At 43.1% G+C, this 72,089-nt stretch overlaps 1 protein-coding gene across 1 annotated transcript; it reads right to left on the bottom strand.

Moving 5' to 3' along the window:
* Positions 1–32,679: 32,679 nt before the first annotated feature.
* On the bottom strand, positions 32,680–59,296 carry C1H12orf75 (chromosome 1 C12orf75 homolog). Its single transcript, XM_073336138.1, has 8 exons — positions 59,278–59,296; positions 58,427–58,621; positions 46,542–46,566; positions 37,509–37,544; positions 35,774–35,853; positions 34,911–34,950; positions 33,608–33,722; positions 32,680–33,083 (listed from the first exon to the last, which is right to left on the bottom strand). The coding sequence occupies exons 1-6, from the start codon at positions 59,294–59,296 to the stop codon at positions 34,946–34,948; spliced, it is 360 nt and encodes a 119-aa protein (XP_073192239.1). The 3' UTR covers positions 32,680–33,083; positions 33,608–33,722; positions 34,911–34,945.
* Positions 59,297–72,089: the final 12,793 nt, after the last annotated feature.

Below are 72,089 nucleotides of genomic sequence, written 5' to 3'. Positions count from 1 at the left end.
GTAGGTAATATTACATCCTCCAAGTGTTTTTCTCTGTATAAAAGGAAGCCTTTAGCCTTTTCTATTAAGAACAGAGGTGAGTTCAGCCCCCTCAGTCTTGCTCCCACTGATGTTCCAATGGAACTGTTGGGCCAAACTGGTGCCCTAGATATGGTATAGCATTTTTATCTGAATCTGTCTCTTCCTGCTTCTTTTTCACATCCTCTCTGTATTAGCTGTTCACTTTGCCCACTCTCTGACTCTTTTTCAGGCTAACTGCTCAGATCTGTGATGTAGCCACAAGATACTCTCTCCCAGTTTATCCATCCCTACTAGTTAACTCTCAGTATTTTCCAGGCAAATGGAGCTCTGTCTCTCCCACCTTCTATGCACCCACCCAAGCTTTAACTGCTATGGGTTAGATTGTTCCATTTGCCCAGGGCTTAGGAGGCACAAGGTCTCCTGTGGCTTATTCTCGCACATGGCATTTGCCCTCTGCATCTCTCATTAGAATGGTGCAGATTGCACCCCTGGTGTGCCAACCTTACTCTGCAGACTGGTGCAGGGGTGAAGTGTAGGACATGGCCCTGCATCGTCCTCACTCCTTTCTGAGTGATTTACTCCCTGGAGTAGAGTTACCATATTTGAACATTCAAAAAAGAGGACACTGCACTGAAGGGGGGTATTTGCTCGTGCCCTCCCACCCCTGACCCCGCCCCAACTCCATGCCTTCCCCACCCCATCCCAGCCCCTTCCCCAAAATCCCTGCCTCATTGGAGCCGTTCCCCAAATCCCCGCCTTGGCCCTGCCTCCTCCCCTGAGCGCGCCACATTCTCCCTCCTCCCCCTCCCCCCCAACCGTGTTAAACAGCTGTTTCACAGCACAAGCACTGGGAGCTAGGGGGAAAAAGCAAGCACTCTCTTGAGTGATCAACATTCACTCTCTTTCTTGAATGATCAACTCTTCTTTGGGAAAAAATAATAATGGCAAAATCCCAAGACGTTTTTAGATATTTAAAAATTCCTCCCAGGTGGCAATTTAAGAACCAAAAAGCTGGACATGTCCAGGAAAATATGGATGTATGGTAACCCTACCCTGGAGGGAACAAGGACTGACCCTTCTCTGCCCATAGAAATTGCATTGTGATGTGCAAATCTTGCACAGGCTGCCCAAGATTGTGAGGAAGGGGAAGCTTCTTGTATGCGTCTCTGGCACAAAGGCAAATTACAATCTGGCCCTACAGATGCAAAACCCAACTCAGGCCTTCACTAACTCCACTGCCTTCAGTGAAGCAGTTCCCAGTACCAGAGCTGAACTTGGCCTACAAATTGCAAACTGCTGCAGTAGTTTAATTTACAGAAGTGGCTGTGAAGGTCAGTCCAACTTGGACAATGTGTAGGGGGTGCAATAAAAGCACTTGTGATTTGCATAGACAGGATAATTATTTTAAAAAATAGCACTTGGGAGCATATTGATATAGAATAGGCTGAGCAGACTAATCCAACCATTAATTTAATATCACAAGCCTTACATCACTGACTGGCACTCTAATTAACTAATTCCCCAAGGTTTCATTGAGTGCTCTTTCATGACCCTGGGTCTCTCCCATTTGGCACATTGCAGACTTTTACAGACCCCTTCATAAAAATACAATGTGCACTTTATGATTTAAAGACAGTGGAAGTGCTTTCTCTACTGAAAAACTAGCATAAACCAAGACAGCAGCCAAGGACTTTTTAAAAAGCCAAGATTTTATTAGGAGTTATTGAAATTCAGGGTGGTCTCTCTTCCCTACCAAATTTCTGGCTTTTTAGTTCCAGATTCCATTTTTCCTCAAGGTATTTTGAAGATCAACAGAAAGCAAAGGAATTGCCATACTGACTCAGACTAGTCTATCTGGTCCAGGATCCTGTCTCTGACAGCAGCCAGCCCCTGCTGCTTCAAAGGAATCGGATATCTTGCTTAATTACTTCTCTTTTACCTGGTCATTCTTTAATTTAAGGATCGCCTATCATACAGCCTGCGTTATACAGAAGACCAGACTACGTGATCATAGAAGTCCCTTCTGGCCTTATATAATCTATGAGCCTGGTCTCAAAGTAATTTACTGGCATATTTATAAGTGCTTGCCAAACGTTAGTTAGAACATATCATGGCAGCCTCTACTAGAACCATTGTAGTGAAGCTTGAGATAGTTTATTGCAGAAACACTAATACCTTCAAGCAGAGGCACCGAGTTCCCAAGGGATGCTCGACCCCCCGCCCCAGGCCATCCCCACTCCACCCCTTCCCCCAAACCGCCACCCGCATCCCATCCCTTCATGACCTGTTCTGCCCCCTCCCCATGTCTTCCTGTCCCTGCTCCTTCACCTCCCCGCCAGTGCTTCCTGCATGCTGCTGAACAGCTGATCACAGTGAACGGGAGGTGCTGTGGGGCAGGGGGAGGAGCTGATCTGTAGGGCTGCCAGTGGGTGCTGAGCACCCCCTATTTTTTTTCCCATGCGTGTTTCAGCCCCACAACATCCACGGAGCAGGGGCCTATACTTTCAAGTGTTTGCAAGTTCGTGATAAAACCCACCTTTTTCTGAGTTGAATCCTGGCATACACCCCTCAGCTAGAATATAATTAAGAGCTGCAGATTCTCCCTCCCCCAGAAATCAAACAAACAAAGTTTAAGGTGCTTTGAACAAAACTGAGCTAACTTTTTAAAAATATTTTTTTCATTTTCACTCACACCTTATACTGCTCTACTGAGACCAGTTATTGGAATTCATTGATTGGTAAGAAACCCAGGTAAATAATCTAAGGTTGCTTCCAAGCTTCAATTTAAGAGATCTTGTTGCCTAGGGCCTGATCCAAAGCCTATTGACATTACTGGGGGATGGTCTGGGGTGGAACACACACACTGATTTCAAAGAATTTTGGATCAGGCCCCAAATCTTTTGTCTGTTAAAGTGACACTTTCTTGCGGTCTGAAAGCAACCACCTCACGTGGTGATTTCTATCAGAACTCAGAAACTAATCAGGGTTTACCCTGCTATATGGCTGGTGGACCTCGACAGAAAACCAAGGACAGTAAGGGAAGAGGTATTGATAATTAAGTTAGTTCTCTTCCTCCTGCCCATCACCTGAGTGAGAGTTAAGCCATTGTCCCAGCCTAATGCTTGATGGCATGGCGATGACAGAAATATTAACGTTAAGATGAGATGTAAGCATAAGGAGAACTTCACAGGTTTGATCATTGGGTGAGGATTCTTTCAGTGCTGCTCTATGCAGTGCTGTAGGACTCATACAATTTCACTTGTAATCCTCCTCCTTGAGAGAGAAGATGTTTTTCTTTGTGTTATTAAATCTCTGGAGACCCCCAGGCACTTGGCATGGTTCTCCTCTCACTTACACCGCTATAAAACAGGAGCAATCACAATGAAGTAAATGGAGTTATATCTGTGTGAGAACAGTGCAAGAGCAGAATCAGAATCCCTGCCATTTTTAAAAGACTTTGGCTATTAAATTAACCCCAATTAATTTAATTATCCTGCTTAAATATGAATCTGGGTTATGATACTTGTCTATTCCTGCTTTGGTTAAGGCACTTTATGTTCACTTCCTAACCTAATCTGTTGGGTAATGGTGCAGTTACTGTTGCAAAATCTATAGTATTTTATGTAGGTTTTTATACCATTCTTATCTTCATAGTACGTACACCTTACTGCACTGCATTGAGATATGACTAATGTATATTACATGAAGTTTGTTCTCTCAGTCTCTCTACAGGGTGGAGAATCATGTGCGCAGTGTAGTGTTTTGTTGTAGTAAGTTTGGGGGGGATGTTCAGCAGCACTATACGTGCATACATAACTAAATGACAGCAACTGGTGAGGGAAATGAAACACAAAAAGAAGGGCTCGCTAAGTGATCGTGCAGGATTCTAGCAAGAGCAGGTAGGTGAGGTAACATCTTTTACTGGACCAACTTCCAGTATTGATGAGAGAGACAAGCCTCCAAGCGTACACAGAACTCTTCTTCAGGATTCTGAAATTTAGCTAGAGTAAGTGGGAAGATTTTGCACAGATTTCTAAAGACATTGCTCCTCTTGCAATAAAAAAACCCTTGTATTAAAGTTCTCTATGTCTGGACACCAGTTGCCCTTGATAATATTTAATACAACAAGACAGCTGATATGCAGTGTACTTAGTCTATGCTAAGATAAAAAAAACCTCCATATAAATAATTCTTTTCCTATTAACATCAAATGAAAACCCCCAAATATGTATGTTCATTCATTTCCCGGTTAAAAGGGCAGAATTCTCCTACTAGAGTTATTTCTCCCAATATCATTAAATGCCACAGTGAGGAACTCCCTGGATGAGTTTTATTTATAAGCTGAAAGCTGACTGAAACAACCCAGCTCATTTAATAGATTAGACAACTGAAGCGATGGGAAATGTCAGACAATAATATTTCTTATGCTCCCAAGGGGACTGGATGGCTCAGAGAATTGGTTAGGATATACTGGAGTTTCATTCTAGGAGGCCAGTCAAATCCAGCCCAAATTGAAAGTGTACATTAATAGCGGTCTATGTGAAATGAATTGGTTAGCTCTGTGGTCTATCTCACAAGCTCCACCAACACAACTGACCCCAGTTTGTAAACTTGACTTTGTGTATCAGGCAAAAATGGGTCTATTTTCACTATGGGATCCTCACCAGAACAACATTTCTTCTAGCCCCTTGGTTTTCCATGGAAGCATCCCATTCACAGACTGACTGGGTTAGACTTGATTTGTGATCCTGTGCTGGCAGCATCTCTCACATCTGCCAATGTGAGTTATAGTTGCCAATATATGCCAGTGGGTGAACCAACCCCAGACTGCATTTAGGCTTGGGGGTGAGGTGGGGAGAGGGTGGAAAGCCATCTGCCCCCTTTCTTAAGGGCACCAAGCAGCCAAACCTAAAAATATGGGCTGATACAGGTAAATCACCAGAAGTCTTTCAAATTTACTCCCTATCTGTTGACAAGATTCTCATTTCAGCAGGTACAACTGGCACTGTTATTGAAAGCAAAAGAGCAAGCTATCAGACAAGTCAGTAGAGAAACCACAACAACAAAACACTGAGGATACATATAATTCTCAGAGGTCTTTTTAAAATGGTTACGTTTAGTGCAGTGGTCACCACTGAAAATCAACATTTGCCAACTGTCACTTTACAATGGCACTTTAAGAACAACTTCCCCAAACTTACAACAGGAATAAAGGTCTCAGATAGCATGATGTAGTAGCTGCAGATGGATACTGACCTTGTTGTTGGTAGCCACGATAGGTAAATACCATTCACCGTATACCACTACTGATGATGTAGTAGTAATTTCCTCTCAGTCTACTCACCACCACACTTCTGAAGACAATGTTTTCAAACAAATCAGATTCAGTGCTAAGTGACAAGTGGGTCCATATTTTCCTCTCCATATGGAAGTTTTTAAAAAGCAAATATTAAGTAAATTTAAAATAAGAGACATAGCTTTTTATTGTTAGAGAGATAAGGCAAAGTATAATATACCTGTGAATACAGCATCTATGTTTTTTCCATACCACACTATTTCTGATTTTTAAATGGTGTTAAGTCTTATATGCCACATAGGATGGTTTTTCTTTACTTCCAAAAGCGTATTTCTTTTTGTCCAGAGCTGGAATGCAGAATTGGATCAATACATAAAAATGAAAAGCTGCTGAAGCAATGCTACCCTCTGGTGGGTTGCAAAGAATGTGCATTCTAAAGCCTCTGAAGCATCATATTCCTTTAGGAATTTTACTTCTGTGACTACAGTGGTCTTCCACAACTGGAGTAATCCTTCCTTTACATCTTAGGGTATAAGAGAGTAATGTTTGGTGACTAACAGCAACTTAACAGAGGGTATTTATACAGTAGGTGGTTTCCACAGATGTCTGTGAATATACTAGAGCAGTGGTTTTCAACCATGGGGGTCCATAGACTATGTCTAAGATTTCCAAAGGGGTGCACACCTCCATTTGAAATTTTTAGGAGTCCACAAATGAGAAAAGGTTGAAAACCACTGCTCTAGAGGAATCTCCTTCCAAAGAACTTTATGCTCAGTAGAAATAGGTCAGTAAAAATAGTCCTCTACTAAGTACAAATGCTCTCCCCTTTTTGTAGCTTCCACATTCTGCCATTCTGGGTTGGACTCCCTCCTGAAAGGATGCTGGCTCTTGCTGCTGCTGCATGGAGCCACCAGAGATTTCTCCCATCTGGGGCACTTTGTGAGATGGTTTCTCATGTCTGTGGCAGCAGTTGAGGATGATAGAGCTGCAGGACCAGCAGTATAAATGCAGGCCACTCACCAGAGAGGCCAGGCCCCCTCACTCCATGCCTTAGGTGAAGGAGGTAGAGGCAGGCTGGAGCAAGCCTGTTGCAATAGTAATTTGTGAGAGCTTAACTGTGTGAGGATGTGAGTGGAAAGATCGCACAGTGGATGAAGAACAGCAAGGAGAAAAACTCCTAATGTCTCATACCAATACTAGCCAGTTCCAAGGCTGAACACAAAGTAGACACTAAGGGGTTTTTTTTCTTGCCTTTATCATGGTAGAGAAGAAGTGAGCCCCGACAACCATAGTTCTGGCCATAGGCAAAAACCTGGGCACAAAGTTGGCAAATTTGGTTTAGCCAAAACAAGGTTGATTTGAGGTTGCCTTCTCTGTATTTACAAAAAGAAAAGGAGGACTTGTGGCACCTTAGAGACTAACCAATTTATTTGAGCATAAGCTAAGTGAACTGTAGCTCACGAAAGCTTATGCTCAAATAAATTGGTTAGTCTCTAAGGTGCCACAAGTACTCCTTTTCTTTTTGCGAATACAGACTAACACGGCTGTTACTCTGAAACTTCTCTGTATTTAGGAGACTGGAATTCTCTGTCAGACAGGGACTCAGTTCTATTTGCCTAGGAGGAGGAACTTCAAGCTGAGCCAATTGCGCTGGAACCGAGGGAGCCAGAGGGCCATGGCCCCCCACTCTTTAACATGGATGGAGTTTGGGGACAGTATTGCAGCCCTCCCCAAACTGCAAGCCTTGGGCAGGTGTGGAGTGGTGCCAGCAGGGGCTGTGCTTCATGGCGTGGGAGCTAGTCACCATTATCAGCTCCCCCACTGCAAAGCACAGCCCCTACCAGTGCCACTCTGCGCCCGCCCAAAGCTTGCAGTTTGGTGGGGCAATACCCAGCCCCCCAAACTACAGCCATGTTACAGAGTGGGGGGCATGGCCCTTTGGGCCCCCCAGTTCCAACGCTAGTGCCCCCCCCCATTTCTATAAAGGTTCCAACTTGAGCTGAGCACAAGTCCTTAAGTGTTGCAGGGAATCAGACTGACCAGGTTTGCCTCTGCAGCACCTCTTCATGGCCTGCCAAGGTACAACTCTCCCAATGACAACGTTTCTACTCATTGGCCACTGTCTCTCGCAGGTCCCATACAGCAGTGCTTTAGCATTCTGGTCATGGCTCAGGTCAGTCTCTCTCCCCTTCCATGATGCTAAAATCCCCACACACCACAATTAGAAAAAAACCCACATCACAATTCAAGACAGGATTGTCCAACAACCCTTCAATAAAACTCCAGCCTTCTATTCAGGGCCTGTCTTCAAACAAGCAGTACTTTGGTCAGGTTCCCAGGGTCTGGTCATTCCTTCCACCTAGAGGCTAATGCAGCCAGCAAGCTATCAGAGTCATTTGGGTGCAGGCAGGTATAGCTCACATCAGGAGACCTGGCCGAGGTCTCTTCCTTTAAAGTCCCCTCCCCATGCTTGTTGCACGGGTGTGGTGAGGAGGAGGGAGATTTAACCCTTTCCTAGCCAGCATGGGGCCTCTCTGATGCAGCACACCCATACCTATTATGGATTAATTCCACTCTCAGTGAGTCCTAGCCAGTCAAAGCCCATTGACTGCAGCAGTGCTTAATTTGTAATGAGAGAGGTGCTGGAGCTCAAGCAATTAGGTGCTGGGTCTCAAGCAATTTATTTAGTTTCATAACTGATGCAGCAAGCCTAGAGCTGCCAGGGCTCAGCCCTGGCACAAACTGAGCACCAGACTGCAGTGAGAGCAGAAATGGGAATTCATGTTGGTTTTCAAAGTGTCTTCACTTGCATTAAAAGTCACAGAAAAATGCAGGTTAATCTTTGTAGGCATTTTCTATACCCAGGTACTTACAGACTTGAGGTTACTCAACCGAGAACTCTGGGCGCAGCCGGCCTTCTTTCTACTGACTGAAAGAAAGGAGGCTCTAACAGCAGCAACATGGGCCCAGATCCTCAAAGTTATTTAGGCACCTAACTCCCATTGATTGGAGTGTCTGGGCTATGGTGTATGACAGCACTGATGTGTACATATGGAGCTGTTTGTGAGTTTGTACTAGGCCTGTTTACAGTATACTCCTTAAGCCAAGTCTGAGCTGGGTATATTTTACCAACATTTACAAACAAGTGAATACAGTCAAACGGGGAAATAATCAGTGCTCAGTGTTTCCTAAATCTAATTTCCAGATTATTTCTAAAAATCATGTGACAGCCCTCCCACCCCGAAGGTTTTAAAACACACACACACCCGTGCACTTTTGGGCTCTGATCACAGCTCATGGGGAAAAGTTAAGTTGAGCTACCGCTTTTGTTTGTCCAAACAAGAAAAGAGTCATTTCTGACAAAAAGTGCAGTGAGCAGTGCCTCGCTATGAAGTGGCAATTAATCAGTCAGCCATCATGACGTGACCTTAAAAGCAACCCGTTTACCATCAAGTGAGACTCTCCTTTTCCACTAGGTCATTCATTAAGACTCTATATGCATACTCTCTAGTTGACTTTAGCCATGTAAAGGTTGGATTTTTCAGATGTGCCGACCACCCCAAATCCCATTGACTTGAATTGGAGAAGTACTCACCAGCTATTTCTTTAAAAGACTCCTAGGTGTCTAAAGCTGGGCATTCAAAATTGGAAGCTATTTTTTTTTTTGAAATAGTGAAATAATAGTGGACAGAGTGATTTAGCCAAGGCTAATATGTCAGTGTCACAACAAAGAATGGAGTTCCTAATTACCAGTCCCATATGACCTGGTTTGACATTGATGTAACAACACCCCTATGAAAAATAGACGTTGTGCCTTTTTAGCTCCCCCTCTTCCCACTCCCATATGCAAATAACTTTAAACAAAAAAGGTTTTAAAAGTACAAGTGCCAGACAGTAACAGTCTAAGTGATTGCTCATTTTTAGAAGGCTCCTCTCAGGTCTTCTGACAGCAGGGGTACCTTTTTAATACACCTCTTAGAAAAGGGTGACTTTCTTCCAATTGAGGGTGTTTTACATGGCTTTCTCCAGACCTGTCTGATCCCATGATGCACCTTAGCCATAATAGTTTTCTGCAGAGCAATGCAAATGCTAGCTTAGCTCTTCTTTTTTAAGGCTATGTTAATCCATTTAACAGTATGATTGAGAACTTTCAATTCCCAGGAAATTATGATCAGGGCTACACAAAATATCTGCAAAATAACTGAGAGCCTTCAAATTGGAGGTTTTTGCATTTTCATTTGGGATTTGAGAGAGCAGCCCAGTTGTTCCTTTCTAATTTTGCACTCAATAAATAGGATTATTTTGAGTGAAAAAGAAGTTCACTTTGAGTGTTCAGACAAAGATAATTGTTGCCTCAAAATAAGCAAACAGTTGAATTTTTATCTTTTGCTATGTAATTTGTGATTATGTCTCAAAAAGCAAATGTCTAGGTACTGAAGTAGCAGAGAGCAAATTGCAAAGAGAAAAAAAGCATTTGTTTTCATACCTAAATTACTACAGGCTGTTTTAAAATACTTGTAAGTATTAATTAGCAAGAGTCCTGTAGAACAAGGGCAGTTTGTGATCATGTAATTGGAGATTATATTGTGGCCCCTTGTTTATTTACAAGGAATGTACAAAGTCCTGCTTCTGTGAACACAGGAGGAACCAGAAACAGGTGATAGCTTCTTTGCTTAGCCAGTGCCAGACCCAAAAACTCTCCCTTCTAGCTTCAAGGAACACATCGTGCTTATGGGCTGCTGCTTGGCTCTCCTCTCAGACTCACAACACCTTTGAGTTACAAACATATAGCAAAATTTCATAACTCCAAACACAATGTAGATACACATTATAACAAGATAATAATACTCAGCGGGTTATAAACTTTGCCTTGTAAGGTATCATTCGAATACTTTGGTCAAGATTTACCACAATTTTGTAACAGTGGTGACCATATTAGTGTAGATGGTCACCTTCCCCTTTAGACAGCATCACACCCTTACTACAGTATTAATGAAGGATGGCAAGGTTTAACCCAGCTCATAACAGTATCATAATGCATATGCACAAGGGGGCTTAATAAAGTTGAAGGGGCAACATTAATTCTGGCATTCCCTAACTTTTGAATGCTTGACTTTGCATCTTTCCCTTTATTTTAACAGAGGAGAGAGTTTGCAATGGAGTTATTTATAGTGCCCAAACTGTGCTAGCTGCTGCAAAACATGTAACAGGAGGCTCTTATCCAAAGAGTCACCTTGCTCTTACCAAGTTCTCAAGAGCACCCCAGAAAGGGGTGGCTGTATTAACAGTGGAGTCCAGAATGGAGTTATAAGAGATCACCTTTAAGCTATACAGCAGAAAGGGTTTCAATAAAAAGTCAACATTTACAGACATTTTCTTGGCTTGTACAACAATCCAAAGCATATAAATGTAGTCCAACTATAATGGCATATTTATAAGCCAGTAACACTTACACTGCAGATTTCATATTTAATTTGAAAGGAGCAGTAATGTTCTATAATATAATTTGATTTTGTTATAACTATAGCCCACAATATAATGTTGCCATATTTAAGGGATATTACTTATACTGCTCAGTTGCTAAAAGTTTTGTAAAATGAAATAATTTCTCATTTGGCTATTCCCAGTTCGCTTATCAAATATCCATATTCAGGTCCATTTATTATTTTTAATAACCTAAAGAATTCTAAAGACTAAAATAACTAACTAGGTGCCCAGAAGTCAATGATTTTAGTCAGACCAGTTCTTCTGGAAAAATGAGATCTTATGTTCACAGTTACCATTTATTTTTCAAAATTTGAAAGAGATATTATATAGATATATATACAGAGGGATAGATTTGTATCTAACATTTTTGCCAGCATATTTGTAAGGGGTTCAGGATGTCTAACATTTCAGCAACATAAAAGGCAGAGAGAATTTTGGGAATTATTTTTCAGGATAAAATGAGGGGGGGGGTGTTTGTTTTTTAAACACTTTCTAGAACTTGTTTGTATAACCTTTAAGGAAAAGCCCTATAGACCATTGTCCTGTTGGCAATCCAGACCAGTGAGGAGTTGTGTCACAACCTACCCTATAACCCTGGATGTCTCAAATGCTCAGCTGCTGTGGCTCACAGCCTGGACACCAGCACCCAGCAGACAAGCATGCAGGTCACATCTTGAGTGTCTGTGTGCTGCACATCCTTGGATCATCAACTCTGACTCCGACATCCTGCCTACAGCACAACAGCCCCACCCTGGCTTCCACCAGCCTTGGTTACGACTTGCAGGGGGACCCCACACTTGCAGCCCCAAATTTCCCCAAACACATGAGTTTCAAGATGTCCAGCCCAATCCTGGAACACTCAGAAATAATAAGGTTAATTTTCCCCTTTAAAGAGACAAAAGCACATTACAGCTTATTAACCTAACTGGACAAATACACTCATCCCTTCAAACACAGCACTGAGCTGGTTTGTAGTAAAACTAAAACAAATGTATTAATAATAGGACATAGGTTAAGTGATGCCATGTAAAAAGCAAATAAAAGTGAAAATGCATCTAGAAGTCTAAAACTAAACCTAGCAAGGTACAGACTTTGTCCAATCATCCTTCCCAGCAGGCAGGATCTTCCACAGAAGTACAAGGTGCTGGCTTCCCTTGTCTTCTTAGGTAAAAGATCTTTGCATAAGCAGGTTTCTCACCTATATTCAGTACCCAGAGACTTCATCCGCATTGATTGTACAGCCCATCTTTCTCAGCTTGCAAAACCTCTGACCACCCCTACCCCCATGTCTGCCTAGTGATGATCCCCAAATATAGCTGCTGTTCCTACTTATCTCTCTCAACGTTCACTGACATAGTTTCAAGAGGCAGGATGACCTCATGCTGTTCTTCCCTTCCTGTGATCTTCCCATTCCCCTGCTGATCTCAGCCTAAATGGGGCTTCCATTGTTTTTGGTCATACCTTTCTTGATTTCTTTGGAGACAGGTAGATAGCTGCTTTCCCTCCTGTGTGGGAGAGACCTGTTTCTTCCTTTCTTTGGTATCAGATTATAAAGCACAGTATCAAAAAGTATCCATAATTCCTTGTGTAGTGTTAATACATACAATTCACAATGATATCAATTATCACTGTGTCATAGGCTTTCCTAAAACACCACATTTGTTATGCTATTATAATACATAAATATTGTATACAATCAGCTGATTCAGTTGTTTGTCACTTGAGGTTCAGATCCCCTGTCTTTATAGCCCAGATAAAGTTTCTCTTCCCCATTGGGGTATAGATGCCAAGCTGTTTCCTCCTCTGCTTGTTACCTTGATAGGTTTGTTTACCTAATATGTAAATAGACATTCATTATCAGAGGTGACATGGGTGGGGTGGGCACATGGGGACATCTGCTCCCCCAGACTTCTGCCTTCCATTTTGCAACAGCCTGTACCCAGAGGTTTTCAAACTGTGGGGCATGTCCCCCTAGGGGGACACAGAGAAACGTTTGGGGCTGGGGCTCTGGGAGGGAGTGCCACCTCCACCTTCTGACTCACCTCAGCAACGGGGCTTGGACTAGCCCTGCACAGCTTGGGAAGAGAGCACCACCTCCACCTGCAACTTACCTCAGCAGGCCACTGAGGTGAGTCCGGGGGTGGATGTGGCACTCCCTCCTGAGCCCTGCCTGGCACTGCCAGCCTGAGCCACCAAACATTCCTCCATGCCCCCTGCTTGAAAACCTCAGTTCTAGATCCAGAGACAATGTGTGGGGCAGTCACGTGGCTCCCCGGAGTCCTCAAAATTGTGCCCTCCCCCTGTCAACAGTTACATGTCACCTCTGTTCATTGTCTTTGCCTGACCACCGTGTGGCTCAGTGAAGGAAACACATTCCTTTGTCTAGACCTGTTTGCCAACTCCCCCTGAGATGGCTGGTTTAAACACACAGTCATAATTCCAGCATATATCCGTAACCCTTAATGCACAACCCATACACACATCACACAATAATAGTAATGATCAGTGAGTTATTAGTTTGCCAATGACATATTACATGACATCTTTTAGATACAGATTATAAGCATAGTGAGTAGGGCGAGTTGAAATTCATTACCTTCTGGCACCAGGATGCCCTTAGGATCACAAATATATAATAGTGATGAAAACAGAAATGTAGCAGAGCTCTTTAGAAACCTACTGAATTTATCAAAGACATCCTTTTATATGTTTTCTTAAATCATCCTTTATAATTCTTTAGCAGGTACAAAGTAGTTCCATCAAATTCTACAGGATGGTCCAAAATATTCTACAGGAAATTAATATTTTTCTATTCCGCTTTATACGGTTTTTCCCATAAAAGTGTGATTTTTCACAAAGACAAGAGCTCCAGGCAATCACACTGTTCCTCTAGACCCCATTAACACAAGGGCCAGGAATTTGCTAGCTTACCTCCATGTTTAAACACAGTTGTTGCTAGTAGTGCTATTATTGTTATTATTTATATTGCATTACTGTGCCTATGAGCCCCTATCCTGGGCAAGGAGGGGGATCCCTTTAAGCTAGGGACCATACAAACGGAAGAAAAAGACAGTCCCTTCCCCACCAAAGAGTTTTTCCACTTACTTCAAAATGGATTAATTTCTGAGAACTGTGCTATGGACTGCCTCCCCTTATGGCACTATGCTACACTACACTATGCTACCAACAGAATCCCCCATGAAGCCTGCAAAGAGATGGTGGCAAATTTGGAGACCGTCACAAACATTGCCATGAAAACATGACTGGTCCAGCAAATTGCCAAGCAAGCTCAGTTGTCACACTTCCGTTCTGTTACTGGGAGAGTGTAAGTGAGTTCACTCACCGGTAGGCACCTCCTCATGGCCAGGTATGGTGTGGCAGCTCTCTTGCTGGGCTAGTGCCCCCTCTCCCCCAACAGTGACTTCAGCAATTCCTTTTCCAATGGCTCGGCCCTGCAGCGTGGTCACCATCTTAAGTCCAACATGTCCAGGGTCACAATTATCAAACTGAAAGTCCCAAAAATGTCTTTAAAACAATCAAAAATCCTCCCCCCTCTCTGGGACTCTCCCTTACCCTGTCTTCCGCTCAGCCTGTAGCCCCCTTGCTGGGTTCAATAACCCCTGTGGTGGGCTTGTACAGCCCCTTCCTTGGGGCCAGTAGGGGAATCCAGTCCCACCTCCCATTCTAGGTTCTAGCACAGAGCCCTGTACTGAACAGTTAGGTCTGTTCCTCTACCTTTGTTTTGCAGTTTTCCCTGGGTCACTTCCTACCAGGCCTCTTAAGTTCTGTCTCTCTCTCTCTCTCTCTCTCTCTTCCCTGCTTAATCAGAGTCTCTCCCAGGCCTCTCTTCCCTATTTTCATCAGGGCCTCTCCCTACTGGAGAGAGTGACATATGCTCTGAGCTTTCACCAGGGGCATAGCCAGGGTAGGCCTGGGTGGGCCGTGGCCCACACACTTAGCATCCAGGCCCAACCAAATCTGAACAGGGGTGTAGTGCTGCCATAGCGGCCCACAGCATCACTCGAGCACCTGAAATCGAGGACGGAGCTATGTGTCCGCCCTTCAGAAAGCTACGCTCCGGCAGCTCTGCCTCGCCATTTTCTGAGCCGCCCCATGCATGTGCCCAGCTTGGCAGGTGAAGCCATGTCCGAGGGCACCAGGGCGAGGAAGAGGGCATGGCGTAAGGGAAGAAGCTGAGCTAGCACTGTCTGACATTGCCCATCCACCTGAAAGTCAGGGCCCACCCAAATTTCCACTCCTAGCTACACCACTGGCTTTCACTGGCACTCACCCTTTTCCCCAGCCAGGCTTCATCACCACATAAGCTTGGTTCTCTCCCTCCCTTCCACTGCAGCCACCTTCTGCTCTTTCTGGGTAATTGCCTGATTCTCCTCAGGAGGGACTCATTCAGTAATTAGCCCCAGGCTCTCCAGCCCAGGGGGAAGGCACCCTTTTACAGAGAAGGATGAGAACAGAACAGAGAACCCAAACATCTTTCGAGATTTCAGCAAAAGCAAGTTACAGCGTCAAGTTCTCTACTGTGATGGGGCCTCTTTGTACCACACTGCACTTGTATTGTGGCTGTAAACTGACTTAACCAGCTCAGGGAAGATCAGCTCCCTGCTATGGTGATCCTCTAGTGCAGTGTTTCCCAAACTTGGGACACCGCTTGTTCAGGGAAAGCCCCTGGTGGGCCGGGCTGGTTTGTTTACCTGCCGCGCCCGCAGGTTCGGCCAATTGCAGCTCCCACTGGCCGCAGTTTGCTGCTGCAGGCCAATGGGGGCTGAGGGAAGCGGTGGCCGGTACGTCCTTTGGCCCACACCGGTTCCTGCAGCCCCCATTGGCCTGTAGCGGCGAATCGCGGCCAGTGGGAGCCGTGATCGGCCGAACCTGCAGACACGGCAGGTAAACAAAAGCCCGGCCCACCAGGGGCTTTCCCTGAACAAGTGGCGTCCCAGGTTTGGGAAACACTGCTCTGATGGCATTGAGCCAATATAGGGGCTTGTAAGCCACTGCCCCTCCCCACTACCAGCACAGCACAGAAAACAGAGTGTGTGACCAGTAGAAAGAGTATTGAGTAAAATGTTCTTTTACCACACTAATCCTCAACTGCTCTTGTGGCCATTTGCATTGGAGTTAATTAGAGCAGTCTTTTGGCTGCTACAGCAGTGCGTGGGAACTGGCGCTTCACCAGGATCAGGAAGTGCAAAGGGGAACTTTAAGCCACCTCTGTACCCTACTTTGACCAGATCAGCCACACCTCAGGATCTGGTCCACAGAATCCATGGGCCAGGTCCTCAGCTGGTGTAAAATTAGCATAACTCCATTGTGGAGTTGGAAGATGTGGTTGTTTGAAATTACTACAAGGTTGCAATTACTTCCTTTTTAACTGCATTGCCAGAACAAAAGTCTTGGTGATGTGTTATGAAGGCTAAGGTGTGTATTTATGATACTGAATCACAGGTCTGACTCCCCTCACTTTGCATCTTTTGTCACAATTTCCCCCTGGGCAAAGTGAATGTACAATGCTCTATACCAGCAATAGTGCTTTATACTCCCTTTGCACATCACTATACAAGGGGAAAGCAGTAGAGAATCAGGCCCATTATTTTGTACCTTATAACGTTAGAAAAGAAATCAGGCTTCAAGGATGAATCTTAGAAAGAGCCGAGGTAGAGAGATTATTAAAGAAAAAAATAATGCAAGTAGATTTGAAAAACAACACTCTAAACCATGTACAACTGATATTTTGATCAGGAATTTTTTCACGCAACTTTTAATAGGAGGGAATGGCAGGCAAAGGAGGAATAAGGATAAGTTTTGTTACAAAATCAAGGTTATCCCTGAAAGCAGGAGCAGGTTAGAATAGAGCTGGGAGAAATTTTTCAGCTTATTTTTTGTGGTGGGGAGGGCTTGAAAAATGCAGATTTGGCAACACCAAACACGTCAGTTTTGCCAAATTGTTCATCTTGGGGGGGAAAAGAAAAAGAAAAATACAAAAAAATCAAAACATTTTGCTTTGACATTTTCACAATGGAACATTTTGATTTTTAAAATTTTGTTTGGATATTTCCTTCAATTTTATTTAAAAAAATTAAATAAGTTTTAAAATGCTCAAACTTGAAAAATTGGTTTTGACTTTTTGATTTCCCAAAAATTTGGTCGTGGGTCACCCGAAACAATTTCCCCCCCTAGAATTGCCAGTAAGATGTCAAATCAGTTAATCACACACAGCTTTAGTTGAGCATGAGACCTGTTATAGTTCATTAAATAGTGAGAGTTTTTAAATGTGATGCATGCATATTTTACATGCCCTTGTTACACAACTAGTAATTAGCATTGAACTTTACCACAATATCTCTGGAATTATAATTGGGAGTGTTCCCATGTCTGAAGCTGAATGTGCCTTCTACTTTACTAGTTCATTAGAGAAATTCGTTTCCTTGTCAAAATCTGAGGGATTTAAGCCTAAAATATGGTACTACCCTTGGCACATTATTACCATAAATCAGAGATTCTTTCTGCATTACAAACTTTTAGGGTCTTTTCACTGGAATTCTCAGGCTTCTCAAGAAGTAATTATTATACTAACAATAATGTATTGAGTAAGGCTTCTCTAACTGGTTAAATTCTCCAAAACTTATTCATTCCATTAATCAGGATATGGAATTTATAGCGGCTCCATCCCCTTGACTAGCATAGTCTCCTCATTAAAACAAATTCCCTGCCAAAATTAGTTTACTTTTATCTGATGATCCACTGCAGTTTCCTCAATAAAGCAGGGAAAGTATTTAACCATTGTTTATGACTTTTTTTTTTGCTATTTGAAAACACTGCAGGGGTCTATTTTTTGTGTGTTTTCCAAGATAAAAAGACTTTATTATTAAAACCAGGTATCTGGAGCTTGCTATATCTGTGATACTGTTTATATACATTAAGATCTAAGTAAATCTTTCCTCAGGAAAGATTGTGGGTTGATTTCCCAACAGTGCACAAATCGTCAATGGACAGGAAAGACAGTGGAAATCAATCCACGTTCTTCTTTCCTTACAACAATGCTGATCTTGTGTGTGCAAACCTTACTATGGGAGAGGTTCCCAGATCCACACTTCTCAAAGACCTGGTCAGTACTGAATTAATATCTAGACACATATGTTGGGCTAGATTTAAACCTGTTTAGGCTTGCTCCCTTCTTTTATTTATAAACTTGGTGTTCTGGTAAATTCTGTCAAGTGAATTCTGGTAGTGTGTTTAAACCAGTCTAAGAGGTAGACTTTCTCCTAAGTTTGAGTTCCTCTTGAACTGCAAGAAACAGTTTTACATTTTCCTTTGCTACATTTCTCTCCTTCTTGTATTCAAGGCTATTATTGAAAGTGAGCTGCCTGAAAGTCATATCTCCCTCTGAATCTCAGCCTCATGTCTAGATTCCCATGAGCTCCACTCTTGTGATGCTTTCCTGCAAATTTCAAGAAGTTCACTAAGTCTTTGGCCATCATAAAATCCAGACATCAAAAGGAGTGGATCAAATTCCGAGTTTTCTGCCTCACTGACACAGATGGTGTAACTATAAACTAAAGGAATTGTAATAATGCCCAAATAACTTACAGATGCATTACAGGCCACATAACGGGTGCTATAGATCTTGTATGTTCTCTTCAGATATTCAAATGCCTTTTAACACTTCTTTAACGAGTATTTTAATTATGATTCTCTTGGCATAAATAGTTTTCATGACCAGCCTTTTTATTGTTCAGATATAGCCCTTCGTTCCCTTTTCCCTGTTTTGCCCTCTACCTTGTCTCTTGTGCCTCCAAAAGTGAATGATTTTTATGTCTCACAAATGGCCTCCATCTATCAAACTGAGTTTCAAAAGTGAGTTAATTTTCCCAAGTAAATAACACACTCATATGTGAGCAGAGTGCTGCCAGCACAATTAACACAGTGGATAGAAGTAGTAACTGTTTATGGCACGGAGCACCCAAAAGCCACAATTCTGACTAGGGTTCATTGTGCAGGGCACTATGCAAACAGAAAATCAACAATCCCTGCTCCAGAGGGTTTACAATCTGAAAGAACTGAGAGTTAGTTTGAACCAATCAGCTAAGCTGATTTTCTCACCTGCCGAGTCCATTTTAAGGCTCTCCCACTATTTTCAAGGGTTGAGATCATCAGGAAAATAGTATAGAATAGAATAGAATAGATGATATTCATATCAATCTAATCCCTATTTCTTTGTTTATATCATTCTACCTTTCCCAACTCACTCTGGCATCTCTATATACTACATAATACTACCACCTTTTTCCTATATATTTGCTCTTTTTGGTGTAATATTGCATTTCTCCATCCAACTAGAACTTGTCTACCTCGTTTTATTGTTTTATTTTCAATAAACACAAACTATCAAGATTTAGTCTTATGCAATAACTTCCCCTATAATGCATGAAAAAAATGGTTACCTACCTTTCATAACTGTTGTTCTTCGAGATGTGTTGCTCATGTCCATTCCATCCCACGTGCGCAGTCATCGGATATTTTTGCTTTAGCAGTATCCGTAGCATCAACTATGGTGACTTCTGGAGCGACATGCTCATGCGGCAGTATATCAGGCACTGCCAGCTCTACACCCTCTCAGTTCCTTCTTGCTGACAACCCTGACAGAGGGGCAGGAGGGCAGGTAATGGAATGGACATGAGCAACACATCTTGAAGAACAACAATCACGAAAGGTAGGTAACTGTTTTTTCTTCTTTGAGTGCTTGCTCATGCCGATTCCATTGTAGGTGACTCTCAAGCAGTATTCTTGGAGGCGGGCTCAGAGTTCACGGTATGGCAGCTTGCAGTACTGCTCTGCCAAAGCCAGCGTCATCTCGAGCTTGCTGGGTAAACGCATAATGAGATGCGAATGTGTGGACAGACAACCAGGTAGCAGCCCAACGGATTTCTTGGATCGGCGCCTAAGCCAGGAAGACTGCTGATGAGATCTGTGCCCTAGTCGAGTGAGCCATTACCACCACCGGTGGGGGGCACCTTCGCCAACTCATAACAGTAGCGGATGCAGGCCACGATCCACAACAATATTCTGTGGGCAGACACTGGGCAACTCTTCATCCTGTCTGTGACAGCAACAACAACTGTGCTGACTTACAGAACAACATCGTTCTATCTGTGTAGAAGGCCAGGGCTTGTCTGACATCTAGGGTATGCAGCCTCTGTTTGTCATCCATCGCATGAGGCATAGGACAGATGACGGGTAAGTATATGTTTTGATCAGTATGAAACTGGGAAATCTTGGGCAGGAAAGCCAGGTGCGGGCGCAACTGGACCTCATCCTTGTAGAAAACCGTATAACGTGGCTCTGAGGGAGTATCCTGATCTCGGATACCCTGCAGGCCGAAGTTATAGCGACCAAAAAAGAAACCTTCCATGAGAGAAGCAGGAGGGAGCAGGAAGCTAAGGGTTCGAAGGGAGGACCCATGAGCCTTGACAGCACAAGATTCAGGTCCAAAGTGGGAGCTGGGTCCCAGACATGTGGATAGAGGCAGTCCACACCTTTCAAGAATCACACCATCACAGGATGGGTGAAGACCATCCTGCCTTGAAACAAAGGGTGGAATGCCAAAATGGCCACCAGGTGGACCTTTACTGAAGAGAGCAACAGGCCCTGGAGCTGAAGGTTCAGCAAATAGTCTAGGATGTCCTGCAGCGGGGCCTCTTCAGCCCGAATGTGACGATCTGAGGCCCAACACATGATCCACTTCCACTTTGCCAAATAGGTAGCCCTGGTGGAAGGTTTTCTGCTGCCCAGCAGGACCTGTTGGACACCAGCGGAGTACACCCATTTGTCCAGACTTCGCCACGCAGTAGCCAAGCTGTCAAGTGCAGCGTCACCAGGTGTGGATGCCACAGATTGCTGTGGTCCTGGGACAGCAGATCCAGCCGAAGAGGCAGCTGTAGCAGGGCGGCTGCCGAAAGACTCAGCAGCATGCAGTTGGCGAGGCCACACTGGGACTATGAAGATGACGTTCGCTTTGTCTTGCTTTACCTCTAGCAGGACCTTGTGGATCAGCTGTAGCAGCGGGAAGGTGTACATCAGCGGTCCCGACCACAGAATCAAGAAGGCATCTGACAGGGAGCCCTTGTCCCTCCCCTGCAGAGGACAGAATACGTGGCACTTTCTGTTCTGCCTGGATGCAAACAGGTCCACCCGGGGATTCCCCCATCTGTGGGAGATTAGGCTGACCACCTCCAGATGGAATGTCCATTTGTAGCGAGACGAGGTCCTGATGAGATGATCTGCCAAGACGTTTTTGGTTCCTGGCAGGTGGGGGGCTACCAGATGAATGGCATGCGGCACACAAAAGTCCCAGAGGCTGAGCGCGTCCCAACAAAGGGCCGAAGACCTGGTACTGCCCTGCCTGTTGATGTAATACATTCTGTCGGTACTGTCCACCTTGCCTTTCAGGTGGGGCAAGAAAGCCTGTCAGGCCAGGCAAACTGCTCTGAGCTCCCTGACGTTGATATGAAGGGCTAGGTCATGTTGAAACAAACGGGCCCTGCATGCTGAGCTTGCCCAGGTGGGCTCCTCAGCCCAGATCCAACACATCTGAGACCAGGGTGAGTGACTGGGATGGGGTTGTGAAGGGAACTCCTTGCAGCACCGACTTGGGATCCAGCCACTGCTCCAGGGATGGAAGGACGTGGTTCGGCACTGTGACCTGCTGGGCATATAGCCTGAGGCTAACCACGCTTGCAGAGGCTGTAGATGAAGTCAAGCATGGCTGACCACGTACATGCACATGGCTATGTGGCCCATCAGTCACAGGCAGGTGTGGGCCGTGGTGAGTGGTGGCTGCTTACCTGGGAGATCAGGTCTGACATGGCGTGAAAATTCACTTCCGGAAGGAAGGCCCTGGCCCACGTGGAGTTGAGAACCACTCCAATAAACTCTATGCATTGAACTGGTGTTAACATGGACTTTTCTGTTTTTATCAGCAGGCCCAGGTTGCTGCAGGTGGAATGCACCAGATCGAGGCTCCCTTGCACCTGCCCTGGAGACCTGCCCTTGAGGAGCCAGTTGTTGCGATACTGGAAAATCTGGACCCCTTGACATCTCAGGTAAGCCGCCACTGGCAATCTGGTAGGGGTGGAGACAGTCGAGGAAAAGATGGGGAGGAGCCGGGTAGCTGACTGGGGCGTCGCTCTCGAGCACACCTTCAAAATTAGTGTTTTTGGCCCCCTAGGTGTTTGGCAGGCCCAGGTTGCACAGGTGAGCATGAGGAAGAAGGGCGTTGATGGCTAAAAGTAGTGTCCCTTCTTCTCGCAGAGCCCTGACGGGGCTACCAGGGCCTTGGCAGTGGGGGCGGCCGGAAGGGCTTACGAGGAGACTGGTGTGTGCATGCCCAACAAGCGAAGGGTGGTTCTAGTGTCCTTCAACCCACGCAGCCTGGCGTCCATCTGCTCAGAGAAGAAACCAACCACGTTGAAAGGAAGGTCTTGAATCGAGGTCTGCTTCTCCTGGGAGATGCCCACCTTTTGAAGCCAAGAGCTGTGCTGCATAACCAGCACTGACGCAACCACTGGAGCCACCAAGTCCACCGCAACCCATGCCATTTGCAGGGAGCACCTGGCCGCCGCGGTGCCCTCCTCCACCAGGGCGCCGGACTCCTGGGCCAGACCCTGTGGGAGAGACCATCCTAGAGATTAAAGTTATATCTGCCGAACAGAGCCTGATGATTCGCCACCCGAAATTGTAAGCTGGTGGTTGAATAATTTTTTCTCCCGAAGAGATTGAGCTTTTTGGCCTCTTTGTTCTTGGGAGTCGAGGTGGTATGACCCTGTTTGTCCTTCTCATTGGCCGCAGACACACCCACCGAGCCAGGGGGTGGGTGGGTATAAAGGTAGTCAAACCCTTTGGCTGGAACAAAGTACTTCTTTTCAGCCCTTTTGGAGATAGGAGGAATGGAAGAGGAGGTTTGCCATAGGGCCTTGGCGATTGTAAGAACCCCTTCATGCACGGGTAGGGTGACCCGGGTGGGCATAGAGGCCGAGAGGACATTGAAGAGGGTGTCCTCCTGATCCACCATCTTCTGCACCTCCAGCCCCAAATTCTTGGCCACACACCAAAGTAGGGCCTGATGTTTTTTGAAGCTGTCCGGCAGGCTAGCCCTTGAAGTTCTTGCAACCACCTCATCCGGGGATGATGAGGAAGATTGGACCGCTGGGGGAGGTCCTGGGATTTTGACTACCACCGGAGAGGGAGGTTTAGGGGCGGGTACAGGCTTTTCCATCCTGACCTCCAAACAGGCCCCCAGCACTGAGCCCAGTGCCGTCGGTGCCGCCAACCAATGTTCCGATGCAGCAACTGAAGAGCGCTGGGAAGGGGGCATCGTTATGATCGGTACGCCCCACATGCTCCAATAAGGCCACTGTGCTGGCCACTGGCCGTGCTGCCACTGCGGTGCCGCAGGTGATGGTGCAGGTTCCGGTGCCCAATCTCGCCGGTGGGACCTGAGCAATGGGTTGAACTGGTACTGCGTGCCAGAGGAATCACCTTCCAGCAACCAGGGAGGGGCTGTCGATGCTTGGGTTTGTTTACTGGTCATGGCTACTGGCGACCGGTGACCAGATGTGGGAGACTGGTGTCAATAGCGGGGAGATTGGTACCAGTGCCAGGGAGACCGGTGCCGAGATGGGGAACGCTCCCACTGTGCCGGCAATTAGGACTGACATCAAGAGGATGACCGACAGGAGGATGACCGGTGCTGGGAATAGTGTGGGAAATGTCGACCCCGTACAAATGACTAACACCGAGGGGATCTCGACACTAGTCTGGGCGACCGATGAAGAGTCTCGGATCTGTCCCCAGATCCTCGGCGAAGTGGAGAGGATTCTCGCCTCTTCTCTGGTGACTGGCAGTGTTCCCCTGCCCCTTGAGGGGTCTTAGAAGCTGGCTTGCCCTCTTGGGGAGCCTTAGCCAAATCGTGCGGCACCAGACTTATCATTGGAGCAGGTGGAGACCTGTGCTCTCTCTGCGCTTGGGGAGCCTGGGAGGACGACGGTGCCGGCAGGGATGTGGGTCCCATACTGCTCCCAGGAGTCAGTAGCAGACCTTCGAGGAGGCTGGGGGCCCCAACCAGGGAGGCATGAGCACGTGGCTCTGGAGTAGCCTGGTGGCCAGACCCGGGTCCCTTGGCTGATGACCCTTGGACCTTTTTACTTGGTGTCGGGGAGCTGTGCTTTTTCATTTTCTTTTTTGGCACGGGTGATGGCGACGGATGCCGGGAGGAGCCAGGTGCCGGCAGCGCACTGCAGATGGAGGCCGAGGTGCTCGGTGTGACCTGTCTGGATGACTCAGAAGCCGGGCGAAGGGTGGACTCCATCAGGAGAGCCCCAAGCAGGGCTTAAACCCGGGAGCCTTGGGCATGCTCCGTCTGGGGCGAAGTCCCCACCGGAACACTGACTAACAGCTACACTTCACTACTTAACTAATACATTACACAAACTATTTACAAAAGGCTCAAAGGCACGAAGTTCATTAGGAGAAAAAAACGCTAGCTCTCGTTAAGCAAGGAAGGTGCTCCGACGAACCACCATGGGCAGCTAGAAGGGACTAAGAGGGCATAGGGCTGGGCGGCACCTGATATACCACCACACGAGCACAGTAACACTCCAGAGGATGCCACAAGGACAACGCTAAGGCAAAAATCTCCGACGACTGCGCATGAGGGTGCGTGCACACCTTGAATGGAATTGACATGAGCAAGCACTTGAAGAAAAACAATCCTTTTCACAATCAGGATCCACTTTTCAAATATCACTGCCTTTATAATAGTGAAATAGACAGTTAGGTGTATAAATGTTCAATTAATATGATTACAAGCCAAAATAAGCATCTAGAAGCAGGATTTGGCTGTTCTGTTAAGGCCCCCCTGTTTGAAAACTGGGATCTCAGTACAAGTTATATGATCAGGCAGAGTGAAATTATTCTTTGTTATGCATCTTCTGAGTCACATGCAGAGTTATCTACTAGACAATTGTTAAAGTCCCTCAGGGCCATTTGTTTCATTCTAGAAATTTTTGCTGAAATAGTGCCATAGAACTGCTTTGTGGAGCTGAAAATACAACAAGACTACATTTTTATTTTAAATGCACTGCAGTCTGAAAATATACACTAGAGCCAGCCCTCCACGCATCCAGGACCAATTCTTTTGAAGTACTCAAACCGTTGACAATAGGAAGTGATGATTAAGTACTGCAAACCTCTGTGGAACTGTAGCCATCTGAGAGCTTCTTTATTGAGCTTACACTTTAAAGGAACTGGAGTAGCAATCTGAAATAATTGTTGCTTCTGATTACCATGGGAACTAGACAGAAGTCTAACTTTTTCAAAAGACAGACTGGTTGTGACTCACCTACTGCTTAGGAAGCATGATTGAGACTCTGAAGGCTTATGTGGGTGAAAGAGAATGATACTTTGGCAATTTACTAAAATAATGTATGCCATTTCAACCATGCTTGATACTTCAAAGTCTCTTTCATTAGAGACACAAGGTGAAATCAAGCCAATGGGAGTTTTACTATTGACTTCAATGAAGCCATGATTTTACCCACACATTTTCCTCATTAGGGGTGAAATTCACCTCTAGGTAGAGTCCCACATAAGGCCTTTGCCCCAAGGAAGTCCCATTTGACATCTATTTTAAGGCTGTAAGTTATTATTTATTGTTTGTATTACCGCAGCACCCAGGAGCCCCAGTCATGTACTAGGACTCTACTGTGCTGAGTGCAGTACAAACACAGAACAAAAAGAAGGTCCCTGCCCCAAAGAGCTTACTATCTAAGTGGGGCTTAACTGGAGTATACACCTCACACTACCCATCTCCAGAAGGGTGAATTTCACCTATTCGACTGCAGAAATTTAGATCTAAACTTAGAAGAATTCAGCAGGATGCTACAAAACTGTATGATCTTTCAAGACACTACTTACTTTACAATAGTTAATTGGTGGTAACATCTGTCACCACAAAAATAAAATATTAATAAAAAATTCAGTATACATAGGTATGTGCTACTGTATTTTTATTACAGTGGAAGTGGATTCAGCTGCCCAGTCAAAGCTGACTGTTACAAATAACAGGCCTGATTCTCCACTGTCTTGTATAGATTGGTCATTTATTTACACTTGTGAAAAGCTGCTTAAAAAATCTGAATGGTAGCATTTTACATCCACTCTGCACTAACTTTACAAAAGTGTAAATGATCACACAGATGCATGACAATGGAAAAATCATGCCTGATGGAAATGCAGTCCAGCCTGCTTAATAAGGAGAACATCATTACTAGGCAATATGTTTTTTACATCATCCAGGATTTTCCAATATGCAATCTGTTTTCTCCGAGCTGAAAGTGAAAACACCAAAGAGGACATCATCAGTCCAGTATAAACCAAATCGAATGCATATAATCATATAATATAATTCACTGAGAACCCTGTTGGACTGGATGGGAACATGGTGTTTAAATAATAGACATTATGGGCTAGATTGTGACTCAGATAACAGAGCACACAAGGTAGGGAGTACACCCCCGCATGGACTCCCCACATATTTGATCTGGGTGTATAGCTGTTGTGATAAATGAAGGGGGCAGAGGTAGCTCCCTGTTATGGACGCCCAGCCAGCCCAGCCAGTTAGCTATAAAATCTCTCTTAGTAGCTGTTTTCTACGTGCTTTACCTGTAAAGGGTTAAAAAGTATCACTGCTATGCATAGGTAAAAGGAAGTGAGTGGGCACCTGACCAAAAGAGCCAATGGGAAGGCTAGAACTTTTTAAAATTGAGAAAAACATCCTCTTTGTCTGTCTTCTGTTGTTCTCCGGAGAGAGGGAACAGAGCAGCGATGCTGTAAGAAGCTTTAGGACAGGTATGAAAAATCATCAGATCGTACCTGGAAACTACTCATTTGAAACCCCAGATATGTAAGTAGATCAGGAAATGTCTTGGAAGACACTATTAGGTTTATCTTTTTTTTCTTTTCTTTATGGCTTGTGGACTCCTCTGTGCTAACCCCAAATGCTTTTGTTTTGCTTGTAACCTTGAAGCTGGACCTCAGGAAAGTTATTCTTGATGCTTAATCCTTCTAAGTAGTGGGTTTGGGTTTTTTTAAATCTAGCAATAGCCTGAGTTTCCAGATGTATTTTCTTTCTTTTTGTTTTTAATACAATTTACCTTCTTTAAAAACAGGATTGGATTTTTGTGTCCTAAGAGATTTGTGCACATTGTTTAATTAGCTGGTGGCAACAGCTGATTTCCCTTGTTTTTCTTCCTCAGCTCTTCCCTGGGGGGTGGGGGCTTGACGGTACCCCACAGGAAGGAATTCCCAAGTGCGCCTTCCTGGGTTCTCAAAGGGGTTTTGCACTTGGGTGGTGGCAGCATCTACCAATCCAAGGTCAGAGAAAAGCTGTAGCCTTGGGAGTTTAATACAAGCCTGGAGTGGCCAGTATTAATTTTTAGAATCCTTGCAGGCCCCTACCTTCTGCACTTGAAGTGCCAGAGTGGGGAATCACCCTTGACAGCTGTAAGTATGCAACAACCTAATTTTTTTCTGGTATACTAGGCCAGAAGCAATTATTACCTCCACTCCTGTAGCAAAGAGAAAGCAGAGTAGGATTTGTGACTTAGAGGTGTACGTTTGAGGCACCATCTTCCTGGTGCTATTCCTGGGGAGGTGCACCTGACATATCATCTCTTGCTCAAGATTGGACCTAAAGTCATAATCTGTTTGAAGCAGAAAGTCTGATTTTTTTAACTGAAAGAAAGAAGAAATTGTTTGGTGTCAATTAACAAAAAACAAGCCAAACTGCACCAAACCATTTAGATTAAACTCACTATAATGGGATTTTTCCCCTACCCCCATTTTGGGAAACTTTCCATGAACTGACACAAATTAGTTCAGGTGTAAGGTTTTTGGGCTCTCTCAAAACTCCCCTCTTTTTCTTCTCCTTTCCAGGGTGGATAAAAATCAAGGATTTAAAAAATAAAAATAAAAAAACCTGATTTTTTTAAATTTAAATTGGATTTTTTTGATAAAATGCTTTTTGAGGAAAAAACCTATCTAAAGATAGTTTTAATTAAGATACGTTATAGCTCAAAGATATCTCATCATGGAATAGGGATTATAAATTCTAATTCTATGGTATATATATATTATATATTAATGTAATGTTTAAGAAAATTTTTGTAAATGAGTTCCAATAGTTTATGGATTAGGGACCCAATCTTATGGGGTTCCAGGGGCTTCTGTATAGATTATTTAAGTTAACCTTTCTATCTACCCAGAGGGACCCAGTGCTCAGTCTAGAACAGGGGTGGGCAAACTTTTTGGCCCGAAGGCCACAGCTGGGTATGGAAATTGTATGGCGGGCCATGAATGCTCATGAAATTGGGGGTTGGGGTACGCGAGGGGATGAGAGCTCTGGCTGGGGGTGCAGGCTCTGGGGATGAGGGGTTGGAGGTGCAGGAGGGTGCTCTGGGCTGGGACAGAGGGGTTTGGAGGGCGGGAGGGGGATCAGGGCTGGGGCAGGGGGTTGGGGCATAGGAAGTGGTCAGGGGTGCAGGTTCCAGGTGGCACTTACCTCAACCAGCTCCCAGAAACAGCAGCATGTCCCCTCTCCATCTCCTATGCAGCAGCGCGGCTAGGCAGCTCCATCCACGGGCACCAAGCCTGTAGCTCCCATTGGCCATGGTTCTTGGTCAACGGGAGCTGCGGGGACAGCGCCTGGAGTGGGGGCAGCGTGCAGAGCCCCCAAGCTGCTCCTATGCATAGGAGTCAGAGAGGGGACATGCCGCTGGTTCCAGGAGCTGCGCGGAGCAGGACAAGCCCCGGACCCCACTCCCTGGCAGGAGCTCAAGGGCCAGATTAAAACGTCTGGAGGGCCGGATGCGGCCCCTGGGCCGGAGTTTGCCCACCCCGGTCTAGAAGATACCATCAGAGATGCTTAGTTTTGCAGTTCTCAAACTGTGGATTTGTGTCTCCGGAGATAACATGCTTGTTAACAGCAAAAATGTTTATAAATAAATATATAAAGGTGAGGAATAGTTAAATAAAACAATTTAAATGTCTGTCTGGTGATGTTCTCTTCCTAATACAGCATGGCAAAAAAATCCTCCAAATATTAATGATAGTTCACCTCCCAATGACTTCATAAATATCTGCTTCAATTACCTTTGGTAAATTAAATAACCAAACAATCATTCATTTTCTGATATAGCTGTAAAACTAATATGAAAAGTTTTCAAAATAAATCACTTTTAAAATGTGTAGTGTGTACCTTCTAAAAATGAAATCTACATCTATCTCTGAGTTGTGAAGAATATGTATTGAGGTTATAACAACCAACAAGAATGCACTTTTATGTAGAAATCCATGATTAAATTGAGTCTTCCTGAGTAGTGATTTAAATCATGATTTAAATCAGTTTGATTTAAATCAAATCCACCCTGCTCCTTTCTAAATTAAACAATCCCAATCTCTTTGATCTCTCTTTTTAAAGAGTTTTTTTCCAGGCCCTTAATCATTCTTGTCACTCTTTTCCAAGCCCCCTCTAATTTTGTATTATCCTTTTTAGACAGGAAGTCCAGCAGTGCAGTAGTGTTCCAGATGAGGCTATATCATTAATATTCTGTGTTATCCTCCATACCATTCTTATTCATCCTAACATAAGCCTATATAGTGATCAGAAAAATGGGGTTGATGTGCTCATGGTGACCCCCGTGCTGATGAATGGCTGCTGCTCATATAGCAGTGCCCACGAGTAATGTGTCCTACCGTCTCCAGCTGCCTAGGACATTGTCCACAGGGATGGGATGTAGTGTCCTAGGCAGCTGGAGATAGTAGGATGCATTACTCAGGGACCTGAGATTGGAGAGTAGGTCCACACTAACGCTGGAGATGTAATTTCCAGTTTTGGTAAATGTACATGCACTCGCTTTCATCAAGCTAGCGTGCTAAAAATAGCAGCAGAGCTGTGGCATTGTGGACAGCGGTGTGGACTAGCCACCCAAGTACTTACCTAGAGTCTCGGCTGGGATTGTATTTCCCCAACCTGCCACCTGAATCGCTATTTTTAGTATGCTAGCTCCATCAAAGCTAGTGCGTGTACATTTACCCAAACTGGGAATTACACCTCTAGCTGCAGTGTAAACATACCCTCTGTGTTAGCAAGGAATCTGGGAGAACTCCTGAACTGTGGACTGACTGGACTAATTATGGGTATATGTTTTTGACCAGAGAACGTTGCACTGTAGCTACAAATTGTTCAGAGTGTTTTTCTCTGCAAATGAGCACGACAAGTCTCTTTAGATTTTGTTCTTCTAAACTTAACTTCTAACGTTTTTTTCTTTAAATCACCCTGAGATGGAAAACTTCAGCGCTGGGAATATGTCTTCTATATGAATATAAAGTGCCATGTAAATTTTACAGTGATCTAAGATAGTGGTTCTCAAAGCCTGTCCGCCGCTTGTTCAGGGAAAGCCCCTGGCGGGCCGGACCGGTTTGTTTACCTGATGCGCCTGCAGGCTCCCACTGGCTGCAGTTCGCCGCTCCAGGCCAATGGGGGCTGCGGGAAGGGCAGCCAGCATGTCCCTTGGCCCGTGCTGCTTCCCGCAGCCCCCATTAGCCTGGAGCGGCAAACCGTGGTGAGTGGGAGCTGCGATCGGCCAAACCTGCGGGCACGGCAGGTAAACAAACCGGTCTGGCCCGCCAGGGGCTTTCCCTGAACAAGCGGCGGCTTTGAGAACCACTGCTCTAAGATATTGTTAATAAAAGAAGTAATTATTTTTTTAAAAAAAACAGCAGCTCTTTAACGGCATACAGCAACATATACAACAGTTTAGGAGAGAAAGCAAAGTGAAATATTTTATCCAACTGAAACTGCAGGAGGAATGTTGATGGGACAGAATGCACTTCCCTAAATTGGGATTTAGCCAGGAGAATTGGTTAACTCATCTGTTCTTGCAAAAGGCACCATTAGATCTTTAAATCACTGTTACAAACATTAAGAACCTCAGTTTTATGTCTTTCAAAAGGAACATTCTATAATAGCACAGTTCCTAGATGTACAGGTCTTTGGAAAAGTGAAAGAAGAAACTTGCAATTCAAATTAAAGGACATACACCCAGATCCTCAGCTGGTGTAAACTGGTGTAGCTCCTTTGAATTACTCCAGCTGAAGTTCTGTGCAACCATACTGAAGCATTTGGCAGTTGGTCAATAAGCTGTGGAAAAAAAAAAGATGGAGAGAAACAAAAACAATAAGAAACAAAGAAAACTCCTCAATATTCAGAGGCCGGATCCCCAAGGGGCTGATCCTGTGAGGAGCTGAACTGAATGCCTCCTGAGAGGATCTGAAAAAACCCCAAATTAAACAACATATGAAAACAGGAAATGGTAACATATAGCAACAGAAACACATATGATGATATTGTCCCATAAATATCACTCTCCCAAGAAACAACAAAGAGTCCTGTGGCATCTTCTAGACTGACAGACATATTGGAGCATAAACTTTCGTGGGTGAATACCCACTTCATTGGATGCATGTAGATGCATGCTCCAATACATCTGTTCATCTATAAGGTGCCACAGGACTCTTTGCCGCTTTTACAGATCCAGACTAACACGGCTACCCTTCTGATACTTGACTCTCCCAAGAGGAGTTTATCCCTGTCTCCTTTTCTGAGCCATGTGTGTGGTCTAGGATGCTGGTATAAGACAAGTGCTGATGGAATTTAGTTGTCTCCATTCTCTTGAAGATTCTTCCCAGAAACAGGATGGAGATGGGCTAGTAGTTAATGAAGTTACTGGCATCCAGTGATGGCTTCTAGAGCACTGGCTGAACTATTGTGTGCTTCAGGCTGATTGGCAGATTTCCTCCGTCAGGAAAGGCATTCATGATCAAGGTCAGAAATGGGCCTAATTGTTCTCGGCCATCTGAACAAATCTGGTGTTGCCCAAGCTGCTTAAATAATAGAAATCCTTATGTAACAGGTGATGTAATAGCTATATCCATATATTAAACCAGTAATGAGAAGATAAGAAAGTTTCTTATCAAGTGTTACAAAGTAGCAGCCGTGATAGTCTGTATTCGCAAAAATAAAAGGAGGACTTGTGGCACCTTAGAGACTAACAAATTTATTTGAGCATAAGCTTTCGTGAACTACAGCTCACTTCATCGGATGCATCTAAAGTGCCACAAGTACTCCTTTTCTTTTCTTTTATCAAGTGTTGTTAGAGTTCTCAACAGGAAACTTTCTTCAGCTTGTAAGTAAGAAGATGTAATTTACTTTTCCAGACATTTATTATTACAATTCTATTTTTAACCCTCCAAAACCTACTGACTGTTTACTATAGAGCAAAGAGCTCAAATGAGTGACTTTTTTTGCCTTTGGGAGGATGGAAAAAATGTTGATACAGAAGAGGAAGGTAGTAAATACAAATAACATTTAGCTGTTCTGGGGTGGGAGGGTGTGGGTGGAAGCATGGAATCCTTTCAAAAATTCCTTTTTTTTGCAGGCCTGTCTCCCAACAAATTACTGTGTACTTTACAGCTAAGTGTTGTGATTCAAAAAGCATTGTCATATACTGACCTTCATACGTTTTGGTTAAATCAGTGGGAATTTGCACATGATGACTGAGTATATGGTATAGCTCTTAATAGCTTACTTCTGGATGTCCAAATGTTCCTGTTTTGTTTTTTGTTTTTAAAAGCAGTCTTTACTTTATTGAAACATATTAAAGGGTTGGCTTTTTGGATGTATGCCATATTATGTCCTGTTAGAAAAAGAACTTGACTAAAGAATTATGCAAAATGCTTTAATCATTTAAAATCACTTTCAGCCATGTGGAAATGTACAATTAGTTTGGTGTTTTGTGGGAAACTTTCAGTAGTTATGAAGTTAATGGGTTTTTAATGACCCATCCATCATTAAACCCTACAGTATACAGAAGTAACAGAACATTTACCCTATTGCAATTTACCATACATACTGAAATGCTCAGAGACAAACTTGAGGTACAAAACTTGAAGACTAATCAAAACTCCTCTCTAGAGTTTAGGAATGTGCAGATTTGAGGTTTAGTCCAGCTATCTCTGGCAACATCATCACTATCATCTTTGTATGAGAAAATATCATTATGATATTACATAAAATGGAAGACATAACACAATAATGTGGTTAGGCAGTAGTTATATTTTTCCTTTAATGCTTTGTGAAGAAATAAATCTGAAAGAAATAATGACAGGCAAAAATTAGCATTCCATTGAAAAATATTGCAATGAAGTACATTATTCCTATGTAAATAAATTTCCTTGAACAATAATATATTTTTAAAAGGTGAAAATTAAATGTCAATAGTTGGTTCACTGTATAAAAGTGACATCTATAAGAATCTGATGACCTTATGCCCCGCTATCCTACTCACAGCAAAAATATCCTTAAAATCTGCAGCTGTACTAAAAGATGCAAATGTCAAATATATTACTCTGAAGTAAATTAATAATTATTTTTCAGTAACCTACCATAGGAACTATTAAGTGAACAAGTAGCAATGATTTTCTTATATAAAAACTATCAAAAATTGTTGGAGAAAATATGCTGCAGATTGTCAAATTAGCTCTTGTGCAGAAATATCCACCATAAGTTCATTAATTCATTTTTCACTGGAGGACAGCAAAAGGTTCCATAATGCAACCATCACAATCCAATTGATTCCATACTGTACCATTAAACTTTACCCGTAGTTGTACCTTGCAACAATTAAGATTTTTGGTGCTTTGAACTTTCTTGCTGGCTGGACATATAAAAATCTTCAGCAGAAAGACAGCTGTCCCTTAAGTTTAGATGAGTGATCTATGCAAAGGACTGATTCAAAGAAAAAAATAGTTTTAGATGGACTGATATAATGATACGATGAGACATTAGCACTTTTTAAACAGAATCTGTTAAACATTAACTATGTCTTTGTTAGAAATGCAGTAGGGGCTTCAGCGCCCAGATACTGCAAACCAAAGTGTTTGTGAGCAGTCCTGTAGAGTTCAATGGGACGCTTCACATGTGTAAAGTTGCACATGTGTAAGTCTTCCCAACATGAGGCACTGATTCAGCAAGCAAGGGCTTGATCCTGCACCATTCAAGTCAATGGCAGTTCTTCCATTGGGTTGAATGGGAAAAGGATCCAACTTCAAGAAATATACTTTTAAGTATCTGAGTAGTCCCGATGAAGCCAAAGGGACCATGCACATGCTTTAACTAACCATGTGCTTAAGTGCTTTACTGGATTGCAGCCAAAATGCTTAACACTGCTCAAAACTTTTCCATTTGAACTGTTTTTTTGGTGGAAAAACTGGATTTTTGATTAAACTAAAGTGTCTGCTTTCTATGGAAATTTCTATGGAAATTTTATTATTATTTTGAAAAACCCATCACTAAACTAAAATATTTTGTTTTTTTCAAATTAAACGTTTGAAACTTTGAATTCCCACTGAAACATCTAAATTTCCCATGGAAAATTTAAATGAAATTTTTTTTCCCTTTTCACCAAAATTTTCTGTGGGGAACTCTCCCCCCCCCCCTTTTTTTTTTTACCATCTCTATTCAGTATCTTGGAGGATCAAGCCATAGATATCTTATATATTATTAAGACAGCTCCATGGAAATAGTCTAATACCTCACCTGTTTTCTATATTTGGTGCCAAACCATGCCCTGGCCCTTGCATTTGTGCTAAATCTGAAAATAAGTACTGTAATCGCAAATGACCTGCTTCCATTAAAACCTTCTTCAAGTCTACTGGCCTGAGTCTACCAAGTGCTGAGCACCTTTACTCTCATTAAAGTAAATGGGAACTGAGGGCACACAGCTTCTCACCAGAGGCTCTCAGTAACACTACAAGATCAGAACTTATTTCAGCCAATACATTTATAATGGCGTTGTCAGTACTGTAAAGTAAGTCCAAAAACACGTGATAGCAACATAAGAAATGAGGTTATTTGAATTCTTTTCTTTTTAGTAATAAATTCTACACATATAAAATTTGTTAAATCATACTGTACCTCCTGATGATTGAATCTTGGTGTATTATTTTCCTCTAATCTTAAAAGGAAAGGCATATAGTTAAAATATAGTATATTATTAATTTTAAACACCATGGAATGTAATACAATGCAACAGGTTATTCGTTTTCTATATCAACTGAATTTATTATTATCTGCTTGTATAGTGGTCGCATCTAGACCTCCCCAATCAGGGATCAGAGCCCCATGTGTCACAACACAGACACTGTTTTATTAAGTATACAAATATAAGATACTTTATGTAAGTATCTATCTTATATTTTTATACTTAATAAAACAGTGTGTGTGTGTGTGTGTGTGTATGCATGCGTGTGTATGTATATAGTATGTCATATCATTCTCTTGTTATCAAGCAAGAATCTTTAAAGCTAATACATGTTCTCCCTGCCTCAAGTATAAAATTGTGATGGGTTCAGCATAAGATAGACAGAACAGAACTAAATCTGAAATCAAGCATTCACTGTCTTGCTATTGTTGGAATAAAGCACAATTTAAGTAAATACATTCAGAACTATAAAAAACACTAAAACTCTATAAATATATATCACAGCCTCTTAATCCTGTGAGGTGTTTACACTGAATACCACTAAAAACACTGAAAAATTATATTAAAGTTACTCATGAGAGACAAAATACTGCATATCATGGTCAGAAGCAGATTGTTGCTTTATGATTACTACAGTAGGTGGATGGAAATTTAAACAAATGGGAACAATGACCATAGCTACTGTAAATAATTCCTGTAAATGCAATTAAATTGCTCCCTATGCTGGTCAGTCTTACTGAAATAACATATATATTTTAAAAGATTAAAATGAATGGAGAAAGCAATCTACAAGTACCTTTAGGTTCAGTCTTTTTCTGACTGGGAGCCATGGTAGCAGCCTCTGATGGCAGACCAACGTATACACCACCATAGTTCCTTATTTGAAGAGAAATCATGGCTTAGTGTTAATGCTTTCCCATAGACTGCCTACATAAAACAGCCACATTAGAAAGGCCATAGATGGACAAACAGAGGATGCTTTGTAACTACTTTTATAAAAGAATCCCTTGTTTCCAATGTATATTAAGAAGGCTGCAATTTTAAATGTAATGTTTTTATTAAAACTAAGCCCTTGTTTGACAAAAATAAATTTAGGCTGGCCATTGATTTTAAAAAGGAACCTATGCTAGGAAGGGAGCACAGAGCTAATGGGTCCTCAACCAAGTTCGTCATACTTTCCATCAAAACCCAACCTTTTCATGGCAACAAATACCCTCTGACAGACTCTTCTTTCTTACCCGCAAAGTTAGCCAGTGTTTGCCTGATGGGAGATTTAATCTGCTAGTAATGTATGCTATGGAGACAATTTACGCAACTCACTTGCATGATGCACACAAAAAAGGGGGCCATGTGCCCCCCCCCACCATTTAGTAAAAAAGGGCCTGGATCCCCCTCCACACAGCCATGCATGGGGAGGCCTGTCTACATGCAGAAGGCTTATGGGTGCCAAATGCCTCCACAGTCCATCCCCCTCCTCCTGTGAGCCCAATGGAGGGTGTTTCAGGGGTCTGAGATCTGACTGGGAGGATGGGGAAAACACGAGGTGGGCAAGGGGAGGAATGGGTGAGGTGGAACATATATCTTTCTTCTCCCTTCCAGCCCAGGAGAGATTCCTCAGAAATTATAATACAGCCTATAATTATTATGTTATGTATTATCTTTCTGCAGAGCACCCACACCCCAAGCCCAGGGTCCCTAGGGACCTGACTCTAATAAAGCCAGGAGCCACAGTTGGTGTGAAGGCAGAGGTCTTCTGCAGCAATAGTCTTTTTTCCACTGGCAGATCCCTTGAGATCTGCAAGGTTTGGGGGCTGGGCTCAGTGGCCTATTTCGTGAGTAGGCAAAACCCCATCCACAACAAAATGCAAGGGAGGAACTCTACAGAGGGATCCTCGTGGAGATTTCTTCCCCCATATCCCCTCCCTTTGTTTTTTTCTAGGTGTGATTAAGTGGGACTGTTCTTAATGTTTTCTCTGAATACTGTGTGGGTGCCTCAGTTTCCCCTATGCATTTCTTAAGTATCTAGGTGGTGGGATAAGGGTGTATGATTGTTGCAAAGCCCTGGAGGGCCAGTGTGATGCTGTCTGCATAGAGAATGGCCGACACCCTGTCTCCTGGCAACTGATGGCCTGGGCCCCTCACCTGCTGTGTTGGAGAACAAAGAGATCAGGTGGCCTCCTTGCCTGGGAAAGAGACGAAGGCCAGAGGAGGGGCTGGAGGGAGTTTCAGTTTGGAGCTGGCTGGGGAAACAGAGGGAGGCCCAGCACCAAGGTCTGGGCTCCCTAACCCCTAAGATGGACCTGACTGAGGGGTCCTGTTTTCTGTACCTACAAGCTCAGTTTTGGTCTGTGTTCCTGTTGTCTAATAACCCTTCTGTTTTACTGGCTGGCTGAGAGTCATGGTGAATCACAGCAAGTGGGGGGTGCAGGGCCCTGACTCCCCCACACTCCGTGACAACTGGTGATCCTCATTTGATAGCAGAATTCTGTCTGAGCTATTCGAATTAAAGCCATTCCCAGTACAAATCCTACCTCCTTTTGTCATCTTCTGACACCGATTCTTCTGTTCTATAATTTAAAAAAACATATAAAACTCATTAGCAATCAGTTTATTACAATTGCTCCATTCATCTACTGTTTAGTTTCAGTGGGAGGCAGAGGAAGAGAATGATCAATCAGAGTGTAATCTAGAGTTACTGTTCAGTATTTGGTGCCTACCTCACCTACCTATATAAGAGAAAGAAACATTTATTACTTAACAACGTATAATGTGTATAAGAGAACAAGACTTGACAACAGAGTGAACTAGTCTTTCATAAATGTCCAGTCAGAAGATCTTATAGAACCCTTCTGTAAAACAAATGTTAAATTTCTTTGATGCAAAAGAAAAGCTGAATAATCTGATTTGGACTCAGTTATTTAAACCTTATAGCCCAACTTGATTATCATGCACATTGTGTAAAGAGTTGTCACTTTGGATGGGCTATCACCAGCAGGAGAGTGAATTTGTGTGGGGGGGTGGAGGGTGAGAAAACCTGGATTTGTGCTGGAAATGGCCCAACCTGATGATCACTTTAGATAAGCTATTACCAGCAGGACAGTGGGGTGGGAGGAGGTATTGTTTCATATTCTCTGTGTATATATAAAGTCTGCTGCAGTTTCCACGGTATGCATCCGATGAAGTGAGCTGTAGCTCACGAAAGCTCATGCTCAAATAAATTGGTTAGTCTCTAAGGTGCCACAAGTACTCCTTTTCTTTTTGCGAATACAGACTAACACGGCTGTTACTCTGAAACCTATAAATAGACTATGACTTTTATTAGACACTTAGGGCAAGATTATGGCTTGTCTTATGCATCCATAGGGAGTGGGTGGATTTTTGACTCTGCTCATCAGTGTGCTAGCTAGCACAGCTGGTCTGATGTGGAGGGCAGAGTAATCAGTATCAGGTATAGGGTTGGCACAGATTACTTCACCCTTCAACCAGTGTGGAAAACAGAGACTAAACTGTTACTCTCGGAGTTACCATTTAGACCCTGGTCTGCTGCTAGAGCAATAGAACTGTGTGTTGCCCCCTTACTCAGCCCCAGTGATAAATCCACAATCTAGCCCTTAGAAGGCATTTCTGAACTATAGTATTAAAAAGTGGCTTAAAACATTTATCATTACTAATCATTTATTTAAAAATATAAATGTGTTGTCTGTTCAGTCGGCAAAGCACTATCCTGCAATTGTTGCATTAAGCCCATGGGAGTTTCATAGATGGCAGGAAGCGGGATATGGCCTTAAATAGAAACAAAATTTGTTTGGATAGTAAAAATGTTTGGATAGCAATAATTTCCTACCATTTTAATCTTCTTTCCACTCAGCTATCTATTGCCTTGAAGATATACTGTATAATAAGAAGATAAGCTCTCTTCTTCCCCACCAACGGAGCACCAGCAAAGAAGGCAGCAAAATTCAGAACTTCAATCAACTTAGCATATAATTAGCATGGCGTTATGGAATCTCTGATATTACTCTGGCCCAGTTCATCCCCTCCCACAGAAAATCCAGCAGGAGAGGCCGAAGGGGAGGCAGCCTCTGGGAGAATTCTCTCACAAGGATTTCCTGTCTTTTCACACTGTCCTATGGGGGCGGGGGGGGGAGGGACCGCCCCCCACAGAATAAGTCATGGGATACCTCGACCTGGATAGCCAGGGCTGTCTGCATGAAGAACCAGTGCCTCTATACCAGCTATGGTCCCCAACACCTTGGCAAACTAAAACTGCAGTCAAATGGAACCGCACAACCAAAAATTACCCCCAGCCATGGCTGCCCCCAGGAGACTTGTCTAGTGGGTTCCTGGGGATGTATCATCTTTTCTAGTTATCTTCCAAAGGTGGTGGGAACTGTGTACCTCCTTACAACCCTGCCTCAGCCTGCCTATTCCTCTCCCAGCCCACCAAATCTCCCCTAGCTCCCTCAGACAAACCCCAGACTGTTCAGAAGGGACTCTACAAGGTCTGGAGGATAGGAGACAGTGCCACGGAGATGACTAAGGTACCCCCCACAAGTAAGCACAAAAGGAGGAGATGTGCGCAGGTATGGATCCTTTGCCCATATGTCTGCTAGATATCAATTTGTATCTTTTTCTGATAGTCAGCTGGCTGAAGTGAAAGACTCCAGAATCATTGTAAAAGGGGACACTGGCAGTTTTGTGGCCCAACAGCTATTAACTTGCCTGATAGCTTTTCTTGCCCTTAGAAAGGCTTTACACTTTGCTTTTCCCCTGCCACTTAGCCACAGGCCCCAACCAGAAAATAGAGAGCCTAGACAATCCTCCCCAGTTTGCTGATGAATGCCCTTTGCCAGCTGCTTTAGGCGTTGTAAATCAGCTTTTACTGATGGCCCTGCATCTGTTATATTAAAGCAACACATGCCTGCAAACTTCTGGCATAGGTGACCATGGCGTAGAAGCAAATAGTTCACAGCCAGCCTGTTCTGTAGCATACCCTGACGTACTTCCCCTAACTCATGTGAGAGTTGGGTCAGGACGGTTGAGATTAAGTTAATGGCCTTTGCCACCGTGCAGACAAGGGACCGGTTCCTCACCGTCGCCCACAGCTGCTTCTCCACTATATGAGTGCATTGCACCATCGTGCCCTCTGGGGTTGATCAAACTGCGTCTCCTCCGAGGCCCCCGATGAACTCACCGGTGCGCGCTGGGCATCGGTTGTTGCTGCAATCCTCGACCTCCAGAAGGGATCCGGGCAAGGCTAAATTGCAGCCTCGTTGCCCCACATTGGGACGCCAAAAGCTGTTGTCGGCACCCAGTTTGCCGAGAGGCAAAACAACAGCAAGGGGGGTTCGTTACCCGGAGTGCCTCACTCAATAATCACAATGGGGTGGAGAAGCAGAAAAGTTTATTTGCAGCTGCAAACAAGGTACAGGGAGAATAGAATCTCAAATCCTGCACACCAGAGCAGGTCATTACACACACTTTTATATTCCTTAATGCTACTGCACTACACATTAGCCAATTAAAACTTTACACAAATACTCTGCCTTCCTTATATGGGTTACAACAATGTTTATTTCCTGCAACCTCTGACAAGCATTCCTAGCAACTTAAACAACCAGCACATTCTGTCTGGCCTTGTAACTGTCTCTTCTATTATTTTTAGCTTGGCGTCAGCAAACCTTACACTATAAGGCATTATCTGCGGCTGCAACATTGTTTTAAGAGCAAAAGAGCTTACTCAAACCAGCCAGGGCTGAATTCTATTAAGGGGGGTTGAGAAGAAGCCCTTAGGCCTTCAGCAGGGAGACTTCCTCGACCCTTATGGCCTTCCATCCCCTCAGCTTAACTAGTGGCCATACCCTGGGGTCTCCAACATAGGGATATATGGATCTTTTTAACACTGGAGGTTTGGTAATAATTTGTGCATGCAAAAGAAATCAGCCAGAGGGAAGATCAAAGTTGAGAGTCTTAAGGACCCAACTAAATGTGACCTTTCTCAGCAGTGCCTCACCGAGAAACTGATGAATATCAAAACTGAGATGGAGAGTTTCGAAGATCACTGGAAAGTGCTCAAATCGGCTGTTTATGATGCATTTGAGAGAACACTGGGTTTCTCAACCAGGAAGCACCAAGACTGCTTTGACAAGAACGATCAGGAAATCCAAGACTTGATGGACCATAAGCCAAGACCTTCTGTGCTTGGCAGAATGACATCAATTCCAAGCAGAAGTAATACATCTGCCATCAACTCAAAGCTGAGGTTCCAAGGCAAATCCGCAAAATGAAGAACAAGTGGTGGGAGATGATAGAGGGGGAAGCAGCCACTCACTGTTGCATTCTCCTCCGGGGTCCCTTTTGTTAGCACTGTGGGACTTAATACGGCTCCAATTTATTGCACTACATATAGTTATATACTTCTTGCCTTTACAGTTTAAAGACCAACATAATTTTGCATGCCGAAATTTGTGGGTGCAAATATGAGACACACAAGGCCTGATTCTCATTCTGTGCTCAGATATAATGGACAGTAGGGGCTGCTGGGAGCTGGTTACAGCTCTCTGATCCTCAATCACTTGGCCTCAGTGGAAGTTACAGCAGAAAGCTGCCTCCTCTGACTTCTGCCATTGGCATAATTGCCAGATCTTACACCAGAAAGGGATCAGACATAATAGAACTTGGCTCTACTGCATCTCTTCCTGTCCTGCCCCACCATCCACGCCAGATGTGCCCCCGCCTCCTGCTTACACTGGCGATGAGGTGGGCAGCTGGTGTAAAAAGCAGGTAGGGTGCCTTTACCAGTTTTACACAAGGGGAGATTTCCCCCTAAACAGGGGGAATTTCCTAGGGGAAATCTCGAGCTGGTTTAAGTTCATTTCATGCCATGTAATTAGCAAAAGAGGAACCTAGTAGACTGCATCCAGCCCTAGTGTTCAGTGCTGGTCTGCTTTTGTGCCACTACATCTTTCCTCAGAAACTAGCATCTACTGCAAGGAAAATAGGATTATATTTTCAAATTGGTATCTTAGATGGAGAGGCGTTCCATAGCTGTTAGAGGGATTTAACATCAATGCCATGTAACAGCATTCTCCTTTCAGCTAGAAGAAATTCCTCTTCCAGTGAAACTCTTCTTTCCTGGAAACACTCTTGTCATACTGTTATGTTTGGAAAGTACAGTTAAGACTCCTGATATTGGTTCTTTAGTCATCATTTTCCATATTCCATGTCCATTTTCTGACACACACAAGCTGCTATTTTTCAAATAGTATTTGAGTTTAAAATTTCTTGGATTCGCAATACTGCTGTCCATCCATTTTTTCCTTTTCTTAACATTTCTGATTTTATTCATTTGTATCCAGGCGTCAGACTCTCTAAAATTCTCTATTAACGTTCCTTTCATTCAGTCCTCCTCCTGCTCAACCGAGACAATTCATTGCACTGCACTCAAGCTGACAGTTTCAACTCTTTAATTTCTAAATGTTTCTTGGGAGGATGAGACTACTCTTTTGCAACCTTTGTATTTTTGTCCTACATTTTGAAACAGCTTTTAGACCTTGGGTATGTCTACACAGCATTTCCGAGCCCAAGACAGCGAGTCTCTCAGCCCAGGTTGACAGACTTGGGCCCACAGGGCTCGGGCCAGCACTACAAAAATAGTTGCAGAGACAGCACTTTGAAGTTGTGGCTCCAAGTTGAGCCGCAACTTTTAAGCGCCGTCTACACACAGCTATATTCAGAGCACTGGTGTGAACCTTGTTAACTCGCGTCTATTGACCTAGGCTGGGAGGTTCGCTACCATGGGCTCCAAAATGCTGTGTCCTGAATTGTTACTACTGCTTATCTTCATCTGAATTAATCCACATTTCTGTGCATAACCGTCATCACTTTATTTTCCAGTACATAATTTTCCACTATCACTCCTTCATTTAAACTCATTTAGCATTTAATTACTCTCCACATTTTTAGTTTTTCCACACCAATCTTTTAGTTTGTTTTGTGTTATATCTCCCAAACTTCTAGCCACAATTTCTCTCATTATAACCTGGGTCTGGGGCTTTGGTGGGTTTTTTTTGTTTTTGTTATGGGAAATAAAGATCCCATGGCATTTTTCACAGGAGAAGGTGTTTGCTTCTGTGTTCTGGGCCAAAAATTTTCCTTCTCTATTGTGCAATGACCTATGCATTAGTTATTTGCTACTCTCTAATCCAGAGGTGGCTGCTTCACAGTGGTGGTGTCTGTTTAAACTTCTCATTTTCAACTGACTTCAAAATAACTGACTTCTTCTTTTATAACTTAGGCCATTTCCAGTTTAAGGGCTAGGTCATGCTCCCTTTGAAGTCAATAATAAATATCCCATTGTTTTCAAGGATGCTGGATCAGCTCGCAAATGAGCATCTAAAATTACTTTAAGAGATAAAAATGAAAAGTTCCAAAACACAATTTTAAAATGACAGATATTAATACCTAGCTCTTATATAGTGCTTTTCACCAACAGATCTCATAGTGCTTTACAAAGGAGGTTAGTATCATTATCCCCATTTTACATATAGGGAAACTGAGGAACAGGGAAGGATGTGACTTTCCCAAGGTCACCCACTGAAATAATAGCAAAGTTGGGCACAGAACCCATGTCTCCTAAGTCCCACTCCAGTGCCACACCTGCTAGGATACACTGCTTCAGAGTATCTTATGACCCTGATCTAGCAAAGTACTTAAGCATTTGCTTAAGTTTAGCATGTGAGTAGTGCCATTGAATTCAACAAATCAGTCCCACTGGAATTCAATAAGACTACTCAAGCTTGAAGTTAAGAATGTGCTTGAGTGCTTTGCTGGATCAAGACCAATATGATCAAAATAACTATTCTTGTGCCAATAAATTTTAAAAACTTTTATAAATTCTTAGCTAATGAAAGTGAGAAGGTGTCAAAGATTAAGGGTTTTTTTAAATCCATGATTTTAGTTATATTTATCCACTTTGCTCATTTTCACAAAACAAATTTTTTTTTCTAGTATCTTATTTCCCTTTTGAAAATTTGCTGTTAAAGGAAATATTAGAATGACTGATGTAGGACTTTTCTGATTGCCATTACGATAGCCCATTACTGTGGATTTGTTTCTATTATCTGGCTAGAAGGCTCAATCCAGCAAATATTACCCATCCAAGTAGTTCCATTGGCTTCACTATGACTATCTGAATAAATAACGGTTGCAAGAATGGCCCACAGTTTGCTTCAGAATTTAGACTTTCTCTGCTCATCTGATATTTTAATAAGACCTGGTTCTTCCTCTAAGAAAATTCTAAAACTCCTTTCCACGTGGGTTATTTGTCAACATCCAGAATTGTTTCTTTGTACAACTTAAAGCCATTAACAATAACTTTAATCATTGACAAGACAGACTGTAAGTAGCATTAATCCAAGTTATTTTTTTAAAAGTGACAGATGATACATACAAATGAATAGCATTTTCCTCATGTAAGTCATAAGGCACCTGAACTGCAAACACATTCACATTAAGAAAAGGAGGACTAGTGGCACCTTAGAGACTAACCAATTTATTTGAGCATAAGCTTTCGTGAGCTACAGCTCAATGCATCTGATGAAGTGAGCTGTAGCTCACGAAAGCTTATGCTCAAATAAATTGGTTAGTCTCTAAGGTGCCACTAGTCCTCCTTTTCTTTTTGCGCATACAGACTAACATGGCTGCAACTCTGAAACCCGTCACATGCACAGGTATCTTTATGCACTTGAGTAGTCCCACTGAACTCATAATGTTTGCATTTCTGGGGTCCAAAACTAAAGGAAGAGCAAGGCCAACAATTTATTTCTCAAAAAACAGACAAACTCAAATGGACAAACTCTTGAATGAAAAAAACTCATAGGTTCTTATCAAATCCAAATCAGAATATATCCAAATTTAATTAAACTGGCTTAATTAATGTTTGTACAATGCTTTAAAATACATTAAAAGGGCTAAGTGGTAAATGTTATATAATACACCATTTCTGATTTGTAAAGAGACTTATTACTTAACAAAAAATATTCTGCCATTTATGGAAAGTGATTTTTAGGCCTGGTTCTCATTTACACTTAGGACCTTTATACTGCTTTGGCAGTGTAAAAACGGTCTTCAAATGGGTGCAAATTTAATGTATGCACACTTTCAGGCACCTTTATACTGCCAAAGTTGTGTAAAGAGGCCTTAGTGTAAATAAAGACTAGCATCTTTATATATATAAAAATTATTAAAGGCATGGGTCCAGTAGGCTATGTCAAGGGATATTCCCCCATAAACTTGCCCTAAGTAGTCCATTCATTTTCCAATCAGTGACAATGAAAATTTAGAAAATAAGTTACATGTTCAAGTAGATCTTGAAATTACCTATGACATCAGTATTCATCTGTTACATTGTCCATCTTTGGTTCTTGGCTCTGAACTGTGGTAGCAGACACAGAGCTATTGTTATGCATTTATCTACTGTTATTTAGATGTGACGGCAGCACTCATTTCTATACTGGGATTCTTCTACCTACTCAAAGTAGTTTGTCTAAAAAAAACTGAATTAAATTCAAGAATTTTTTTTTACTTAGTAACTTCAATTTTTGTTCAGGTTACTTGGACTCACGGCAAAGCTCAAACTCTAGTAATAAAAGGTTTGTCCCCTGCACCAGAGGGAAGCAAGAGCTAGAGTTTGGGAGGCCTTCTTTTATACCTTCTCTCATTGAAGGAGACATGGTTGAGAGAGGCCACTCCTGCAAATTTTTGCTTGAATGGGTGAATACTTGGCTGTGAGAGGCTACCTCCTGCTTTCCTTTTTCACTGAGGCAGGAGTGAGAGCAAAGGAGGTTCAGGCCTTCTCCACTTCATTGGGAATGTGAAAAAAAAAAAAGCAGTACTGGGTGAGAATGTCCTCAGTGCTTATCACCAAGATTGATGGAGAAGAGAGAAGCTGTCAATTACGATCTTCAACGTGGAGAGGAATTAGGCCGTGAAAAGCAATCCCTTTTTTTCCCTTCAGCGGCAGAGGAGACCTCATCTAGAGCTCAGAATGGGGATGCTGGATGTTTTTGCAGGGCAGTCTGTATGAGGTGCCTGCCAAGTGTCTCTCAAAGAAAGTGAAGTACAGGAGTTGTTCCCTAAATGTCTTACATGGAGTGGGAGAGATGTATATGGGTACTGTATTTCTCACAAAGGGAGAAACGTGCTTTGGGGTGTACCGGTACATGGTAGGGATGAGTAAACACAAGGGGCATGGGCGTGCATGGGAGACAGATGTCTCACAAGTCAGAAAGAAAGGGAGAGTTTTTATTATATAAGTAGAAAGGGGAATTGTCTCTACAGGGGTAAGTGAGCCACCAGCAGTTCCTTCACTCTGATTCTGCTGTCTCTATATGGGTGATGGAAGCAGGCTATCAATAGATGACATCTAGATCAGGGTATGGTGGGTCTAACATATTGGGTAGCAACTGAACCATGTATAACAAAATGAACTATTGTGCTAATGTGCTTATAAATAACCCTCGAGTTACGGTGCTGAAGGTGTACAGACCATTGTACGTACTTACACATCTTTAGCTGTCCCTGCAGTACCTAGAATGAAAAAGAAAATGTGTTTTACTGTCTGATGGTGTGATCATGCTCAAGCTAACCAAAATGACCCTAAAAATCTCTCTACCCTTCTCCCCTCTTGCTCCCACAAACATTCCCCTCACACACAAACCCCAAAAGTAGATGGACACAGTAAAGGAAACTTGTTGTTATCATGATTAGCTACTTTCTCCTTTAACTCTGTCACACTTATACCTCTCTTTCTGGGCCAGATCCTCAGCGGATGTAAATGGATCAAATCCATGATCCTCAGCGGACGTAAATGGATCAAACTACATGCAAAGTTCCAGTGGAGCTGTGTCCATTTACACCAGGTGAGAAGGATATCTGTATTTTTTTTTTTTTACTTTCTGCATAAGCTAAATTGCAATATTCTTCATTTTGGCGCTTTTCCAGTTGTAAGTTGCCACAACTAACTAAGCAATTGTCCTTAAATGTCCATTTATTTTGTGAACATGCTATTTGATTCTGTTACAGACTTGGCACTGTGTATAAAATACTGTGTCATAAAATAAACAAAATTTTATAAAACAACTAGACTGAAATAACTTTAGCATTGGGATACAATCCACCCAAAAACCCCCAGATAGCTACAAAATCAGGTTCTTCCTAATTCAGCTTGTAATTTAAAAAATAAGGGCGGCAAGGGACAAAAATTACAACCTTGCTCTATGGTTCTAAGAGTTGAATTTTCATGACTCCACCACCACATGCTGGGAGAGTGGGAATCACTTAAGGATGACATACTTCTTGGTCCTCCCAAGGTACTAAAAACTGTGTTGTTGTTGCAGGTATGTCATTCAGTTGCACAGTCAGTAAAACATCCCTTCCATGAACTACAAGCACCAGCAAAGGCATTAGAAACCCATTTCACTCCTCCATCTCCTCTCAGGAAAAACTCAAGGGAGCTCAGTCTGAAGAAGCTACAGGTTTAGTCGGAGCCTGAAAGGTTTTGCAGCATTTTTCCCCTAATGCTCTTTGTTGCTTAGAAAACATTTTTTTTCTGGTGTGAAATTGCTGCAAAAACAAATACAGCTCTTCCCTCATTATTGTGGATGGAAGTTGAAGCTAGACAAATTCAGACAGCAAATAAGGCACAAATTGTTAACAATGATAGTAACAAACCATTGAAAGAATTTACCAAGGGTTGTGGTGGATTCTCCGTAACGGACCATTTTAAATACAAGATTAGATATTTTTCTAAAAGTTATGCTCTAGGAATTATTTTGGGGAAGTTCTATGGCCTGTGATATACAGGAGGTCAGACTAGGTGATCACAATGGTCCCTTCTGGCCTTGGAATCTGTGACCTATGAACTGTATGGAAGAATGTGTAGTTTCTGCCCTTGCTTTAAAACTACAATTGAGCAGGCAGGGTTCTGAAGCTTCCCAGAACCAGGCTCCTATATGAACACATGAATATTATACATGTAAGGAAATCCTCTTTCTCCAGCTAAGTCCTGTACTTTTGGATATTAGGAAAAACTTTTTCACTAGGAGGGTGGTGAAGCACTGGAATGCGTTACCTAGGGAGGTGGTGGAATCTCCTTCTGTAATAAATATAAAGGGAAGGGTAAACCCCTTTAAAATCCCTCCTGGCCAGAGAAAAAAATCCTCTCACCTATAAAGGGTTAAGAAGCTAAAGGTAACCTCACTGGCACCTGACCAAAATGACCAATGAGGAGACAAGATACTTTCAAAAGCTGGGAGGAGGGAGAGAAACAAAGGGTCTGCGTGTCTGTCTATATGCTGGTTTCTGCCGGGGATAGACCAGGAATGGAGTCTTAGAACTTTTAGTAAGTAATCTAGCTAGGTATGTGTTAGATTATGATTTCTTTAAATGGCTGAGAAAAAATTGTGCTGAATAGAATAACTATTTCTGTCTGTGTATCTTTTTTGTAACTTAAGGTTTTGCCTAGAGGGGTTCTCTATGTTTTGAATCTAATTACCCTGTAAGGTATCTACCATCCTGATTTTACAGGGGGGATTTCTTTATTTCTATTTACTTCTATTTCCATTAGAAGTCTTCTTGTAAGAAAACTGAATGCTTTTTCATTGTTCTCAGATCCAAGGGTTTGGGTCTGTGGTCACCTATGCAAAGTGGTGAGGCTTTTTATCCAACATTTCCCTGGAAAGGGGGGGTGTAAGTGTTGGGAGGATTGTTCATTGTTCTTAAGATCCAAGGGTCTGGGTCTGTAGTCACCTAGGCAAATTGGTGAGGCTTTTTACCAAACCTTGTCCAGGAAGTGGGGTGCAAGGTTTTGGGAAGTATTTTGGGGGGGAAAGACGTGTCCAAACAGCTCTTCCCCAGTAACCAGTATTTGTTTGGTGGTGGTAGTGGCCAATCCAAGGACAAAGGGTGGAATATTTTGTACCTTGGGGAAGTTTTGACCTAAGCTGGTAAAGAGAAGCTTAGGAGTTTTGTCATGCAGGTCCCCACATCTGTACCCTAGCGTTCAGAGTGGGGAAGGAACCTTGACACCTTCCTTTGAGGTTTTTAAGGTCAGGCTTGACAAAGCCCTGGCAGGGATGATTTAGTTGGGGATTAGTCCTGCTTTGAGCAGGAGGCTGAACTAGATGACCTCCTGAGGTCCCTTCCAACCCTGATATCCTATGATTCTATGTAATTTTGGTTCCACTGTCTATTGCTTAGCAATCCCTCATACTGATACCATCACCAACAAAGATTTAAATTACAGTGCTTGCAGAACAAACTTCCTTTATACTATATTGTTTCCAAGATCCCTTTGGGTCTCCTCACTGTACAAAAGGCCCAACTGTAATACATCACTGGAGAAAACCCTTGGTAAGGTTTTAGGGAACTCCTCGCTTGGGATCTGGATGAGGTCCTCATTTTAAAACTTCATTTAAACTGTTAGTGTTCGGAGGGTTCCCAGCTCTATATGCTGGCGATGACTCACAAATAACCATCATGTTTGAAAAGCCCGCTGTGACAGTTCTCGGGGTACTCAGGATTGTGAGTCACCTTGTTATCCCCTGCCTCCAGCAAGAGGAAGTCTCGCAGAACTGTGGCTGGGTGTTAGCTCCCTAACACTACCAGCCTTTCAGCCACTCCACCACTCTCCTCTGGGCTATGCCAGCCCTAGTTTCATCTTGCAGCTTAACAATACCGCAGTCCCTGAGTCCCTTTGAAGCATTCCCCTGCAATATCCAGCCCCTGACACTGGTTACTGACAGAAATAAGAACATAAGAACGGCCATACTGGGTCAGACCAATGGTCCATCTAGCCCAGTATCCTGTCTTCTGACAGTATCCAGTGCCACATGCTTCAGAGGGAATGAACAGAACAGGACAATTTCAAGTGCTTCATCCCTTATTATCCAGACCCACCTTCTTGCAGTTGGAAGTTTAGGGACACCCAGAGCATAGATTACATCCCTGACCATCTTGGCTAATAGCTGGCTTCATCCTCTATGAATTTATCTAATTCTTTTCTGAAGCCAGTTATTCTTTTGGCATTTACTATACACCCTGGCAATAAGTTCCACAGGTTGACTGTGTGTTATGTGAAGAAATTCTTCCTTATATTGGTTTTAAACCTGCTGCCTGTTAATTTCATCAGGTGACCCTGGTTCTTGTGTTATGCGAAGGTTTAAATAACACCTATTTACTTTCTCCACACCATTCATAATTTTACAGACCACTATCATCTATCTATCCCCCAACCTTTAGTTGTGTTTTTTCTAAGTCCCAATCTTCTTAATATCTCCTTATATGGAAGATGTCACATGCCCCTAATCATTTTTGTTGCCCTTCTCTGTACCTTTTCCAATATATCTTTTTTTAGATGGAAAGTGTGTGTACCCCAGTTTACTAGTTTTACCTTAAACTACCACTTCTGTATAACACACAACACTTGTGAGCACTTATGAAACAAAAGAAGAGAGAGAGTGATGAAAACAAATGGTTACAATACAAAACAAAATAATAAAATGAGCACTAGGATCTACACTTATTAATAGTTACCTTTCCTATCTAATACAGTAGGTTTTCCCCCCAAAGTTCAGTCGGTTGCAGAGCTCGCTGGCTTTACAGGAACAAGGATCCAAACTTTCATGAAAATACTTCTGCTCCTCAAGATCTTTCCACTGTGAATGGATACAGAGTGCCTTGCCCCACTGTGTTATACTGCAACAGTCTTTTGTGTCTATTTATAGACTATTCTATTCTATAATATCCCGCCTGTTGTAATGTTGCGTTTTTACCTCCAAGTGGTTTCGGATTCTTTGCAGTTGTCTCTGATGGTTTTCCATTGAGAGTCTTGGGATGGAGCAAGGCTAGAAAACTGAGCCTTGCATTACATCAACAACTAACCAGGGATGGTGACAGCTCCCAGCTGCTTGAATGGGCATCACCGAGCCATATTATCCTCTGGTGACTAACTTTTACGCCAAGTCCATAAAGCATACTTTCACTATAGTTACATTATTATTTAAATATTTCCTGTAGTTACATCTCACAATGATTCTGAGTCTTGGTAAGTTATGAGCTTTCTGTAGGTACCTTACATATGATCTCTTATTGATAAATACCCTGCCAGACATGTGTTTTGGTGTAGTGAGTTTGTTAGGCCTGAGACAAGAATTGTTCGCAAAGAACAGAGCATCAGTTGCTAAGAGTCCTCTGAGTCACACCTATCTATGTGGCTATACCTAGGGAAAGCACCTCTTTAGTGACTTCTCCCCAGGGGTAAGATACATCCATTTCTCCTTCCAGTCCTGTATGATCACCCTCCAGCATCATGCAGTCTCTGTCTGTCTGGAACTTGGCAGCTCTTGCAGTACAGACAGGTTTCAGAGTAACAGCCGTGTTAGTCTGTCTTCACAAAAAGAAAAGGTGTACTTGTGGCACCTTAGAGACTAACCAATTTATTTGAGCATGAGTTTCGTGAGCTACAGCTCACTTCATCGGAAAGCCCGTTTCCAACTGTGCCCACATATCTATTCAGGGGACACCATCAAAGGGCCTAACAACATCAGCCACACTATCAGAGGCTCGTTCACCTGCACATCCACCAATGTGATATATGCCATCATGTGCCAGCAATGCCCCTCTGCCATGTACATTGGTCAAACTGGACAATCTCTACGAAAAAGAATAAATGGACACAAATCAGATGTCAAGAATTATAACATTCATAAACCAGTCGGAGAACACTTCAATCTCTCTGGTCACGCAATCACAGACATGAAGGTCGCTATCTTACAACAAAAAAACTTCAAATCCAGACTTCAGCGAGAAACTGCTGAATTGGAATTCATTTGCAAATTGGATACTATTAATTTAGGCTTAAATAGAGACTGGGAGTGGCTAAGTCATTATGCAAGGTAGCCTATTTCCCCTTGTTTTTTTCTAACCCCCCCCCCCCCCGACGTTCTGGTTAAACTTGGATTTATGGTGGAAATGGCCCATCTTGATTATCATGCACATTGTAAGGAGAGTGGTCAGTTTGGATGAGCTATTGCCAGCAGGAGAGTGAGTTTGGCGGGGGGGGGTGAGAAAACCTGGATTTGTGTTGGAAATGGCCCACCTTGATTATCATGCACATTGTAGGGAGAGTGGTCGCTTTGGATAAGCTATTACCAGCAGGAGAGTGAGTTTGTGTGTGTGGTTTTTGGAGGGGGGTGGGGGCGGTGAGAATACCTGGATTTGTGCTGGAAATGGCCCATTTTAAAGAGAGTGGTCACTTTGGATGGGCTATTACCAGCAGGAGAGTGAGTTTGTGTGTGGGGCGGGGGGGGTGGAGGGTGAGAAAACCTGGATTTGTGCTGGAAATGGCCCAACTTGCTGATCACTTTAGATAGGCCATTACCAGCAGGAGCGTGGGGTGGGAGGAGGTATTGTTTCATGGTCTCTGTGTATATAATGTATTCTGCAGTTTCCACGGTATGCATCCGATGAAGTGAGCTGTAGCTCACGAAAGCTCATGCTCAAATAAATTGGTTAGTCTCTAAGGTGCCACAAGTACTCCTTTTCTTTTTGCAGTACAGAGTTATCCTACAGTATCGTTTCATTTAGGTTCACATTACCTACTTTTGGGGATCAAACAAAACATGAAGCTCAAGGGAAAACTGGAAAAAACTGTCAAGTGTCATCTGGTTTTGCATCCAAACCACAAATTGGCTCCCCTTCACCTAAAGACAGGGTGCAGGACACCTGGGGCATCACTATGAAGCCACTATTACAAGCACTACACTTCACTACCTAACAACTCTGTGGCTAGTGAAGTCATACAGTTTGGACCCCCTGACCATGTTCATGTTACTCCTCCAGTCTCTCCCAAAACCTCTTCACATGTACTTATGGATTGGGGCCAGCCACATACTTTAACTCCAAGAGAGCAGGAAGTATAAAATTCCCCTGCATGTATTCTCCTTCCTCTGTGCTTCCACCCATACACAGTAGGACCACAGCTGCATTTTACCCCTTCTATGGCTGCAGAAGGAGGAGGGGGAGCAGGATTTCACCTTTAGGAATAATGAGGCACATTCAGATGTTCTGTATGTGCACCCACATTTAAGGCTGCCATTGCCCCCACCATTACTCCCAACAGTGGCAGTGCAAAGATGGGACATTTTAAGAAAATTGCTAGCACAGACAATGCTGGAATGGTGGGACATTCCCTAACATGGGACAAACTTAACAAAGTAATGTTTAAGGACGCATTTCTTACAGGCAAAAAAGAAAAGCCAAGTTGGAGTTTCTAAAATCCATCATATAATAAAAAGGAAAATAGAGATTTGTTAGTAAAAACTCTCTATGGATAATAGGAAAGTTTAAAAATAAACATCCTCTATAACTAAGAGTATGGCTACACTACAGCTTAAATCGATATAAGTTATGTCGCTCAGGGCTGTGAATTAGCCAGCCCCCTGGGTGACAACTTATACCGACATAAGCACGAGTGTGCACAGTGCTATGTCTCTGAGAGAGCTTCTCCCACTGACATAGCTGCCACCACTTGTTGGCAGTGGATTAATTAAATCAACAGGAGAGCTCTCTCCCGTCGGCTTAGAACAGCTACACAGAGTGTACCATACTTCCTAGAGTACCATACCCTAAGATTTAAAACTGCAGGGCTATAAAAAAAGAGGGTGTATACTTCAGTTTACTTGGATCACAGAAATTGCCAAGTTGCAACAGACCAATAATCCATTTAGTCTTGAATCCCGCCTCCAATGCTTGATGCTCGGAAGAAGATTTAAACACCCCATAATATATTTTATTGTGAAATACTATACCTTGGGTGAAAAGAAAAGGGGTACTTGTGGCACCTTAGAGACTAACAAATTTATTTGAGCATAAGCTTTCGTGAGCTACAGCTCACTTCATTGCATGCATACCTTGGGAGGTAATTTTGTTCTTAATCCCACCTATCTATTCATTTACATCCTCCTGACTCATGAGGATTGATAGCTCTTCTAGTGCTATAATAGCTAGCATAAAATGAAGGTGCTATTATTCTATGCATTGGGCAGATGGTATAATTACATATATGCCTTACTCAGACAAAACTCACGTTGTCATCAGTGGCTATTTTACCTAAAGAAGGAAAAGGGTATCGGGCCCATACATGCCTAAGCCTTTTTGTGAAATTTACTGAAATATTAGCTTCTGTAACAGAGTATGACAGAGCATGTTTCAGGTTAATTATATGTCATGCAATGCTAGCTTTGCTGTTCCTGATTGCAGCACAGCCATAACTTTAGTCTTCAAAAATGCAGAGGTACTGTACAAAGCACAAAACTAATTTCTTTGTAAATACAGTGTAATATTTTTATTAGTAATGTGATGGGAATTATTTTTTCTTTATAACTCCAGCATGATGATAGAAAGCTATATCTCTGTCCATTCCTCAAATAAAACAACATTTTATTTTAATTAGATCTACTTTTAAAAGTATGTTTGCCTTTCAGGATTTGTACTCTTTTTATATGATTTTATGGAGAAAATTAAATACTAGGATTCTGATTCTCTTATCACTTATGCCATGTTTACACTAATGCAACTTCATTGACTTCACTGGAGTTATTCCATATGTACATTGGTGTTAGTGAGAGGAGAATCAGGCCTAGATCTGCTTTTCTTTTAGGCTTGTCTATACACACAAGTTCCACTAGTATAAGTTACGTTTATGTCTGTAAACCAATGTATCTAAACTCTCGTGATCAATCTGGGTCCATCCAGAATGGAGTTTTTAACCCATTACTTGATTGCCACTTAACATGAGCTAGCTAACATGTTTGTAAATGCTAGTCTGTTTGTGGTTTACCTGTTTGTATCCTGAAACAAAAGTTTGTGGTGTGTCCAAGCTAGCATTTACAAACAGATTATATAATTTAAGTTAACTGGCAAACAATTTACTTAAATTAAAAAAATTCTATACTAGACAAACCCTCTGTTACACTTGCACCAGTGTTTGCATCTAGTTAAATCAGAAGTGGGATGTGTCCATGCTGCCACTAGCCTGATTTAACTCACATCAGTGAAGTTGTGTCGGTTGTAAAATGGAGTGATTTCTAGCAACTGCAGCCTAGAGAACCAGTGATGGGAGAGAAAGTGTGAAGGAGGCATGGCAGCTCCCACTAATAGATGTAAAATGATACTGGTGCAATTTTTGAGTATAATTAAGGCCTCTGATGTATTCACATTCATTATACTCATTAATATAAACAGGAGTCACACAAGCATTAATGGGATAAAAAAGTTCTAAACAATTAACATATAGTCCAGGGTTTAGTGAGAGGACCAGCAACTACAGCACACAAGTTTAATTACATACAGTTTGGAGAGCATATGACCAACATAATTTACACTCACAAACTACATCTATACTGTAGTGTGGACTACAGGGGTGTGAATTGCAGAGCACACCAAAGTGTGGCAATCTAGCTGCCCCATGTGGATGCTGCTGGAGTGAACTAACAGGTACCTAGTTCATGTTAATGTAGTCCTCTTGCAAACAAAACTATGTTAACCAAACTAGATACCTTTCAGTTTTCACTATCAGCATCCACATGGGGCAGCTAGATTGCCACACTTTCGTGTGCTCTGCAATTCACACTCCTGTAGTCTGCACTGCAGCCTAGTGTAGATAAATCCTCAATCAGACATACCTCTGCAATTCAGGAGAAACTCCATTAAAGTCATTGAAGTTAGATCAATATAAAACTGGTGTAAATGACAAGAGAATCAGGCCCCACATTTCTAGCAGAATCTACCTCTACTTTACTGGGTAGTTTCAAATGATTGTGAATATCCTAATAACAAATAAACAAATAAGAGGGGGAAAGCACTTAAATATATTGCTTAATGTTTACCAAATGCTTTGAAGATGAAAAGTGTTATATAAATGCTCACTATTACTACCATTTTTATCATAGCCCTTTTTTTCACTCCAGCAGCACTGACAAATATCAAATCTATTTTCAAAATAACACAACAAGGTTTGGAGCCAGCTGGATGGATCAGTTAGTAACACACATTAACATGAGGACAACCTCCATGAAGGAACAACTTCTCAGACAAGCAGAATGTACAGGAAGGTGCATGAATTGATTACAGAAGTGGTTTCTTAGTCCTTGAAGGTCCAGGGAAGTGAAGAGGATACAAGTTACATCCCTAGTTACATGTCCACATGTAGCTTTTGACTCCTGCTGCCTATGGCTGCAGGATGTAAATGCTTTTGAGGCCTGAAGAAGTGCTCTGTGTAAGACTGAAAGCTTGTTTCTCACCAACAGAAGTTGTTCCAATAAAAGATATTACCTCACCCACCTTGTCTCTCTAATGCTTTATGGGGCTGATCTAAAGCTCGCTTATGCCAATGGAAAGACTGTCAGTGACTTCAATGGGCTTTTTCAAAAAGAAAAGGAGTACTTTTGGCACCTTAGAGACTAACCAATTTATTAGAGCATAAGCTTTCGTGAGCTACAGCTCACTTCATCAGATGCATATCGTGGAAACTGCAGCAGACTTTATATATACAGAGAGAATATGAACCAATACCTCCTCCCACCCCACTGTCCTGCTGGTAATAGCTTATCTAAAGTGATCATCAGGTGGGCCATTTCCAGCACAAATCCAGGTTTTCTCACCCTCCACCCCCCCACACAAATTCACTCTCCTGCTGGTGATAGCCCATCCAAAGTGACAACTCTTTACACAATGTGCATGACAATCAAGTTGGGCTATTTCCTGCACAAATCCAGGTTTTCTCACATCCCCCCCACCCCCATACACACACAAACTCACTCTCCTGCTATTACTATTACTGGTAATAGCTATTACCAGCAGGAGAGTGAGTTTGTGTGTGTATGGGGGTGGGGGGGATGTGAGAAAACCTGGATTTGTGCAGGAAATAGCCCAACTTGATTGTCATGCACATTGTGTAAAGAGTTGTCACTTTGGATGGGCTATCACCAGCAGGAGAGTGAATTTGTGTGGAGGGTGAGAAAACCTGGATTTGTGCTGGAAATGGCCCACCTGATGATCACTTTAGATAAGCTATTACCAGCAGGACAGTGGGGTGGGAGGAGGTATTGGTTCATATTCTCTCTGTATATATAAAGTCTGCTGCAGTTTCCACGATATGCATCTGATGAAGTGAGCTGTAGCTCACGAAAGCTTATGCTCTAATAAATTGGTTAGTCTCTAAGGTGCCACAAGTACTCCTTTTCTTTTTGCGAATACAGACTAACACGGCTGTTACTCTGAAATGGGCTTTTTGGATCAGGTCCTTTATGAAAGGAAACTGGAACATTGTTAGGGATAAAGATGCCATTCAGAATGAGAAGAACGTAAAGTCAAAGATCCCCAGCCTGACCAATCCACATTCACAGATCCAAAACCAAAAGCTCTGTTGTCTTATAGGTTGGACAAGAAATGCTTGAAGTTCCAGCCACCAAACACAGAAAGCATTTATTACCAAAAATACAGAAATCATAGTTAAAGGGCAGCTGCAAACACTGCTCCTAACAAACATTTACTATTAGTCTCCTTATATTTTTATTACTCTTTAATATCTTACTACTTGATCAAAACTGGCTCAAGTAGGGTATTATTTATTAGCCTAGAAGAATCATTTCCCAGTAAGCTGGATCCTTTTGATGGGATCTTTATACAGCATATTTTGCACAGTATGTTCTGAATTGCTAACATGTGCCTGCTCTAGCTTCAGCATTTTAACAGCTATTTGGAATGGATTTGGGGAGCTTTTAAAACGCAGTAATTAAAAAAATATGTATTTCCCCCTCCAAAAAGATGAAGCCTGCGCGCTGCATCCTGAAGCAGCGGGGGAGAGTCTCTTGTTCAGCGTGAGAGCAGCCCTGGCGAAGTGAAATGTAGTTTCCAGTTCTAGAAACGCCCTGTCGCTTCTTCTTTAAGGAAAGAAAAGCCTCTTCTCCTTGAGTCTGAACCTCGGAACAGCTTCTGGGTCCCTCCTCCCTCCTGCCCCTTCCAGACCCAACCCCTCCGTCCTCGAAACCTACCTGCTGCCCCCAACCCCGCCCCGCCTCCCCACTCCTCCTACCCCCCACCAACCCCTTCTCCTACCCACCCCCCTGTCCCGCGAGTTCCCTCCCGCTCCCCCTGCCCTTGCCCCCGCGCCCCTCTCACCTGGGCTGCCCGCGCCGCTGGCCGTGGAGTTCCCGCAGCCCATGGCCCGGCGGGCGCCACGCGGGGCCGGGGCAGGCGGCAGGAGCCCGGCCGGGGGATGGAGCCAGCGGGGCGGCGGCAGCAGCAGGCTGCCCAGGGATCGCGCTGCGGCGGGCTCGGGAAGGAGGATGCGGGGGTGGGGTTGGGGGGGGGACACACGAGGACTCACCTCCCTGCCCATCGCCTGGGTAACGGCGGAGACCAATCAGCGCTGCCGGCAGCTCGGCGGGCCCGGAGCGGAGCCGGACCCCGCAGGGGGCTAGAGGCAGCGGGCGATGCACCCAGCCCCCGGCCGGCCCAGTTGTCTCCTCCCTGGCAGCCCAGCCACCACCGCCCCCCGCGGGGCACTGTGCCCTGCTCCCAGCTGCAGGGGGCGGGGTGTTTAATGTTCTGCTGGAGTCTTAGTCCTCCGCCCTGGCTGGACCACACAACAGTCCATGATCCAGCTGGGATCCAGTCCCCTCCACTCTCATCCTCACTGCTGCCCTCCGCCGTGCCCACCTCCAGGAGACTACAGACTTTACGGGCAGGGAAGGTGCTGGGTGACAGCCCTGCTCTTCCACCTGTCTGACGGGATGAGGTGAGCCCACCAGGCAGAAGGTTGAAGTTTGTTCAGAGTTTGTGCAAATCTGACAGATGTGTTGCCTTGAAACCCTGCGGATTGCTCACACTTCGCAGTCTCCCAGGGCAGACCTGCCATCATGCACCCTTTGACCATTAAGCCACTATTTGAAGATCAGAGAGGGAGATCTAGCCATCTGCTAATAAAAGCCTTATGGAGAAACAAAACCACAGATTTCTTGGGTACCATGAGAAATCCTGATCCCTTTCCAATTAAAATGTGTCCACTGTAGCATAGGTGATATATGCCTGCCAATCAGCTATCCTCAAGGTAATATATCTGTGCGCAATGTTCTATTTAGACATTTATTCTATGGCCATTGCTATAGTATCTGAGTAATAATGAGCTTGTCTCCTCATCTGAGAGATGTCTTCAGATAGGATGATGTATCCTCACACCTCTGAACACTTTCCCCATTTTTCTAATGTACGCATTGAGAGCTTTTAACTTTGAGATATGATTAAATAAATGCATAGGTATACATAAATCCTGTTCAGTCTGACCCCCAACCATATGCAGAAAACAATGTAGCTTCACATATTCTACAAATATGTAGGTTTCAGAGTAACAGCCGTGTTAGTCTGTATTCGCAAAAAGAAAAGGAGGACTTGTGGCACCTTAGTCTCTAAGGTGCCACAAGTCCTCCTTTTCTTTTTACAAATATGTAGTGTGCCTCATGCAATTCCATGGTATGCCTCAGTCCATCCTCCATTCAGTGCAAGTGGACACTTGTAACCATAATAAAACACAAAATCCAGCTTAACTTTACAAGCTTTCTTCTGACAGCACTTCCGGTTTTATAGCAGTTTATACACAACTTAAAGTCCTCTTGAGTTGATTAAAAGGACAGATTTACTTTCCCTAACCAATCCCGCTAGCCAAGACAATAGAAAGCTGCAAGATGATTCTTGCAAAGTCTGCAAGTGATTTTTTTTATCCCAAAATTTGCATTGTTCCCTCAGGGAGTTTTATTTTTATTTTCTTTGCAACTAGATCCTAATTCCATACAAAGCAGTTGAGCATTTCCAGAATTTACAGCCTTATTCCTGTATAATCCTTTCAAATGAAAGGAAAGTGAGAATGTGAGAGATCCTCCAGTGCAGCTGGGTGTAACACACTAGCTGAATGTTCCTGCTACAACAAATCAGCACTGAAAGAGTTGACAATGCTGCCATTTAAGTGCTCATAAGCAGGCTTCAACTCCGCCAGTGCCGGTCCCAAGCCCAGATCAAAAAGGAGGAGGGCTGGTTGATGGGACGGCTTCCCGTCACAGTAAAAAAAAAAGTTCTAGATACAGAAACTACTCACATCAACCACATAAACCAAAAATCATGCCCTGAGGAGGATGGAAAGCGTTCAGATGCGCATATGACAGTGGATGATCAAATCCATCAGGAAGTTACCCCCTCGATGGTCCAAATTCTGACGACCAAAAAGAGTACATCCATAGCTACCTGGAATGTACAAACTCTAAAAAGTGCAGGAAAATTAGCACAGGTAATCAAAAAAATGGACAGATATAAAACTGACATCCTAGGACTTTGTGAATTTAGATGGAAAGATCAAGGTATGATAACATGTGGCGAAAAAACAATGTTATATTCAGATGGAACCAAACATGAGAGAGGTGTAGGAATCACCATGAATAGCGCAGCAAAGAAATCACTTATGAATTGGCAGCCAATATCAGATAAGCTACTGGCAGCTAGATTCCACTCTTGTAGGGTGACGAGACAGCAAATGAGAAAAATCGGGACAGGGGGTGGAGGGTAATAGGAGCCAATATAAGAAAAAGGCCCAAAAATCGGGACTGTCCCTACAAAATCGGGACCTCTGGTCACCCTACATTCTTGGCACATTAAGTGCACTATAGTCCAGGCATACGCTCCAATAAACAATGCAGATGAAGAGGATAAAGAGATTCTATGCAGAATTGAATGATGTAATGAAAGAAATACCAAACCACGATTTTGTCCTGGTTATGGGAGATTTTAACGCCCAGATCGGAAATGAAAGAAGAGGTGGTAAAACAGTTATCAGCCCATATACAACTGGAACAACAACAGACAATGGCACAAGACTTCTTGAATTTTGTGCTGAAAACAATCTTAGCATCTGCAGTTCTTTCTTCCAACATAAAAACATACACAAAAAGACATGGATTTCACCAGATGGCCATACACAAAATGAGATTGACGATATCTGTGTTAGTCAGAGGTGGAAACATCAGTGTTAGACACAAGAGTATTCAGAGGAGCAGATATAGGGAGTGATCACTATTTGCTGAAAGCAAACATCAAATTGAAGTTTAAAGCGTTTAAAAAGAAAGAACACAGACTCAGATTATTCAATACACAGGAACTACAAGATTGCAGGATACGTAAAGAGTACCAGATAGAGGCCAAGAACAGGTTTGAGGCCTTTAAAGACCTTGAAGAAAACAAAGGGGAAAAATACTGGGATCTTTTCAAAACAGCTATGCTAGAAGCAGCTGGAAAGATACTGGATAGGAAGAGAGGAAGCAATAAAGAACAGTGGATCTCAGAAGAAACATGGAAAATTATAGACAAAACGAAAGGCTCCAGTACAGGGGTGGGCAAACTTTTTGGCCTGAGGGCCACATCTCAGTATGGAAATTGTATGGAAGGCCGGCTGGGGCAGCGGATTGGGGCACACGGGGAGGATGAGGACTCCGGCTGGGGGTGCACTCTGGGGTGGGGCTGGGGATGAGGAGTTTGGGGTGCAGGAGGGTGCTCCGGGCTGGGATCAAAAGGTTTGGTGGGTGATCAGGACTGGGGTAGGCAGTTGGGGTGCCGGGGGAGGAGGTTAAGGGGTGCAGGATCCAGGCAGCCCTTACCTGAAGCGGCTCCTGGAAACAGCAGCCCGTCCCCCCTCCAGCTCGCATGCAGAGGCAGGGCCACGCCACTCTGTGTGCTCCTCTATCTGCAGGCACCATCCCTGAAGCTCACATTGGCCGCAGTTCCCAGCCAATGGGAGCTGCAGAGCCAGCGTTTGAGGCCGCCCCTGCTTCCAGGAGTCACACGGAGCTGCTGCACACGTGGAGTGGAGCAAGGCAAGCCCCTACCCTGCTCCCCGGCTGGAACACCTGAGTGGGGAAAGCTCCCAAACCTGCTCCACAGCAGGAGCTCAAGGGCCGAATTATAAGGTCTGACAGGCCGGATGCGGCCCGCGGGCCATAGTTTGCCCACCCCTGCTCTAGTACTACAACATTCATCTGAAGAAACAAAACAAACCTACAGGAACCTTGACAAAGCAGTAAAGAAACAATGTCAAAAAGATAAGCGAAATTGGATAGAAAGGAAGTCTAGTGAAGCTGAAGAAGCAGGGGAAAGAAACGAGACAAGAACATGGCACACAATCCTGAAATGGATCAAAGGATATGGATCAAAATTCAGAAGTGTCCCAGTGAAAGGGAAACAAAGAGAAATTTTGAACACAGAAGGAACAAGAAAATAGATGGGTGGAACACTTCAAAGAAGTGCTAAACCCATCAGAACCAATTACAAGACTGGAATTTAACAATGATAGTAGTATAAGGGACCTACTGTCAATCAAACCCTAACCCCACCCCTTGACCCCTTAAGCCCTGCCCACCTGTCACCAGAAGTCCCGCCCCATGATATTACGTCCGGGGTCAAGGCAGCCACATGACCGGAAGCAAGCTGTGTCATGTGACCCCTCTAACAACTCCTCCCACTGCCCTCTACCAGTCAGGAGGCATTTTGCCCCCATAGGACCACCCTGAGAGGCGATTTGACCAATTGGGGGGAGTTCTGGGGCAGGGTGACCCATCCAGAAGTGATTTGTGTGACCCCTCTAAGAACTCCTTCCACATCCCTCTACCAATCAGGAGGGGTTTTGGCTGCATAGGACTCCCTGAGAGCAGATTTGACCAAAATAGGGCAGGTTCTGGGACAGGGTGAACCACCCAGAAGAGAGTCGTGTGACCCCTCTCCCAATCAGAGCATAGCACCATCACCCCATAAGTCGCAGCGCTGGGCAGAAGAGACCATCTTTTACCAAGAACGCGTGTTTTAGAAATCGTGGAAACATGGACTCCTTCACCACCCCTGTGAGAACTTCAGACTTTGTTTTAGCCCCGAGCACCCTTGGACTTGTGTGGAGAAAGCACTACATCAGCGACAGTTCTGAGGAGGACCCTTTGACTCAACCGTTGATGGATACATTGGAAACCGATCCCGAAACCCAAACCCTCGTGAGGCACCCTAATGAGCATGATGGCCTCTTGTTGTCCACCCCTCTCGAGGAGGAAGGCAATCATGGCTTGGGGGAGTCACCAGTGGATAAGGTGTCCTTTTTCGGATTTTCCTCTTGAGATCTGTGTCTCAAACATGAGCAAAAACAGCTGATGCACGATAGAGGTTATTTGGCCACCCTGACCCCGGAAGTAATACCCCCATGGGGCGGGACTTCTGGTGACAGGTGGGCAGGGTTTAAGGGGTCAAGGCACGGGGTTAAGGTTTGATTGATGGTAAGGCCCTTATATTACTAATGATAAACCATTAGACCTAGATATAGATGTATCTGAGATGTATCTGAAGAAGATGTATCTGAAGAAGTAAAAAAAGCATTGCAGAAGCTGAAAAAAACAACAAGGCATCTGGTTTGGACGACATTGATCCTGAGATACTTAAATATGGAGGTGAAGATGTGAAATCAGTCATCTGTTCACTGTGCAACAAAATATGGACAGAGGAGAAAGTGCTGGAAGAATACACCCTTGGTATCATAATCAAGTTACCAAAAAAATCAAGTTACATTCTAAACTATTGTTCAAATTGGAGGGGAGTAACACTTTTATCTGTCACAGGAAAAGTATTAGCAGCACTCCTCCTGAACAGAATGAAAAGAAAGATGAATACCATCCTACGTGAACAACAATCTGGATTTAGACAAGGGAGATCGCTATTTTCACCCTGAGACAGATTATTGAGAACACAATTGAATTCCAAGGCAGTCTTGCCATCAATGTTGTAGACTTTCAAAAGGCATTTGATAGTGTAAACAGAGAAACAATGTGGAAAATTGTGGAACCATAAGGAATTCCAACAAAATTAATTAACACTATGAAGGCATTTTATGCCAACTCAAAATGCTGCATTAAAATGGGAAATGGATTGAGTAAGCCATTTAGCATCAAAACAGGTGTAAAGCAGGAGAGCGTCCTGTCCCCTTTTTTTATTTATCCTAGTCATCGACTATGGATTAAATACATATGTCCTAAAATGGAACAATTCCAGGCTATTTGATCTAGACTTTGCTGATGACATCGCTCTTATCAGTGAAGATGCCAGCAGACTACAAAAATGCACAAACCAAGTAAAAGAAGTAATGGAGAAGATAGGTTTGAGATACAATGCAAAGAAATGTAAAGTCATGTTAACAGGGACTATTGGGACAGAAAGCAAAACTGAAGAAGAGAAACTGGAGAAGGTGGACTATCTTACGTATCTTGGAAGTACCATCAGCCAAGATGGCACTAGTTCCGAGGAAATACGAAGAAGAATCGGGAAGGCAAACACTGCATTTGGAAGACTCAAAAACATCAGGCAACTGAAAAACATCTCCCTCAAGACAAAACTGAACGTGTACAAAGCAACTGTTATTACCATCACAACATATAGCAGTGAAACATGGCAAATTACCAAGAAAGATACGCAAAAGCTGGATGCATTTAATCACAAATGTTTGAGAAGAATGTTGGGAATAACATACAGAGATAGGAAGATGAAAGAAGAAGTCAGAAAAGTTACTGGACAAGGCACCCTCTCACAAATAATCTACAAAAGAAGACATCAGTGGCTGAGATATGTGCTGAGAATGGAAAAAGAACGCTTACCAAATACTGCCCTTGAATGGAAGCCAGAAAATGCAAGAAGAAAGAGAGGAAGACCGCAAATAACATGGAAATGAACAGTTCTGAACGACATCAGGCACCTCAACATGAAATGGGAAGATTTGGAGAGAAGGGCAGTTGACAGGCAAGGATGGCAAATGTGCAGCAAAGCACAGGATGGACTATGGTCTAAGGTAAGCAGGCTTCAGAGCCATCATTCAAACACCCATGGAAGACCGTTATGTGAACACTCAGGTGTCCACTGGACATGCATACCTTTTACATCAGCGTTTTCTACAGAAGGACAAGAGAACAAGTAGCTGTTGCCAAGTTTCTCAACACCTCTTACTAATGCAAGGCAAGACATCACTTTTTTAGGAGCAACACACAAAGAAATACTCAAACAATTATTTCACCCATCTATTCTATATGGTTTCTTAGACTGTGCTCACCACTGTAGTATCTGGGCAGCTTCCCGTAGGGCATTGAGCTATGTGGCTAACATCACCATATATTGTTTGTTCCCTCATCCTCTACCCAGTGGGAGAAGTGTGAGCAGTGCACTGTCTTGTTTTGGTAGGTGTTTTTGGGGGGGCTGGTTGGATTTTTTGTTTGTTTTGGGGGGAGTGGGTTGTTGCAAGGAGTTTTGGTTCATTTGGTTTGTGTTTGTGTTGGCTAAGTGATGGTAGTTCTGCATTTGTTCTATGGTGTTCGGACACCCGCTTTTCCCCCGCGGTGGTAGCTGGGGCTCATGAGCTCACAGTGCTTCTAGCAGTTTGTCATAGCAGTGCCGGAGCAGATTCTTTCCTAGAACAATGGGGTGGGGTGGGTTGGGGGGAAAGCATGGTTATTTGTGTCATTCACAATGATTCCTGTCAATGCAGTATCTTGGAGTCCAGCTGCACATCAGCAAGCATGCCATGCACGCACGCACATTTATGTTAGAGAAGGCAAGAAGAAATGGGTTTTGCACTTGGAGTGAAAGGTAGTAAGGTTTGGGATGGTCCTTATATTCCTTAAATGGTCTTTAGATATCTGAGATGGCTAGACGTTTTGAAAATCTATAAAAGAAAATGAATTGCTAGGCTGAGACTCCGTATACCAAGCTTCAGTCCAAAGTGAATTTTTATGACAGAGTTATAAGTCCCTAGGAAAAAAAGAGGGGGTATTATGAAGGCCAGGCTGAAAGGCGTGTTACTTAATATCTAATGGGCACCATTATGAAATCTTAATGAATGTGCAAGTAAGTACTACCCAGGAGTGATTCCCCGATACAAAATTATACCAGATCACAAATTTGCCATTTTTTGGAATAAAGCTGAATATGGTTTTAATATACAGTATATAAGGTGTGAAGCTTAACTGCTAATCACAGAGGGCTGGATCATCTTGTTCCAAATTAAAACTTGTGGGAGGGGGCTTTTGGGGTGAAAATCTCATGCAGATTCTCTCGCTCCATGTCACTGCCATTCCTCACATGGAAGACGGCATTAGACCCACCTACAAACCTGGAAGATTCTTGGGGACTGCCGGGGCATGCATGGGAAGGCCCTGCGACTCAGTACTGCCTCTGGTCCCTGGTTGATCATCTGGAAGGATGGCTCAGTAGTTCCACACTAACAGGGATGCTATAAAGATCAAACCACAGAATTGGTGTGGTGCTGTTTTAGTGGTGCATTTACTTTAGTCAGGAACTTTGAAAATAAACTAAAGAATGTCTGGGCATACCTCTCAAATGTCTCTCATTTTAAGGGACATGACTCATTTTTGTTCCTAAGTTATCTATGTTTCATACAAATGGGATGTCCTCTTACTTTTATTATTAAAATTATTTACAACAAAAACAAAATAACATGAAACAGAGATTATAAAAAGAGTTGTTTATGAGAAAGGAACAAATCCTTCTGAATTGTAAATTTCCTATATGAGCTTTTCTGGGGGGTGTGGGGGATCTCCCATCATGTTGAGGCTTTGTTGCACACTGTGTCCCACCTTTTGGCTTAGGAAAGGTGAGAGGACTTTCATAGAGGTCTTCTCTAAACCAAAATGGAAATTGACCAAGTTAGATTGACAGCCAAGTGGTAGATCTCAAATACATGAGAGTAAAAAAAGAGGAGTAGTAGTGATAGAGAGTCCTGCTTTTTTGTCTTTTTGACCCTTTCCACTAGTTTGGTAGGAAATCCAAACAATCTACTCCTATTATTTGTGCTGGGCAGCAGGCTTAGGGAAGGAGGAGGTCATATGAGCTCAAAAAGTAATTTGTGTGTATTAGGAAATGCCCCCTAATAGCACTGAAATGTTAAAAATATATTATTTGCTTGATTTCTCTCATATTATAAGCTATCTACATAAAGAATCCTTTGCACCATCCCATGACATAATACTAAAACACAATGCTTCTAATGGTTTGTGCCTCAATTTACGCAAGTATACAAAAATGTTAATTTACAATCTACATTTCCCCCCACTTAAAGGCTGTTGGCAGGTGCAGAACAGACACAGATGTTCTCAAATCCATAATCTCCCTGAAAAATCTTGTTCCTTAATCAGTAGTTAATATTCTGGGATTAATCTTCTCCAAATGAAGCTTACAAATGCAATTCAAAAAAAACTTTTCTGCTCTGATCATTGCTTTACAAATACGTTCAGCCAAAAGGTAACAATTTTAGCATGTTGGATTCTCAATTCTAGCATGTCCAGAGTTCAGCTACTAGATTACCAATCATCCAAATTTATCCTGGATACTCTTAAATACCTGCTATGGCATCCTAGCAATATGGCTAGCAGACCCAAATTACTAAAGCTTGGGAAGCTAGCCACTGCTATTATGTTAACATTTTTGGGGGGTGGTTAAAAAATGAATTGCATCATTGTGAGCATCTGATGATATGGGTATGATGCTACAAAACATCTGGTGGTTATGTGGCTATGGGGAGCTTAGCAAGGCATTCCAAATAAATCTAAAAGGGGGGATGGTTCTTTTAGGACAGGATCACTAATGAAAGTCCCTAGTCCAAGTCAAGTAGGCACAAAGGCACTGAGTGTAGGGTCAGCTGGAGGGCATTTGGTGTACCAATCACTTGGTGATGGGCCTTGACTCTGAGTTTCATACAACAAACATCTGTAGCTTGCTATGACAGAGTGTGGACTAGGGGCAGGGCACTAAACTAGGGCTCAGGAAACCAGGGTTTTATTCCTTGTTGTGGCTCTATATTGCTGGGTGACTTTGGGCAAGTCACTTCCCACTCTGTACCTAATTTTCCCCATCTGTAAAATGGGGAAAATTATACTGATCTCTTTTGTAAAGTGCTTTGAGATCTAGGGATGAAAAGAACTTGACATTACACTTTTCAGAACACCACTTCATTGCTAAAGATACCTTTCATTTTTAATGGAAACAAAAAACAATTAAAAATGGAAACAGATAGCACAAACAGTATCCAAAGAACCATCACAACAAAAACAAGCTAATAAAAAGTAAGTCTGAAAAAGAACCCCAAGTTGTTAATAATTATTATTATTATTAACATTTATATTGCACTAGTGCTTCAAGGCCACACCAGGTGGGACCGCACACTGCCTGCTGTATAAACACAAAATAAATTATAATCCCTGTCCCAAAGAGCTTGCAGTCTAAAAGACAACACATAGCAAGTGGAGGAGATAAAAAAGTGACCCTGGGGAGGGGAAAGGAGGCAGTGGGACAGGGGAATAAATGTAATGGATGTGGTCAATTCTCAGTCAGTCTGTAGCAGAGATCACAACTTGCCACCTGCCTAGCTGCTATCAGGTGTAGTTAATCCCTTCTAAAGTATTTTAACTGCTAAAAGATTTTTAAAAATACATTTGAAGCACTGGATCATGCTAATAGTACTTAGCTTACAGTAAGGGGGCAGTGCAGAGCTCCCCTGTCTCAGGGAGAGCACTGCAGCTTGGAGTACAGGGCAGCTCACAAACTGCTCCACCTTTCTGAGGGGTGTAGGATGCTCCCTTCTCTGTATGCCCAGCATGCATTCATTGCTGGCAACAAGGTAACGGTGGACGCATAGCTGCCCATATTCACCTCCCTACCCCTTTCTTTCCCCTTGGGATGCCACACATTCCACTGAGTTCCGGGGCTGCCATTCTGGCCAACCCTTGCTTTCCCCACTCCAGTGCTCAGCCACACAAGGGCTAGCCACAACCTAGCCTTAAATGATTTACGCAACATTATTTCAAATGGCGACATCACAAAAACAGCACCAAACTGCAAGAACAGTACACAGGAGAAAAAAGGATCAGGTTTCCCCTCCTGCAAAGTAATGTAAATTATATGTTCATATTTTACTCACCACCCCCAAAAGAGGGGACATCTGATCTTTTATTTAAAAAAAACCCCGCAAACATGCAGGGGACTGGACTAGTCCTTTCCAGTTCTACAATTCTATGACTCTATGATTACGTGATTTGCCCCAAAATTATCCATTAACACCATTTTTTAAAAAATCACATCTTTTTAAACCTCTCTTTAAAAAAAAAAACAGATGTGCCAAGAAGCCAGTAAGAATTCTCTTTTTAAAGGCCTATTCTTTTTGAAGGGCTTATTCCTGCTCCCACTAGAGTCAGAGATAAAATTCCTATCCTTAAGGGTCAAATTTTCAGGAGCTGTAAATAGAACATGGATTTACATCGGCTGAGGATCTGTCCCAGACAGGAGCAATTCCTAAATTACCAGGCAGAAGTTACCAAGCAATCCTGTGATCAGCAATGAACAAGTAATGTGCCATTTACAGTACTGATTGGAGGGTGTGACGGTGCCCCCCATAAGGCTTTATGGAAATAGGTTTACGAATGTATATATGACATAAGTGGAATATGTTTTATGCTACATATGGCACATCTGTAAAGATTTTATGCTACATTTGGCACATCTGTAAAGGTTATGATCTACTGAATCTATTCATCCTATTTGTATGCATGTGTCATTATCATATTCGAAGTTATGAATATTCGCTGTATACTTGTTTGATTTTAAATAACCTTACTAAGGCATTTGGTCAGCTTCTTTAGAAAGGAATTTGCAAGTTAAGTGCCCAATCAAGAAGCACTTAACGCACAATGGATCTTGGAAGGCTCCAATCCACATAAGAAGTCTACCTGAGGATGTTCAAGGTAGCATGTAAGCAATGGCCGCTGCCTATAAAAACTGAGTCATGCATGGACATGTGACTTACCCATGTGACTCCAAAACTTCATCTTGGAGCTGGAATTTGCTTAGGAGAGAGGAGGGGGTCTCCACCCACAAGAGAAAGTCTATTTAAGCCCGTGGGAGACCCCTCCATTTTGTCTTCAGCTGGCTAACGAGATAGCCTGTCCACCCCCAAGGATACCTGAAAGAAACTGGAACAAAGGACAGTAACTACAGGGGGTGTGTGATTGCTGGACCCAGACTAGAAGGAGACTAGTCTGTAAAAGGAAGCTTATTGGAATTCCTCTGAGGGTGAGATTTTTATCTGCATTCCATTTTCTTACTGTCTTAGACATAGACTTGCGTGTTCTATTTTATTTTGCTTGGTAATTCACTTTGTTCTGTCTGTTACTACTTGGAACCACTTCAATCCTACTTTCTGTATTTAATAAAATCACTTTTTACTTATTAATTAACCCAGAGTATGTATTAATACCTGGAGGGGCAAACAGCTGTGCATATCTCTCTATCAGTGTTATAGAGGGTGAACAATTTATGAGTTTACCCTGTTTTAGCTTTATATAGGGTAGAACAGATTTATTTGGAGTTTGGACCCCATTGGGAGTTGAGCATCTGAGTGTTAAAGACAGGAACACTTCTTAAGCTGCTTTCAGTTTAAGCCTACAGCTGTTAGGGGACATGGTTCAGACCTGGGTCTGGGTTTGCAGCAGGCTAGTGGGTCTGGCTCAAACCAGGCAGGGCACTGAAGTCCCAAGCAGCGTGGGCAGGGAAAGCAGGGACAGAAGTAGTCTTGGCACATAAGGTGGCGGCCCCAAGAGGGTTTCTGTGATCCAACCTGTCACAGAGGGGTCTGGAACTACTGAGTGAAGAGTTTACTGATTGCCTAAGGAAATTAGCAATTTAAATCTCTTGTTAGCTAAAGTAACTGCTTTAAAAAACACACACAAAATGAAGAGTAAAGAAATTGACAATCTGTCAGAACTTGATTGTTATATTTAATTGTCAAAATCCTCTTTGTTTTAAAAGCTAACACTCACAGTATCTGATACTTAGCTGTTTTACAAAGGTAACAAGCATGTTCAAGACACAAGACAGATTGTTCTCTTGGGAGAGGAAAACAAATCCAACACTATTATTCACAGATCAGTGTCTTCTTAGTAATTGACTGGCCCATCATCTGTTGACATTTCTAAGATTTAGCATGTAGAGCAGAAAATGAGCTGGCAAGGAATTTGCCGGGAGCTAAGGAACTCCATTAATTTTATTTTAAAACCTTAACAAATATTCAGTTTGGAGCCCAATCATCCAGCTCTCACTGAGTTTATGGGAGTTTTGCCTGAGCAAGGGCTTCGGTCAATATCAAGCCCCCAGCAGACTTCAGAGCTGCATTTTATTAGCCTACTATTCCCTGAACCATTCTACAAATATGGATGATAATGAAACATGTTTCTGGTATTTACAGCACATTCAGGCTTAAGAGAGTGAGTGCTGTTATCAGCTCTCAAATGTGGTTACATTTGGGCTGGCAGACTTCTTCCAGGGAAAGGGTGGGGAGGGGAGGAGGAAGGATCCAATTGTCCCTTCAGACAACCTCTTTGGACATCTTTACAAGGATCCATGTTCTGATCACTTATGGGTGGATCCCATAATGCTTTGAGGAAGAGTAAGTGTGTCTGGACCAAATTCCAACTTGAGTAATAAATCTTTAAATTCCGCTTGCAACTTTAATTGGATGCAGTTTCTTGTTCCTCTTGTCCCAAAGGTTTGTGTAGTGTTGGTATATATGGCTACCATGTCCCATCTCTGAGGCAGGTGCCTTTCAATGATGGGTGAAGAAATTCTAACATTGTACATACAGAGAACACTCCTGAATTCTTTCTGCACCCAAAAGTTTTGTTTCTATGGCATGGAGGGATCCCTTGGGATGAATGGTAGTATACAAATATAAGATATTTCTAAGGGGCCTTCTACCCTGTAGGTCATTCAGCCTTCCTAGTGCCTACACTGGTAATCAACAGTCCTTCTATGGCACTGCTCTGGAGGAAGATCACAGCTTCCCCTGTGCCTTTAACCTAATATGCAAACAGAGCAACCGTCACTTTCCTCTGCCTCCCTCAAGAGTTTAGTCAAACCCAGCAACTGCC

This window comes from Lepidochelys kempii, chromosome 1, assembly GCF_965140265.1.
Source record: "Lepidochelys kempii isolate rLepKem1 chromosome 1, rLepKem1.hap2, whole genome shotgun sequence".
NCBI classification, from domain to species: domain Eukaryota; kingdom Metazoa; phylum Chordata; order Testudines; family Cheloniidae; genus Lepidochelys; species Lepidochelys kempii.
Note: the sequence above shows the minus strand (reverse complement) of the source record. Positions and strands in the feature narration are given on the sequence as shown.

Coding starts and splice junctions, on each gene's coding strand:
- C1H12orf75 (XM_073336138.1), bottom strand. Junction 46,567..58,426: donor CCCAGGCGATGGGCAGGGAG/GTGAGTCCTCGT, acceptor TTTTCATTCTAG/GTACTGCAGGGACAGCTAAA. Junction 35,854..37,508: donor TCAGAAGATGACAAAAGGAG/GTAGGATTTGTA, acceptor TCTTCAAATAAG/GAACTATGGTGGTGTATACG.